General features: G+C 35.0%; 1 protein-coding gene and 1 long non-coding RNA gene across 2 annotated transcripts; both read right to left on the reverse strand.

The window, feature by feature from the left end:
• Nucleotides 1-15,264: 15,264 nt before the first annotated feature.
• LOC124372321 lies at nucleotides 15,265-15,602 on the reverse strand. The gene is made up of 2 exons (XR_006923325.1): nucleotides 15,553-15,602; nucleotides 15,265-15,465 (listed from the first exon to the last, which is right to left on the reverse strand). It is a non-coding gene; the product is annotated as an uncharacterized LOC124372321 (long non-coding RNA).
• Nucleotides 15,603-24,552: 8,950 nt separating this feature from the next.
• On the reverse strand, nucleotides 24,553-49,665 carry LOC124372320 (nuclear pore complex protein Nup85-like). The gene is given in 10 exon segments (XM_046830701.1): nucleotides 24,553-24,814; nucleotides 29,402-29,501; nucleotides 32,033-32,251; nucleotides 41,609-41,829; nucleotides 42,797-42,906; nucleotides 43,422-43,617; nucleotides 43,619-43,635; nucleotides 45,638-45,760; nucleotides 48,238-48,342; nucleotides 49,380-49,665. Coding segments are annotated over 10 exon segments (1,590 nt in total). The 5' UTR covers nucleotides 49,644-49,665; the 3' UTR covers nucleotides 24,553-24,579.
• Nucleotides 49,666-68,577: the final 18,912 nt, after the last annotated feature.

Raw genomic sequence — 68,577 nt, forward strand, 5'->3', positions numbered from 1 at the left:
GCATGTGTACAAAGTTTGATTTAAAATCCATTTGTGTTGATCCAGAGATTTCATAATAAACCAGTTCGTTTCTATATTTTGTCATATAAGAAAAACGTTATTCTTAAAAAAACCATATAAACAATGTGATTTTTTGTGCATTTACATAATGCATTCATCCATAATTGTAACTTTCACCTAAGCCAATCATCGTGAATTTAATTATATTTTATAACATGTTAATTAATTGTGTCAGTACAACCTTTGACTATATGTTTTGTATTCTGACATGTGTATCAGATGTACAATATCATCAGAAACGTACGAATAACTTACAAGGCAAGATAAACTCGTCTTCCGTAATATGTCTAAATTCGAACAACCAAATTTAAAGGCCAGCTTGTTTAAATGCAGCAGTAGAACTTTCTTAAAATGTCTGAAGTGCAGCAGTAGAATCATAAATGTCCGGAAAATCCTGTTTCCTTCAGAACTTCCTTGGTAAGCACCTACAAAGTATTAAATGTAAGCAAAACTTTATACAATTGGATTGAGTGGTCTGAGATTTCAGCAGTTGCTACTATAACTTTTAACTTGTGAGCATTTCATGACATTTATTTTATAATTTTCTTAAATTTAGTTTTGAGTGAGGCTGGTGATCGGAGTGTACAACCGTTTATGAGTGTGAACTACCAGAAAACATGAATTATTTCAAAAATTACTAAGTCCAATACCTTTCAAGAACGAGGAAGTACTAGGTTTCTTCTTGTTTTAAGACTTAGTGGTTTCTTCTGAAGTTTTTAAGACCATTGGGAATGAGGCTTAGACCGCCGAGAGAAAGAAAGGGACATTCTTATAGGGAACAACTATGAGGCAACAGGAATGTACAGGTTACATTTAATGGTATTAAGTTCAGTAGTTTCAGACATTCCGTGAGTGTTGCTGCAATCAGTGGTGCTGTCTATTACTGATGCACATCTGCCTCGTTGCATCTGGATCGCGGGGGTATGCATTGTAAATACGTTATCGGGAATTCTTATATGATGTCAAGCGGTATCAGGAAAACATGGCCAGAAACGGTATATGCGTGATAAATAAGCTTGTTAAGTTTGCTACTTTCCTCAGCTTGTGGTCTCGAATATATACATATAATTGTTTGGTACGTCCAATGGTACATATCTAAAGCCTTTGTGTAACAATCTCGTATCACCTTGATAACACTCTTCATTATTCTGCTTGGAACATTAGTAAAGCTCCATATAATAAGAATAAAGCTCGCTTCAATTTTATGTAGCACCTTAAATAAAATTGTAGGTTTACCAGTTATCAACCCAGGTATTGAAGTGAGAGTACCACTCTCTGAGTAAATACTGTACATAGTGGTGAGTCTATTTGACACCACTACACTGTTGCGAACAGTTGTAACGTAATTTGAAATTTGTGTACTTTTAGTCGACACATAAAAATGTTTAATAATTTTTTACATACTCAACAACTTACAATCAAAGTTAAAACCTGTACAACACAGCATTAAATTATTTTTATTTTCACCACTGCCGTACTAGTTTACAGACCATTCCCTCCCCCCGCCTTTTTTCTTTAGGTCATCCCTGGATTAAGACGTACAAATCCATATCTTGTAGACAAGAGAATTAATCAGTCAGTAATTTCTGCCGAAGCAAGCTATTTCAGTTCCAACCAAGGTTCTTTGTTTCACTATCATCTTGTAATTATTGAAAGTATAGTATACCGTAGTGTTATAATTGCGTTGATTAAGGTCATAGCATAGCTTAATCCTTCCTCTGGTTGGCTTCCTTTCAATTAGTAAAAGCGAAGGCGACTTCAGTCTACCATTATTGGAAATGATTATACGCATTGCTAAAGTATTTTCTATGGTATGAAGCTATATTATCTAACCATTGTACTTAAAAATTTACAAGTAGAATCATTTTTATCAATACCGTTCAAATCATACTATCAATAGCAAGGTTTTGGCCAGTCCAGGAGGCTTCACTCTGGCTCATTTATTAACCAAAAAAAGGTAAACTAACGTGTCTAGGATGTCATCCTTAACTGCAGTTTTTAGATATATGGCTGAAGGAATAACTTGGCCAATTCATTTTCAGGTACTAAGGTTAAGTTAAATTATGAAAATAAATAATTAAAACCAAATTGTCATGTGTTTTTTTCATGTGGATTGACAATCGTTGCAATTTAATTTGTATACTCCACTATTGTTGAATTTTGAATTTTTATTTTAGTTTGTTGAATTGCTTTCGTTTTTGAGGTTGTTCGAGGTTTTGAAAGCCAATTGAAATTTTTGTTTATAAAATGGTTTGTTAATTTTGTGACAATGTTTACCAAGGTAGTCTGATTGAATGTATTTGATATCTCTTTCTTCTTATTTTCTTTCTTTATGTAGTTCTTCGATAATACATCGAGGAAATCATGCTTGGTTTATATCCATTTTTTGGGCTATGTTTTTAATAATATTTAATTCTTTATAAAAATCTTCAGTTTTCATTTGAATTTTGTGTAATCTGTCAATCAATGGTTTGAATGCAGCCATTTTTTTTTGGTGATGTGGGTGATTCGATGAGGAAGGAATAACTAAATCTGTGTAGGCTATGTCGGTTTTCTGTAAATTTTGAAATTGTGCTTTCTGTTGATCTTGGTTATAGTTAAATCAAGGTAGTTTATTACATTATTTTCTTCAATTTCACTGGTAAAATTTAGATTATGATGGATTTGGTTTAAGTAGTTTTTGAACATGTATATTTGTCTTTCATTTCCTTTGAATAGACATATTATATCATCAACATATCTGTAATAATAAATAATTTTTGTTAGATGTTTTGTTTTTATCGCTTAGTATAAATTTGTCTTCTATGTTGTCAAGAAGGAATATATCAGCCAAATCATAAATAAAAATTAGTTGCAAAATTTTTTTCTAAGCGCTAATCTAGAGAATGTCTAGAAACAATTCGGCTAATTCTTTTTTCAAAAATATTTGTAGAAATCCGAGAAAGCAGGTTAATAAGAAGAGAAATATCCGAAAAGTTGCCTGGAATATTTCAGAATTCGGAAAATAGTATTATTTGTGTTTCATAATGTAAATTTAACTCCCACTTAACAGCTGTTGACATTTTCAGTTCCTCAAAGAGGCTGCAACATTCGTTTACATTTAAATTTCAGACAGTGCTTGATCAGTAGCGATGCAAATAGCAAAGACAGAGTTAACGTCTCTCTTTTACTACAGATCACGCCAGTGACAAATTACACTTCTAACGCATTGTAAATACTATTTAAACCATACAGCTTTTCAACAGTGTTATAAAACCAACCTTAATAAACAAAGGTCCTCCTACGTAGACTAATGGTTACAGTCACGGCTCTCTAACTGAGAGATCACGGGTTCAAATTCCGGGGAGGTCCAAATCAGTAGCGTAGCCAGAAATTTCGTTCGGGGGGGGGTCCGAAACCGGGGGATCCGGGGGACGTTTTGTGTGTTATTTACCAATGAGTTCACTGGTAAAAGGTAAATATCAAAAATATGGGCTTTAGTAACTACGCCTTATAGAAAGTGGAAAGATGTAATAGGCAAATTCAACTCTCACAGCAACTCTAGTACCACAAATTTTCTTGTATAGCTACAGAAACTTTACGAAGTTCGATTCTGGCCGAGTATAAGGCATCAAAGTGATGTTGGATTCAATGGATAAGAAAGAAAAAGAACAAAACAGAGCTTCGCTCAAGCGTATAATTGGACACAACTATATTCTGTGGAAAAAATGAAAATACCCCTTCGGGAACATTGGGCCACTGACGGCCGAAAACCCTTTGGAAAAGGAAGGCAATTTTCGAGCGTTGCTCGGGTACAGATCAAAACTAATGGTCGGAAAATGCACCGGAAAACTCTACTGATTAGAAGTTCGGCTACTTTGGATTTCACTGATTGAGGTATTTATGAATGAGTTATAATGACGATTTTATGTATCATTACACTGTAGACGAGTATATAATTATCGAAAAAAAATCAAAAAAATCACTTTCGGTCGGAAATAAAATACACTTGAAAAACTCTAATGATTAGAACTTCAACTACTTCGGACTTTAGTTATTGAGGTAAACGTGGTATTTTTTATTGAGTTAGGACGACGATTTTTTGTTATCATTAAACTGTACTCGACTACCTATATAATTATCGACAAAAAATCACTTTCGGTCGGTAAATACCGAAGAAAAGCTCTCTACAGATTCAAGTTTTGACGATTTTGGATTTCACTGGTTGAGTGGTTGAGGTAAAAGTGGTACTTATAATTTTGTTAGGACATTGATTTTAGGTATTAATTCAACGCCGACTAATAAATATACCTATAACTATCGAGAAAAAAAAAAACAAAAATAATCACTTCCGATCGGAATATACTAAGGAAAATGAAATAATACCTCAGTCAGTGAAATCCAAAGTAGTCGGAACTTGTTATCAGTAGAGCTTTTTAAGTATATTTTCCGACCGAAAGTGATTTTTTATATTTTTTTCAATAATTATATACACGTCTACAGTTTAATGACACTAAAATCAACGTCGTGACTTAATTCTAAGCAGCCATTTTACGTCCCCAAGACGAATTTGAACGAAGTGGTCGCTAATTTAAACTGTCCAATTTCAAGTCGGGTCGCTAGGATGGCCTCTGGGCGCTCCTCCTGGTCTGTGGGCAGTATCTGAGCAGTTGAGCTCAATGACTTGCCTGTCAACTGGAACAATTTGCTCCTGCAGCAGTTCTAGCAGCTGGTCGGTGTGCCACTGAGGTCCACTGCTTCATTGAAGAGCCGGGTGAGGGCGGTCAGCTGCGCAGCTATTTCGGCCAAAACGGCTTGTAGGCTACGCTGGGCGGGGGCGGCTGCTTCTGCTGCTGCATCAGCTGCTGGCACCTCCGTTTGTTGCGGCGGAGTGACTGGTGTAGGTGGCCACTCTAGTTTCTGCCTGGGAGTCGCCCTGGGCCTCTGTGGGACCGGAAGGTCAGCCACAGATGCCGGCGGGCGAGGAAGTCGGTTGGCTGGGTTCCGGGGTTTCCTCCGGCGCTTCTTCTTCTTCTGCGGCATGTCGTCCTCAGCTTCACTCTCCGATACGGAGTCCGCTAGTGACTCGTCCCGCGCTGGTTGCTTGGGCGGCTGGGCCGTTGATCGCCTCGCCGCTGGTTTGGTTGGCCGGGACTTGCGGCCTAACTGGACAGCTGCCGCTCTGGCCTCCTTGTAGGCTGGACACCCACGATAGTTGGCGTTGTGATCGCCGCCACAGTTGCAGCAGTGACCCTTCTCCGTCGAGACTTTGGGGCAGTTCGTCTTCAGATGGTTTTCCCCACAGCGGACGCATTTTCTCGGCCTCCCGCAGTTGCCGGAGCCGTAGCCAAAACCTTGGCACCGGTAGCACTGCGGCGGGCCGACCGGCTTCTTGTAGACAGTGACTTAGACTCTGACATGGAGCAGGCTTGCCACGTTGTAGATTTGGCTAGCCTGCTTGGTGTCAGGGTTCTCTCACTGTCCCTGGTCAGCGTGATCACCCAGCTCCTGGTAGGTCCCCTGGCTGTCCGAAGTCGTGCATCCTCGTTGACGGCGAAGCCCTCGTCAGTTAAGACATCGAAGAACTCCACATCATCGGTGTCGGGCAATCCGCTGATCACAACCTAAAGCGATCTTTCACGCCCAAGGTTGTGAGTGTAGAAGGGCAGCTTCTTGGAACATAGGTACCGCTGAACTGCCCTTAAGTCCTCCACGGTGGTCACTTTCAAACGATAGTGAGCACCGCGGAATGTTGTCGTCAGGCCGTCCCCCGCGCCAACTCCTCCAACTTCTTGGCGTGGATAGGCCAGTCCGGAACACTGACCAGGAACAGCAAGGGTATCCTGGGCGTAGAAACCGAAAGCCGTAGGTTGGTCAGATGTCACCGTAGCAGCGGTGACGTTGTGGCCTTTAAAAAGGCCCTTTGCTGGAGCAGCGACCTTCTTAGCCGCCGAGCTGGCAGGTGGAGAGCTAGGCCTCTTAGCTGGCTGCCCGGCGCTTCCAAAGGCACGCTGTCCCATCTTCTTGAAGATGTCACTCATGTTGTTCCAGGAGTTGTTGACACAACGAGCGCTGGAGGTCGAATGTTCGCCGTGTTACAATTTGGGTTACTTTGCGACGTCACGTGACCGCGCTCTATAGCAATACCGTGATTACACTACACTATCCGAAAGGCCGAGCCCAAAAGTATCGTTTGATACTTTATGATTGAAACGAAAGGACAATTATATTTTTAACACAACGGTCACTTTAATCAATTAAATCAATCAATTTAATGTTTGTAGACAAGAGTAAATGATAACTCTCCTTTTATAACTCCATGCTTTATTTTTTAATATGTCTTAAAAATTTCGGGGGGGTCCGGACCCCCCCTTCGCTACGCCACTGGGTCCAATCATGATAGGAATATAACCAACCTACCTGCATCAACCTATTTTTTTAGTCCTCCTCCGTAGACTAATGATTATAGTCTCTGCTCTCTAATTGAGAGATCACGGGTTCAAATCCCGGAGAGGACCAATAATGATAGACACGAAACAGTGTGTGTACTTTGAAAATAAACCAGTGTACATCGAAGCCTACATAGCTAAAGCTGAGGCTTAAAAGAGAAAAAAAATTATAATACAAATAAATAAACAAAGCTGTGAATGCTCTCACATAAGGTACTCAAAACTGATGGCCTTCCTTATCATTGTGATATGGTAGTGTGACAATGGCTTAGGGAAAAATATAAATGAACACTAACATGTCACAACGATCCGTTCTTTCCCGGACTATTGCATGAACTTACTAAGGATTTCTTCCTTATACCAGAAGTATGTAGGAATTCCCCCTAGCTGTATTACGCTTCTCAATTCTACGCATATATGTAGATTTTCTTCATTAGGACAAGAAGGCAAACTCAACTTGGCACTGGAAATATCGTTACCAAAAGTAGACGCTTTTTAGGGTGCGAAGTGGCGGGGTCTTCATACCCCAACACATGTGCCAAGCCAGAGCGTCCACGAAGCACACGCACAGCCACCTTCTCTCTTCTTGAGTGCTGTACTTTTCGTGCGCGTGCACCTGGGAACTGCCTGATCCAAATCTTGTCTTCTTTTATAATTCCGATCAGGCTGAGCTGATCTGGCGGGCTTTCTGTTGAACTATCCAAATTTTTAACTTTCTTTTCCCACTACTCTCACCTGTCGGGTAATCTTCCCAACAATCTATCTTAAGCTATTCTAATTCTAATTTTTCCTTCTGTTAATCCAAGCCAAGGTGGAACAGCATATGCCGAGGGCTGCGTGATCAAGGGAGAGCTTGGTCGTAAATATGCGAACTCTGGATACCTGGCGACCTCCAGTTTAAACCTAGCCTTCCCCAAGTAGAGCGGGACAATGCTTGGGGTGACCTTTAGATCTCCGCTACTCGTGGGAACACAATGAGTACAGAATTTACAGAAAAACAAACAAAACCAGAGAGCTCTTGTAGCACTCAAAAAGTGGATGAAAATTCACGAAACACAGAGGGATTGATGATGGGCTCTGACCCTAGCAATCCTGACCAAACCCAAAAAACAGGCGGACTTCCTAGTAGAAGTCCAATAGCCTCCGACTCGGTCAGAGTCGAAACAGATGAAGAAGATGCGATACTGGAGGGCGATCACCAGAAGGAAGAGGGAGCAAAAGTCGAGAGACAGCTCCCAGCACTGCCTAAGTTATGTGGAGCCGCCAGGAAACGCATGGTCTGGTTCCGAAAAAGAGGGTACTCCCAAGAAGAAGCCAGGGAATTGGCCTTAAAACCAATCCCAGAAGAAAGAAATAAGAAACTGAACAAACAAAAAGAGGGAAAGAAACCGAAAAGACCTCACTCTGATGGATCCACTCCGGAGGCCCATCAGAGGAAGAAAACAAAGAACGAAGGAAATCAAGGGGAACGCAAGGAGCAATCTGGACAACCCCAGAAACCTTCATACAAACAAGCGGTAGCTGGTATAAGGGTAGGGGTCTTGCACTCCAATTTTCCCGAGACACTACTCACAACCGAACAGATGGAGAAGATCCAGAGCTTCATCCTGGAAGCTATCGTGGAGGAACAGGAGGGTCCCTACTCTCCAAGATTCTACGGTATCAACAGGAGACAAGGGGTTCTAATCTTCACCTGCGAAAACACTGAAACAGCAGAATGGCTTAAAGGAAAGCAAGACTCCCTAAAGCCTTGGGAAGAGGCCAGTCTAAGGATAGTACCAGAGGAAGAAATCCCTCGTGCGAGAATCGCGACTGTCTATCTTCCTGACAGCATACTTGACACAACCGAAAAGATAATGAAGCTCTTAAAAGGACAAAACAAAGAGCTATCTGTCGGAGAATGGAATGTTCTGCGGAGAAGCGACGAGGGGAAGTCTGTCCTACTCACCCTGGCAGTCGACTGCGCTACAGCGAACAAACTTGAGAAGGAAGGTCCATGGATCGGCTACAAGTTTGGGAAAGTTCAGCTTAGACTGAAGAAAAAACATCAAGAAAACATAGAACAACCCACAAGGGAAGAGGGGACTACAGAGAAATCTGAGACGGTCACCACAGAAAAAATGACCGCTGAAGAGATGGAAGTGGAGGAGGCCACGAAGGTGTCAGAGCAATCTGTACATACCTTACCTAAAAGGTCTACTCCACAAGCCAGAGCAGCGGTCGAAGAAGAAAGACCCACCTGTTCTCTCTTCTTGAAGAAGGGACCTTCACTCAAAGGACCATCCGTCTCGGCTCGAGGAAGAAAAGGGGATAAAGTCTTCCAAGCAATCCAGAAGAAGAGACGGGGATGGACCACCTGGGGGAGGTGGGAAGAAGGCGTAAGTATGCGCCTAATACAGATAAACCTACACCATGCAAAGGGCGCAACTGACATCTTGGGAAGAAGGTTTATCTCAAACAGGCCTGGATATCGCCCTAATCCAGGAGCCTTGGATCTATAGAGGTTGCATCAGAGGACTGACAACTCAGGTAGGTAATCTCATTTATGATCGAACAATTGAAAACCCAAGAACTTGTATTCTAACTTCAAAACTAATAACAGTCTTTCCGATTACAGATCTAATAACAAGGGATCTGGTGGCGGCTACAGTGAAGGTGACTTCACTGCAAGGGGACAGAGAGGTTACTATAGCCTCAGCTTACTTCCCCAACCCGTCAACAAGCTGCCCACCAAAAGAACTAGAAAGACTATTGCAGAGCTGCAGAGACAGAGGCTCGGCCCTCATTCTCAGCTGCGACTGCAATGCTCACCACACGTATTGGGGAAGTACGAACACAAACAAGAGAGGTGAGGAACTTCTACAGTTTATGTTCAGCAATGATCTAGTGTTAGAGAATAGAGGGTCAAGCCCAACCTTTATAACTAGAAATAGGAAAGAAGTCCTGGACATAACACTATCTACAGGACTAAAAAACATAAATATAGTAAGGTGGCACGTCTCCAAGGAGGCCTCACTATCGGACCACTGTCCAATTAGGTTCGACATAGAGGAGACAGGGGAAAGATACGTGACCCACAGGGTTCCTAAATCGACCAACTGGAGAGGTTACAGAGAGTCCCTGGCAGAAGAGTTGGAAGAAATAGGACCCTTGCAGAGAAATGAATTTGAATTAGAAAGGTCTGCACAAATAGTAGAGCAAGCTATAATAAAGGCCTACGAGAAAAACTGTCCTCCCAGGCAAAACCGGTTGAAGAGGGATGTGCCGTGGTGGACTGGGAGGTTGGAAACATTAAGAAACAAAATGAGGAAATTATTAAAAATGGGCAAAAAGGACAGACGACTGGCTCCCTTATCTACAGGCCCAAAATGAATATAAGAAAGAACTAAGAACAAATAAAAGAAGAACCTGGAGGAATTTCTGTAAAAATATCAACAGTCTTCCCGAGGCATCCAGGCTTCAAAAAACTCTCCAAACGGAGCATACAAATCCTATGGGGACTCTAGTAAAGGACAACGGTGACCTAACAATGAACAGGAAGGAGACCTTAGAACTACTTCTGGAGACACACTTCCCGGGGGGTCAACTAACTCGTAATGAGGATACTTATTCTCTATATGGGGGGGGATCCAGTCGGGAGGTGGCAAAAGCCAGACAGGTGTCTAACAGACTATTCACACACGAAAGAATTAAATGGGCGATAAGATCGTTCAAGCCGTTTAAATCTCCTGGGGCGGATGGAGTTTTACCAGCACTGCTTCAAGAGGGGCTGGACATTCTACTAAAATACCCTTAGCATTCTATTTAGAAGCAGTTTCGCCCTAGGATATATACCAAAGAATTGGAGGATAGCACTAGTGGTGTTCTTGCGGAAAAAATGACAGGGATCCAACAAAACCCAGTTCGTATAGACCCATAAGCCTAACCTCCTTCATGGTGAAAACTATGGAAAAAATAATAAATAGACACATAAGGGACGCAATATTACTGGAACACCCACTTAGTCCCACACAACACGCATACATAGAAGGAAAATCAACCACCACTGCTCTCCACAGTTTAGTGAGAGAGGTGGAGAATACCTTCGAAAAAAAGGAAGCCCTAGTCAGCGTCTTCATGGACATTGAAGGAGCTTTCGACCGAGTAGCATATCAATCCATGAAGACTGCGATGGAACGTTTTGGAGTTTCCTCAGACGTAGTCAAATGGATAGTAGCCCTCCTAAAAAGCAGACAGGTGAAAGCCAAGTACGGGGACGAATCGGCTGCGATCACGGCCCAAAGAGGCTGCCCCCAGGGGGGAGTCTTATCTCCTCTCCTGTGGGCGATGGTAGTGGATGATCTCCTAAGAAAAGCAGAGAAGAGGGGGATAAGGCTACTATGTTATGCGGATGACCTAGTGCTTATGATTAAAGGGAAAAACACTGGCAGGCTGGAACGCCAATTACAAACAGAACTGAACTTCATAAGCAACTGGTGTCATGGGGAAGGTCTGCGGATCAACCCATCAAAAACAAACATGATTACCTTTACCAGGAAAAGGAAATTCCAGCTAGCTAAACCGGTCCTGGAGGGAATCAGCATAAACCAAACAAAAGAAGTGAAGTATCTGGGTTTAATCTTGGATGAGAAGCTCACTTGGAACTCCCATATTAGAAACAAGATATCCAAAGCAATAATGGCCCTTGGGGCCTGTAAGAGACTCTTTGGATTTAAATGGGGACTTAAACCCAAAATGATTTATTGGATTTACGAAACCATAGTGAAACCAATGGTCACATATGCTGCTTTAGTATGGTGGCCGAAGGTCGAACAAACAACAGCTGCAAAAAGGCTACAGAGTCTTCAGAGGTTAGCTTGCTTAAGCATCACGGGAGCAATGAGCTCCTGCCCAACACTAGCAATGGAAGCGGTTCTGGGTTATACTCCTCTTGGCCAGGAAGTGATGAGAACAGCTGCGATGAGCGCAATGAAGCTTCTAGGGACAAAGGTAATAAATGTTACCTCCCTAGAAGGCCATATGAAGATATTGGAAAATTTCCCTGAGGCTGAAATGCTAACCAAAGTATCTGATACTATGGTTAAGAAATACTCCTTTGAAAAACCATACACGGTCTCTATCGGAAGTAGGGAGGAATGGATTAAAAGGGAGGCCTACCCAAAAAAAAGGAGTCCTGAAGTTTTACACCGATGGTTCACTCCTAGACTCAAGGGCAGGATATGGAATACATGGACCTGGAGTTGACATGGCTGTGCCCTTGGGAAGACATGCCTCAGTTTTTCAGGCGGAGGTCATGGCAATAGATTCATGTTCTAGAAGATTCACACAGTTGGGGACTAAAGGATTATCATACCTTATACTCTCTGATAGTCAGGCTGCACTGAAGGCACTGGATACCTGTTCGATTGATTCGAAAGCGGTCTGGGAATGCAGGAAGGCCCTAGCAGAGCTAGCAACAAGTAATAGAGTAACACTCGGATGGGTGCCGGGTCATGAAGGAATTCATGGAAACGAAAAAGCGGACATCCTCGCCAAAAAGGGAGCGGAATCCATATTGGTGGGGCCAGAGCCAGGATGTGGAATATCCTTCTCCAGCATTAAAGCTCTGGTTAAAGATTGGGAAAAGAGGACAAGATATAAGAATTGGAGCAGAGCCTCGGGTTTAAGAATATCCAAAATGTTTATCTCTCCTTATGCAAAAGGATGGACAGCTCTCCTAGACCAGAATAAGGAGGATATAAGACTGATATTAGGAATGTTGACAGGACATGGCCCTCTGAGAAAGCACCTTTTGAAGGTAGGCCTTAGTCGGAGCAGCGAATGTAGACTCTGTGGAGAGGAGGAGGAGTCAGCGGAGCACATTTGGTTGGATTGTCCTGCCATCGTAGAGACTAGGAAAAGATACCTGGGAGCATACCTCCTCAGCCCCAAGGACATCAAAGAACAGGAGCCCTTAAATCTGATTGGTTTTTGCAAAAGCCTCGGTTTTTGAGGGCACAAATAAAAGTAAGGGAGGCGCAAAGGTCCTTTTAGGACTAAGTGCGGGGACAAAGTGTCCTCTTCCCTCAGAAGGAAAAAAAAAAAAAAAAAAAAAAAAAAAAAAAAAAAAAAAAAAAAAAAAAAAAAAAAAAAAAAAACCGAAGACCAACATATGTAAATAAATTGTTGATAGGAACAATAAGGCAAACTCAGCTGTATCACTGAAACTAAATATAAATGATTGGAAGTAGACAGCTTTTGACCGAAGTAGATTTTTCAATCCTGCGTATATACATACTCGTATATATTGTCTTCATCAGGACAAGAATGTCACTGGAAATTTTTATGACCGAAAGAATATTACAATGGTTGGAAGTAAACGCTTTTTGTCCGATGAGGGTTTCCGAGACATGCGTATTTATTTATTTATTTGGTCGGGGCAACACGGCAAACTCAGCTGTGTCGTCGGAATTACAATTAATTCGAACCATAAATGCTCTTATATGAACAAAACATGATACAAGAGACAGGTTAAAGCTGGTCATATTAACCATGAACTAAAAAGTGATGAAACGAATTTACACAATTTACCAGAATATAATTTGTTTTGTAACTGCAATGATAACTATGCTGCAGGTGAGCTCGTGTTGTATGTTGTGAGATAAAGCTTAAAGGTTTACTGTAAAATGATTTCAGCAGATTCTGTACTTGTAGATTATTAACTTAAGTAACTATAAATTGTTAATAGTAACCTTGTATAGACTTCAAGGGGATAGTCCCTTCATTTATACAGGGGATATTAATAGACACTAAAAAAGAATACTTAAAGAATTATTTATAACTAATGAATGGTTATAGTTTTTCGAGTGTATTAAATAAGGCCAAAAAGAATAAATAATTTTCACAATAATGTATAGATCACTTTTATGTTAGATGTAAATATTTCCATTGTTTTACTGTAGAACTATGCGATCCTGGAAATGTCTAATAATTTTTTGTTGGGTATAAAAATGTAATTTTGGGTATATAAAACCAAAGCAGGTATATATTGCAAAAACAATTTATTATCAACAAGTTGATTATATATTAGAAAGAACTGAATGGCATAGTCTATTTTCATGCCATAACGTAGACATATGTATGGACAAGTTTGTATAACCTTCTTAATAATGCCATTGAGATTAGTACTGATGATAAATACTGCTCTAATAAACCTACAACAGTCAGATCAAAAATCTCTGTATCAATGATAACATTTCATGGAAAATTAGGTTAAGAAATAAAGTATACAAAATTTAACTTTCAAGACCGTACGGAAATAACATTAAAAATTATCTTAATGCATTTGCTAAAAATCTAAATAACCTAATAGATATAACTAAACAGAATTATTATAGTAATTTAATAAAACGCTGTAACGGAAATACCCAGACACAGCAGAAAATAATAAACAGTCACACATGGGGTAAGAATAAAACAAAAATTGACTTTAATTTTAGATAACAAAAAGAAATATACTTGAAGATGCTGAAAAAATTGCAGATGAAATAAAAAAAAACCAAAAAAATTAAGATGGAGCTTGATTTGACTTTCTTAATGCAATCACTACATTGAAATTACAAGAACTGATATTTACAACTTTTTATTTTGTGAGGCCTTTTGATATCAGGGCTATCTTCTTCAAAGTCATCACATATCTTTTGTGATGAGTCTGAAGAAGATAGCCTTGCTATCAAAAAGCCTCACAAAATATAAAGTTATAAGTTCTTGTAATTTCAATGTAATGATTGAAAAAAATGCATGATCAACGTTTAAACAGCTAAACAACGGTGGTCTGCCACTATAGTGGAATAGTGAATAGTGGAGGGGGAGTGCCATGTGTACAGAAATACAACACCGGTACACAACTAGCCAACCAGCTAGCCATTCTTTCTTTATTTATGGGATTTATTGCGAAGAAATCAGTAAAATTATAAACACTAAAGAATAAGAAATTTAGTTGTTTTGGTAAAGTGACCGTTCATTTCATCAAATATTGTTCAGAAATTTTTTCATTAATACTTGTGACATAACAAATGTTAGTTTTTCCATTGAATGCTTTTCAAAATTACTAAATAAACTGTAGTTTGTTCCCATTCCAGACAAATCATATAGAACAAAACTTGATAATCTGAGACCTATTGATTTACTTTCTTTTTTCTAAAAGATTATTGAAAAAGCTATAAAATCTAGACTCCAATATTATTTAAATATTATAAATTTCATTAGCATAAAGCGAATCGAATTTGGAAAAGAAAAAGCCTTGAATGTTTTTATTGAAAATGGATATAACAATGTAAATACAGACAACAAATCCTCAGCTATTTTTATTGATTTCCTTAAAACTTTTGAATTAGTAGACCATAACATTTTGCTAGTAAAATTGGAAAAAAACTAGTATACAGGGGTTTGAACAGTTTTAACAGATAAAACACAAGTGAAGACGTCAGGGGAAAAACAAGCTCAGTCACATTTTGCAAACTTTTCAGGAAATAGATTTTAAAGTTTAAAGTCTAGTTTCTAAGTTAGTTTTAAGGTCAGGTTATTTTTTAAATGCTATTATTAATATTTAACTCTTTTAATTTCACTATTTAATTGTGTATTTCAAAAAAATAAATATTAACATCAACGTTTTTAAAATATTTGGTTAAAGTACAGTTTTTTACAGTGAAAAAACAGGCTCAGTCCCGGACTGAGCCTGTTCTTCCCCATCGTACTAAACGAGGATTGAGACTAGGATAGTTAACACAAACCCAAGTCCAAAATAATACAGATATTTATTTTACATATAAAACTTAGCACATTGAAAATATAATTTAATTTGGATTGCTTCATTTAAGACCCTAATTTTATTCATCCAAATGGGGAAGATTGGTGAAGTATTCTTGGGCAGCACTACTACAAAATATCTTTAAATCTTTCAAGTCATTGTATTTGGCCTTCTTGATAGGCAGTGGACCTGTAACAAAATAATAAATTGCAATAAGGCCTAGCAAGTTAAAATTGTTTTAACAGTTAAATTAGGTTCTTTAAAATGTTCACTTACCATCATAAGATTTTTCTGGCATTAGAAATTCATTTTCAGCACATACTGTTGAAGAATGGGTTTTTTTTCTTTGGCAGGATTGAACATTTGTCCCACGCTGCATAGTAAGAACTCCTCAGCATCAATTTTTGTTCATTACCATTGCCTTCCTTGGAAATTTTAAGCTCCTTTATAGTCCTGGTAGCAAATGGGCATTTTTTCATATATAATGTGTCCAAGAATTTTGTCCACTGTCTACAGAATTGATTGTCAATACTCACAACTTTAAAGGGAAAAGGGTTCTTTCTAGCATTTTCAAAAACTTCAATCCAATCTGAAGGAAGTTCTGCCTTAGATTTTGTGTTGACAAGCCCCATATTCTTGTCGCATTCCATGTATGAATGGCCACGCACAGGGAATGTTACTTTGATGGAGTCAAGTTTCTTTGCTTCATAAACAAGATAATGTAAAAATCTTATCATTGTGAAGTTTTTGTTCTGGCCCGAGCAAGAGTCACAGAATATGTGAAGGTGTCTAATTTTTTCATCCAGATGTTCATAGACAAAATTGTGTAGGAAAGAAGAAACATCATCACTCACCTCCCTTTCTTTCCTTCAGTCTCAGGATATAGGTAAAAAATACTTTTCGCACTAGACAACTCATGTATGTTAAAAGCATACATTGATAACTGCCGCTTGTAGTAGATGTCATTAGTGGTAATATTCGGCAATTGTAAATTCTTACCAAAGTCCATACTTATGGCATCATGTTCCACTGATTGCTTACATAATTGTTTGGCACGTGTTTTCCTTTTGTAGAACACATCTGCTTTGATTTTGTGGAGTTTTGCTTCATTTTTCAAGAGAAGTTATTTCCTTATTAATGTTAGCAACATCATCGGATTCTCTGTTATTTTTTAATTGTTTCTGTAGCCCTGTAATTTTGGCCGTTAGTTCATCGCACTTACTGCAAGTGTCAGTTCTGGGGTAGCCAAAACTGATGTTACAGTCACTGCAAAAACATTGTCTATATGTTTCATATGATACCTTTGCATTTGGATATTTTGTCTGAAACATTTGATGCATTTTCGAAACATTCAATTCTTCAGGTAGGTAGGTTTTGTTACTTTTGTGGAGGCTATAGTGCGATGATCTTCCTTTAAATGATTTTATGTGATCACGTATAAGTTCTACAGTTTCATTAGATACTCTATGTGGCCTATTTAAATGTTTACCACGTTTGTCCTTTGGTGATGTGCCAGCAGATTTAAGACTCTTAACCAAGAACTCAACTTTGGCTTTGGAAATTCCGTGAATAGAAATGAATGCCTTACGACAAATGTTTTCTTCTACTAACATGTTATCTTTCAATACTCGTACTTTATAGGCATAAGATGCTTGATTTTCTCTAGCATTTTCTACTCTAGGCCTTCTACGCTGAACAGGTATGACAGTTATTAACCCACATAAATAGCTATTTTGTTCATCATGTGACCTCATAAGATTAAAGTCGGAGGGAATCTTATTCCGAGATGTCTCATTTACTCGTCTGAAACAGCCACGCAAACACTGACAGTCACTGCCCATTTCATGGCTTTGAATTTTTAGCATTTTACTCACAGCCGACATCCTGCCATATTTTTTCCGTTTTTTTGAAAGCTGCTCGTTGGTTTGCTTTGTTGCAGCAAGGCATTGCACTTGAGGAATATCGTCCTCTCCACTATCCATGCCAATAACTTAAATATACAAGGCCTAAGCAATATATCTACAGTTATCTTGCTACTCACACAACTAATGTTTGGAGGTTATGTTGAATTTGCACTTGTTCTGACACATTCACTAAAAAATTAGCCTACATCACATTTCCCTCTTTAGCTCAACTACAAACATAAAAAACATAAGCTTACTATCTTCACTTGCAGAGGAACTTTACAATCATAACAGAGTGAACATGTTAACAGGATTAACTTTTAAAACAACACCACCAATCCAATCCAAGAAAGACAAAATAAACAGATCAGCTGATCCCACTCCCACAGTTCTCAGCTGGACTGAGCCTTTTTTTCCCCACAAAAGTAGGACTAAGCTCGTTCTTCCCCAGGACGTGGATTTTTCTTATTCTTATTACTAGGGACTGAGCTTGTTTTTGCCCAAAATTGATGTATAGATATGTTTAACAATGTTCAATTTTATTATAAATAGAAAAAAAACGTATTTTGAAAAAATGGACTGAGCCTGTTTTTCCCCTGACGTCTTCAAGTGGTTAGAATAGGGTCCAGCTATAGTGAAGCGAAAAAATTGAAATAGGGGTGCCACAGGACTCTGTCCTCTCAGCAACACTTTTTCCTTTTTTTTATAAACAACCCATAAGTCAAACAGGTTGAAGGAATGTCAAGCTTTCACCACTGATATGGCTTTTGTATTTTCAAACAAAGATACACGGCAGTTGCATAATTATATCGGAAATGCATTAAAGATATTAAGGCAATGGTGCAGTTATAACAAAATGATTGTTGTTTTTAAAACAAAATTAATGAACTTCGGTTATAATAGTTTTAACCAATTAGGAGAATTTGAATATAATTTTAATATTTAACATGTGAATATTCATTAATTTGTCTACAAAATTCAAACTGAAACTGTGAAGTTATAAATAGAGTAACTAGTTTAAGATATCTTGGGATAACAGATGATGACAAAGTTTTATGGAAAGAGCAGTTTAAAAATTTAAGGGTTGAAAAAAAGTATATATATATATATATATATATATATATGGTATTGATTGCTGGGTACAGGCTTAAAAAAACTAATCGTAATATTAAATTAAGAGTTCTACAAAACCATTAAATTAGTATTATACTTTTTTTTAAGTATGCAGTTAAATGTGTTACCAGTAAAGCACCTTTACACTTTTTGATAAAAAGTAATAATGAAATGGAGCAAAATGCTATAGATATATTAGACACAGTAAAACTGGAATCCTTATAAAAAAACCTAAAATCCTAAAGAGTGTATTACCTAGGTCTTTTGTTCGGCCACAAGTACATAACAAAGTGCCTGGGTTAACCAGAAAAAGTAAAAATATAAACAGTTTTAACAAGCTATCAGAAACATATTGCATCTAACACAGAGTCTAAAGTAAGAAAAAATGAGTTTAAAGAGTGTTATAAACTATAAAAAAAACACAATTCACTCCTTTTTTATTTTATGTATTATTTTTTATTTTTTCAAGATATATAACATTTTTAGATTGCATGGTTATTACTCTGAACTGCACTACAGACAGATGTACACTGAGCAAGGATATTGACAGGACATTGATAGCCAGGTCCATTTAAGAAAACAAGCTCCAACTTATCTAATCACTAGAGCACAAGTGAGTGCCTAGATCAGATAAGCATGGTCAAAATGGGCAATTCACATTATTTGAGCAATTTTTAATTATTGTTGATGTTGATGGTATAACATACTAACTCTCGAGCATGTCCACTAGTTGGTATTAATGTAGATGTGTTTCTCATTTCAGAATTGATAATCAGAAACGCTGTAGCTGAAGGCGATTTGTTGGTTACTTGAATGGAAAAAACTTTTTTTGGTCATTGTTATGGGTAATTAAGTGTAGACTCAGCATACTTCCAAAACCCTGTAAGATAGTATTCACCTCCTCAGATGGAACAACTCAACAAATACTGCCAAAAAAAAGAATATCATTGGATTTACTCTGGTAAGCACGGACATCCTTGTAGCGGATGAGAATCTGTTTGAATGTGCCTTTGGATAACATTTTTACATAATCAATGTGGTTAATAAACTCATATTTTTTCAGAGCAAGGAGATTTGTTTTAGATTTAAAATGAGTTGTTCTGTAAACTTTGAGAAGAGAGGGTGGAATGTCAGGGGACACCTTCCTCCTGAATCAATGGAAGACACCCACTACTTTTATTATATATTTATTGATTGGGAATTTTTTTAACTTTCTTAAAAGATAAATTACAAGGTTCAGAAATATTTTCAGATACCATAGAGGAACTTGAATCTTACACTCAGAAAAAATAGGAAGCTATCAAAAGGGGCCTTTGTGGAAGAGTGTCATAGTTAAGAAAAGTTTAAGCTTTCAGGCCTGTTTTTAGTGAAAATTGATTCAAGGTACTGATACGGATTTCTTTCCATGATTAGCATTAATTTCAGGAGTACCTGGGGATCCCTCTCTGAAACAAGATTTAAGAACTCATACTTGTCCACGTATAAGTTGAGTGTGTTTTTGTATTTATTGCTTTTTACAACCAACTAAACTTGAGGACAACTAAAAGCTATCAAAACAGTCAATAGGTTAAAGAAAACTATATCACTACAATGCACATGCATAAATATAAAGCTAAAAAACAATAAAGTAAACAAATATAAAACATGACAATGAGTACGCCAGTCTCAAATCCAGTACAAAGAAAAGAAGAAACAGACTAAATCCTCTGCACAAAACAGATCCATCATATGATGCATACAACATAGTTGGTAAAAGATGTGTATTACAGTATGGCCTAACAGCCCAGTGCAGTAACAGGGTTCAGCTTAACTTGGAACACATAAGAACATATAATGAGCATTGGAGGGTGAAAGAACCAATTCATCTGGTCTTTTTTTGTCTCTACCTACCTTTGGCTTTGCCTGAGCAAGGTTGTCACTTTCCACAGTGCACACTTGGCAGATCAATACACTTTCCAATATTATGGATGGTACCGATGTGATGTTTATTTTGAATAAGAGTGGGAGTGCTTTTTCTGATAGGAGCTGCTTTAGAGCATCTGACTAAAACAACTGTTAGTCATTTCATATAGTCCACATTGTCAACTTCTATCTTTGCGCATGCAGGAGTGAGCAAACCTACATTTTCTCTGCAGCAGTTAAGTATGGGTTGTGCTCTAGCAGAATACAGTTAGGTATCGTGTGTCCTCTCACAGTATATGAAGTGTGGCTAGAAAAAAACCGGACAGAAGCTTGAAAAACTTTTACTAACAAATACTGAGAATTTGATATTATTACCTTCAATGTACTCCCTTCCTCAGTCTCTACACCGTTCCAAGCGAATTTTCCAGTTGTAAAAATGCTGCAGATCATTTTCTGTAATCCTGTACATGACTTTCGTCGCTTTTTCTTTGACTGCTTAACAGTCTCAAATCTCATTCCTTTTAAAGCTGATTTGATTTTAAAGAATGATAAACAATCACAAGGGGCCAAGACAGGTGAGTAGGTGGATGATCTAAGACAAGGATGTTGTGTTTGGCTAAAACCGTCATGACTGACAAAGCAATGTGAGCTCGGGCATTGTCCTGGTGGAGAATCCAGTTTGAAATGACTGTTTTTCACAAATCATTCAATTTTCTCCGTACACACTAATATAGTTAGTCTGAACATTAATGTATGAACTCCAAGACACTGTTTGCCCCTTTGTATCCCATCAATGTGCACAATCCCTTTGATATATATTTTTAAAAACCATCATTGCCTTAAATTTGTCATGGAGAATCGGGTAATAATCCAATGCATTGATTGACGTTTAGTTTCAGGATCATAAATAAAAAACAAAACCACGATTCATTGCAAGTAATAAAATTTTGAAAGTATGTATGATTATTTTTCAGTATCAGATGAAATTATTCTTCGGCTTTCCTTTTATTCAGGTGTGAGGCACTTTGAAAGACTTATTGAACATACTTTGTTCATGTTGAAACATTCATGAAGAATTTACCTAACACTTTACTTGTCAATTTCTGTTAACTCAGACATTGTTCTGATTTTCAGTCTTGTTGCTGACAATGGTCTGCAGTATGTGTACCATTACTTGCATCTTCACGGCCATATTCAAATTGTTTAAACCACTCAAACACTTATGTTCATGATAAACAATCATCACAGTACAAATTGTAACACTTGAAATATTTCACTAGCAGATTTTGAATTTGATGACTCATAGAATTTTATGTTCACTTGCTGTTCTTTCTGGACACTAAACATTTTCCCAATGCAGAGGCAAAACATTAACTGATTGTAATTAGGGCTACGTGCACAATAAGTGCGGAAGCCAGACGAAACTTGAGCAGCAGGTGTAGGGGAAGTCACGTGACTAGTCAAACAATGTTCAGCTTTATTGCTTTCATTATTTGGCTACAATTCTAATTTGTTTCTTTCTAGCCACACCTCATACAGTTCAGTTTATTTCAAGCAATAAAGATTGCATCTTGCTATGTAGTGAAGCTGTAATGAAATCATTCTTTAAATTATTAAGCATATTTTTAACACCCATTCATCAATGGTTAAATCCAGGATGATTATTGTGATAATTGGGATTTAAGATAAAACTTCACTCATGAAGTTTTCACCATGTAAATTTTCAGTGACTTTCATTAAAGACAACTTGAAGTACAGTTAAATCCCACTTATCCGTAAATGGGACCAAGACTACCTCAGATAAGGAAAAACTCGGATAATCCAGAGATAATGTTAATAGGTTATAAAACAACAAACATTTAGGATTTTAAAGACAGTATTATATATGTCCAAAATCCATATTTACACTTAATTACAAACAGTTATTATATAATATACATTGATATAGAAATATCAAAAAATCTTTAAGTTGTGAAACAGTCTTTGATTGATAATTGTGATAATCTCTTTCCCCTTTTGGTCGCCGCGTGGAGCGCCACCACTGCAGTGTTAGGAGGTCAAGTGGCGTGGACTCCTCTTGCTGTTCGATGCAGGCAATGACAGCATCAATCGTCTTCAGTCCATCGGAATGAGACACTTTAGGGGTGATATGGTCTGTCAGATTCTTGCAGATTGTTCACAATGTGCAAAATTGTGTCATGACTAAGTAGTTCTATTTGATCATCTTCATTGCACCACACACGGCTATCTTCATTTTCTATCTGCTGATCACGAGGAAGCTGATTAGCTAGTTGAGCTAATTCAGATAGGCTTTCATTGTCCTAAGTTGATACATTTTCTTTATGCTTTGGAAAGTTAAAAAGTATTTTGAATTGTTAACTTTGTCCAAGCCGTTGTGATAAAAAAAAACTGCATCTTTGATTGTTATTTTTTTCAGAGATTAACGCTTATCCCATCGTCTAAACGTAAAATAAGTGTCTGAAGAAGTCTACGTCTGCAGTTTTTGTTCAGGGTCTCAAGAACTAATTGATCTAGGGACTGTAGTAGCGAAGTCACATTAGGGGGTAAAAAGATGGCCTTAATATTAGCACTACAAAGCTTGTCCTCATCATGGTGTGGAGGTGGTTTGTCTATCGATAGGATTGCTTTGGGAAAGCTTTCTGTTTTTTTTTTTTAATGCTTTGACAACAGGGATAAACTACAAAAAAATTCCTTAAAAATCTGACTGTTCAACATGCATTTTTTTGGTTTCAGCACATAGTGGGCAAACGGTTAACATTGATATGTTTAAAGGTCCACCCAGGGTTTGTGTGCCTTTCCAATCAGTAGAGGTCTCAGTTTAAATGTTCCTGATGAGTTGGAGCTTGCTAAGATTATTGAACACGCTCTTTGCTGTTCTTGAATCCTGGAGCAGATTTTTCACATTTAACTACCAAAGGTTTAGTCGCCAGCATACGCAAATTGAGCCCAGCCTCATCACAGTTAAATATTTTGCCAAATATTAGACCAGACTTCAAAACAACTTCTGCCAATTATTATTTTGAAATTCTGTAATTTCTGAAGAATCAGCCGATAATTTTTCACCGATATCAGTGTCTAACACCATGCCGTTTTTCCACCTGTCTAATCATCCATCACTGGCTGTAGAACTGTTTTTGCCATCCTTAAGCATTTTATGAAATTCTATTGTCTCTGCTTATGGTATTACGCGGTTATAGGGCTCCCCAACTCCACATTTTAGAAAACCATAAAAACAAGGCTTCTGATGTCAGCTCATATTCCCCTTTCCTCATTGTTTTCCACAATAAACCGCTACTCCCACTCACACTTTTATTAACAAATTTCTCAATGTTTGGTCGGTTCCATCTCCAATTACCAACACTAACTTGTAAATCTTCAGCCACCATTTAATTGTTTCGCCATTGTAGAAATGTTTTAATATTTTTATTTTTTTCTTCTAGAGCCTTTTTTGTTTTCCACTCATTGTGTAACACTAACACTGTACCCTGTCCACAGCTAAAAAGATGGGTAGAACATGTCCAAATAAATTGTGCAACTGATTAGCAGTAGAAATATGGCGACATTGCAGTGTGACTCAGTGAAAGTTCATTCCTATAGGCTACGCTCAGACGAGTCTTCAAACAAACGTCGGGCGACATATAAAAAATCAGCAACTGTTACGACACCAAGAGGATGCGTATTCTAAAAAATTCACTACTCGAACTAGCAACAGCCAGAGTACACGTATCACAGATCAATATAGCCACCAGTCATACGTATTATCTTATTTTTCTACTGCTTGGTGTATAAAAAAAATGTATCTTCGAATGCCTTTGTTAACCCGGGCCTCGGTTAATCAGGACTCAGATAAGTGGTAGTTTACTGTATGTAAGTTTATCTACTATTTAATTCCAAAACACCTAAGTAAAAAACATAAAGAAAAATGTTAATAGAACATTATACAAAATTACTGTCTTATTTATAAATTTGAAATCCTGTTCTGAGGATATAATTTGTGTACAATTTGGAATATAAATTAACATGGCGAAGTTATGTAACAATATTGAATAAACAACTATCAGGTTCAAAAGTTAATCTAATTAAATATTGAAATTTGGTTGAAGTCAAATGACAAATCCTCAAATAAACAGGTCATTAGTGCAAACAAGGATTATATCAATTTTAAATAATTCAAGTTAAGCATTGAAAAACGTTTTCTCTTTCAGCATGTCTCTAATAAGAGTTCTAAACTTAAACAAACTCAACACTATTATATGGCATTAAAAAACTTATCTAAGCCCAACTAAAGATGAAGGAAAAGTATTAAAATTACCATAAGGAAAAATATAAAAACATTTAATAAAAACTGTACAGAGAACATTTACTAAACACAGTGGGAAGGATCGTGAACACAGGCACGCACTAAGTTCTTTGTAAGAGCCAAGCGAATGAGGCGGTTCTTGTCATCGGAAAGAGGAGCTGAGCGAGGATGATCAGAGCCCTCCATCACCAGCTCCTCCAGACAGGCGATAAGTTCACAGGTATCCTTGTAGGAAAATACAGGACTGTCCTGGGTCTCTAGCAGCGGAAGTGCATCAGTGAGAAGTGTGAGCCAGAAACTGCAAAAAGAACACTGTGTTCAAAATTAATGATACATATAAACATAACTCTCTTTTAATGAGTCAGTTTTTATGAAGTGCCATTTAGTTTTACCACATTCGAACAATATAGTAAAGCTCAATTACGTTTAAACTCTTATTTTGTTGTCATAATTATGGTAGATGACTCATTTTTTGAGTTGAGTAATATACAGGGTGATTCAAAACTAAACGGCAATCTCTCGAGAGCTTATTCTATAGCTAAAAACAAGTAAAAAAGTTCATATAACCATATTCCCGGAAACGCTTCGTTAGCGAGTTACGCCTAGCGAAAGATTTCGCCCGGATTTCAGAACCCTTGGTGAAGTCAGGCCGTATAAAAATGGTAAAGGTAGTTACAAAGATACAAATACGATTGTTTTTTATGTTTTTATATCTGACAAATTTATTAAAATTCGTCCCAGAGCTGTAAATGCAATAATTTCAGAGATATCTTACGTAAAACACAAGAATTCGTGCAAAGAAATAACACATTTTTGTGTTTAACGTAAGATTACTTCCATAAATGTTAAATAAAGGTCATTTTTTTCTTAAACAGATTTGTAGAACATTTAATTCTGAAAAGATTCATGTGAATTACTTAGGAAAAAAATTAATAATAGGTATTGAAATTTAGCTTTATTTAAAAATAAAACAGACGCACAAAAATGCATATTCTTATCTGCATAAAATATTAACTAATGTTTAGGTTGTGAGTAACAGCTGATCATTTATTCAACACTTTTTATCGTCATATTTTCTTTGCAAAGGTTGGCAATATCAGCTGATCAACAATTAAGTTCATGAAGTAATATTTGAATAACCTTTATGGAGGTTTTTGTATTGTGGCGTGTGAAGATTGTATTTTGTGAGATCCTGTGATTATTTGGAAATATTTTATACAAGTGTATAAAATATTTTATTAAATATTTATTTTTCAAATATTTTATTAAATATTTATTTTTAAAATATTTTATTAAATATTTATTTTTAAAATATTTTATTAAATATTTATTTTTAAAATATTTTATTAAATATTTTTATAAAAGTGTATGTAATTATCTTAGTAAATAATGGCAGATAATGTAAATGGTATGTATTCGTTTGAAGAGTATACGGACATGATACTGATTTACGGCAAAGTTAACAAGAATGGTTTAGCTGCAGTTCAGGAATATCGTGATACTTTTCCACATCGAAGAACACCTGATCGCAAAACATTTGAAGCTGTGGAGAGACGACTTAGAGAAACTGGTAGCTTTAAACCGAAGCGAATAGATACTGGTCGTCAACGTAGCGCAAGGAACTATAATAATGAACAAGCAATAATAAATGCTGTAGAATTATCACCAACCACAAGCACCAGACGATTATCACGTCAGTTAAATATTTGCCAGTCAAGCGTATGGCGGACACTTCATGAAGCACAGTTGTACCCATTCCATATAACACGTGTTCAAGACTTATTACCGCAAGATCTTAATAAACGGAAGATGTTCTGCCGCTGGTTAAGAAGAAATTGTTTACGACATCAGTATTTTCTTCGGCGTAGGCTATTCTCGTTACTGATGAATCCTGTTTTACTAGAAATGGAATTGTAAATTTTCGTAATACCCATACTTGGGCGTACGACAACCCACATGAAACTGCGACGAGGCATTTTCAACATACATTTTCAGTCAATGTATGGCTTGGTGTTCTGGGTGATAATTTGATTGGTCCATTTTTCCTCCCTAATCGACTTAATGGAGTAGCGTACTTAAATTTTTTTAAGAACAAACCTGCCTACCCTCTTGGAAGATATTTCCTGTTCAAAACAGAATAAATGCATGGTTTATGCACGACGGAGCACCTCCACATTTTTCTAATGATGTGAAAAACTATTTAAATGATACATACGGTAGACAATGGATTGGTCGAAATGGACCAGTAAAATGGCCACCACGTTCTCCTGACCTCACGCCAGCAGACTTTTTCTTATGGGGTTGGATGAAGTCAATTGTTTATTCAAAACGGATTAACACCATAGAGCAGTTACGTAATCGCATTACAGAGGCGGCAGAAACTATCAAGAATGCTCCAAACGTTATGAAACGCGCTAGAAAAGAGTGGATTCATCGTGCGAAAACGTGCATTGCTAACAACGGAGGACACTTTGAGCAACTATTATAGGTGATTATTACAGTTTTATAAAGGTAAATACATTTTATGTTAATGTTCAGTCTAGAATAAATGATCAGCTGTTACTCACAACCTAAACATTAGTTAATATTTTATGCAGATAAGAATATGCATTTTTGTGCGTCTGTTTTATTTTTAAATAAAGCTAAATTTCAATACCTATTATTAATTTTTTTCCTAAGTAATTCACATGAATCTTTTCAGAATTAAATGTTCTACAAATCTGTTTAAGAAAAAAATGACCTTTATTTAACATTTATGGAAGTAATCTTACGTTAAACACAAAAATGTGTTATTTCTTTGCACGAATTCTTGTGTTTTACGTAAGATATCTCTGAAAGTATTGCATTTACAGCTCTGGGACGAATTTTAATAAATTTGTCAGATATAAAAACATAAAAAAACAATCGTATTTGTATCTTTGTAACTACCTTTACCATTTTTATACGGCCTGACTTCACCAAGGGTTCTGAAATCTGGGCGAAATCTTTCGCTAGGCGTAACTCGCTAACGAAGCGTTTCCGGGCATATGGTTATATGAACTTTTTTACTTGTTTTTAGCTATAGAATAAGCCATACCTCTATGAGGATTCACTTCTGGCTGAATCATATCTTCCAGTTGAACCTTCACTGTGTACAGAAAAACCTAAATGCCACTTTCCTCTGGGCAACCCAATGGATTTCAACAAGTGACAAATCACTAACCGAAAATGTTGAGATACTGGGGTAAAAGAGTGGACTGATAGGTTTAGTCCTCTGGGCAACCCAATGGATTTCGACAAGTGACAAATCAATAACCGAAAATGTTGAGATACTGGGGTAAAAGAGTGGATTGATAGGTTTAGTCCACTGCGAAGGAAGACTGTTGAAGTGAGTGGAGCTCTTAGTGTTAGAGGCTGTTTTTGTTAAACATAAGGGAGTAATTTTTCTGTACCTGCTTTGACTGGAGAAGGCTAGAATAGAACTAGTCTACCCTTCTCCAAGGTGACATGACAGATATAGATCCTCTATTTCTCCTCCCTCACAGGATCTCGACAGGAAGCCACCTCTACCACCAACTTTACCCATACTAAAAATCCTGTCACTCCGGAAGCAAATGCAAAAGTTGCTTTAGGAGTGTTAGTAATGAGTGTTACTCAACTTCTTGTAAAAATATATATATATATCCACATTAGTGGAGTTACAAGGCTTCAATCAGATGCCTCCACCAGATGTTGGATGTGAAAAGTTTACTGGAATTGGTGGATATTGATGAATTAAATATACCAGAGTGAATCATTCGAGTGGATCATAAAAAGTAAATGAATGGTCATTGTATGTAATGTAAATAGTTTATTTTAATTATCATATTAATAATAACAATTAAATGTAACACACAGTTTTATCTCATCTTCCAGACAACTAATTCAGGAGCTTGTCATAAAATCATAAAAAAGTTAAGTTTTCCATGTAAAAACGTTGTGCTGTTTTGAATTAAACAATATTGTTGAAACAGATACACAAAAATGTAATAAAATATTGACAGTTTGTTGCTTTTGATTTTTTTTTCTTACTAAAAATTTGTAAATATATCCTAAAAAATTTAAATAAAAAATTTTTTAGAGAAAGCAACAAACACTATTGTAGAGCAACCAAATAGACTAAAATTCCCTGAAAATTGACTGATTTATCTACATCCAAACTCATTCTATTAATATTTTAGTACACACATGCATTTTTGTCAAAACCAATCCAAACATTTACTCCTAGACAGGCTACGTTAATTGCTTCCTCAATGGGTTAAGTAATCTAACCTGAATAATCTATAACCAAGGAAAGTCTGCATAAGCAGGGATAGATTGAGACGATACAATATTTCGGACAACATTTAAGTCAATAACAATATGAGTAAACTGATTGAACAGTTAGAAAACAAATCATTGTAAAATACTACTAGATTAGCGAACCATTTCTTCATTTTCCTTATCACATATTGTTGTATGTTATTGCGATATTTCCTTTTTAATCTCTCCTAACAGATTTTTCATTAACGTTAACTTTTGTTAGTTCTGACCAGATGTTTATATAACGGTTTGCTTACGTTTCGGTAAAGCTGTCATTCTACTTTAGAAGCATGTGCAAAACATACATCCGTAGTCCGCCAAAAGCATTATTCACTTCAACAAAGAGCAACAGTGATCTCTCACTAGCATGCCTGGATAGCCACTGACTGAATGGATATTAGAAACACCTTGACATCAAAGTGGCCAAGATAGCCCCTAGTGGCTACAGAGCAAACAAGCGTGCTGTGACATGAAATGAAAGTTTTTCTCACACGCAAAACATACATCCATAGCATGCCAAAAGAAATAGTCACTTCAATAAACTAGAGAAATCATATTAACTTACTATTTGGGACAAATCTTGGATGCGAGCAGAGACACTAAGAGGCCGGCAGCTTTCTTGAGCTCTCCACTACGGTACACTTGGTGAAACTCACAATATTTGCCTGAAAAATAAACACATAACATTTTTATTGCTATCTGCAAAATAATATGGATATTCCTGATAGCTTAGTGACTAGCTCTTACTTTGTAAGCTAAGTGACTTGAATTAATGTAATGTATCACTCATTTCGGTATGTAACAATTACCTAAGCCTAGAGTAAAGTTTATGATCAACAGTTCTAGCCTAGCACTTAACAAAACAATTCTGTGGAAAAATAGAAGTGGAATCTTAAACTAAAAGTTGTAAATTTTATATATGATAAGCTCACATCAGAACTTTGTTGAAACATGGTATAATCAAGTTTCTTTATTAAATTTAAAACATGTACTTTACTTAAATTGAAAAATAATTAAGTAATTAATAAGCTTCAAAACATATTAAATAATGAATATTAGTAATTACAGTACATTTAATCATCAATAAATAAAAAAAGATGTCCAACAATATATTTTTCCTAGAGGATAAGCAATTGCAATAGGACAACTATTATTAGTATTTTTGTATACTACAAGGAGCTATCCAAAAGAAACCGGAATTATATTTTAAAAGCTATACACTTAATTTTTGTAAAAAAAAGTTTACTCTCTTAAATTCATTTGTATTCTCCATTACACTTGATATCTTTGTACACTTGAATTGGTAATCCATTTTTCACAAATTTGTATATGTTCAGTATGGCCAATAGATAATCACCTGTTTTATCCTTAACGTCATTAATGTTGTCAAATATGAGCCCCCTAATACATTTCTTATATTTGGAATATTGGAAATAAGAAAAAAATTACATTGAGGTAGGTCACGAGTAATTGAGTCAGCACGAGCAACAAAGGTACTGTGCCATTTTTGCCAGGAACTGGTTAATAGGAAAATCCAGTTCTCAATCTGCATTAAATGGGTCTTTTTCAACAAACACTTACTGTTATGTGTTCTTCTGAGAACTTTTCGGGCAAGTATTCTTCAGAATCTGTTAGGGCAGGTGATGGTCATCCAGAACAAGGTTTGTCATTAATGAACTGGTCCATTTTTGACCATTATATAATTGGGTTGAAATTAAAATTAAGAAGTAGTTCTGGTAACCCTCTCTCATTTTCCAAATCACATGATTTCGTTATTAAGTCAAAGATTTATCTGGATAATGATAGATGATTGGATTGATCTAGTAGATATCTGCCACATAAATGATTTTATTCAATTTCTTCTCGGTTCCAATACTTAACACTTCAGTCCCGGTGTCACCATGTTACACTGCTAGTACTGACCAGTAGCGGTGTCTTAAAGTAATAACAAAATAACTTTTATTTCTAGAGATTTGTCCTCAATGTCTTGAATTTATTTTTTTAAATTTATTTATAACCAGACTCAGATTTCCAACAGTTCCTCACATGTGTCGCTTGGTAGTGAACAGGAGATCTGAGTTTGTAATTATAAAGTATTTCTTACTCTATTACGTTTGGTGATTTTGTAAAGTGAAATATCCTGTTTTCTAGAAACATGGACTGTTATGTCATCATAGTGCTTTTACGTAAAGGGTAAATTTTACCTATAAAAATTATGATATTTAACAATGTTATTAGCTTACTATTAAAACACTAGAACATATTATATCGATCGTTTCAACGCCAATATTTGGTCAATAAGAGACTTGCAAACATTGTTAGTACTGTTAAGGCCACAATGGAATCATAGCAATTTTAATGTAAAAGATAATTTCTTCATAAAAGTAAATTCTGTGATAATTTTAAGTGAATACAATCAGCAAAAAACTAATCATGAGATTTCATGTGGTATATCCCTATTTTGGGCTGGAATTGAATGTGTTAAATCAGGATTTTTATTCAGGCAGCTCTTTGGCAGGTGCCTCACTAGTTAATTCATGGCTTACACCAGAAACTAGACAGACTTCTACTAATAATGAGCTGTTTTTCCTAATATCAATTAAAGTCACTCATTAAACTTATACAGTACAGAAATAATTGTTATTGTGCAGTAAAGTAAAAGTACATATTACAATGATCGATACAAATTACTTGTAATTTTCTTCTCCATCACTTCTGTTCCTTTCCTTTGTAAAGTTTAATGTAGGCTGAAATTGCTCCAACTTCTTGTGTATATCACATGAGACAAAGCTGAATGCTAAAATTTCAAACTATTGCACATCTCTAATAATACATGTTCACACTGTTGTTAAAGGTATTACTTGTTATATTGGTCACAATAGTTAATCTGTGTCCAAAGAGTAAAACTCTCTACCAGACAATTAACATTATTTCTTGTAATAAAAAAGTGACCATTGTGCATAAAAATCTTTATAATGCTGTATCAATGTCTTTCATAACACTTATTTTGGATTTACTTTACATTTTGTGAAGTTGATCTTATATCACAAACAACCTCTAATATCCAAACAGACTAATCTCGTTAAGAACAATAAATCCATTGAAAACAATTTTGAACTCTTGTAACTTAAACATAACTCTATGTATAAAATGCCAACATCTCTTCAGAGAAGTCTGCTGTTTGTGTAATGTGTACCTAGAAAGGTGAGGCGGTCACAGACTAGCATACAGGAACCCAGGTTGTCCAGCAAGTCCAGTGAGCCCAAGACCCCTTCCCTGGCGTAAAATTCCAGCACCTTATCTGCCAGGAAAGCTGCAAAGCCTGAGTCTTGTGACTGAAGTGCCCAGTTCAGGGCATGCCCCAGCCGGCGACGCTTCAGACTCTTCATGCCTTCCACCTTACACACTCCTGCCGCTGTACAAGACAGAAAAGTCAGGACTTTTATTTGAAGTGGCGAGCTCAAACGAGAAGTCATACAGTCATTGTTTTCATAAGTTTATTATTGGCACCTTGTAAAAACAACTACATGTAAAACAAGGAGTTGCAGAGAAATTTAAGGTCCTAAACCTCTGCCATTCAGTATGTACTGTAAATAGCCTCAGAAAAATTGATTATGTAATACACAACCTTTAGAAATACAGCTAGACTGCCTACCCAAAACTCATGCAATACTCTACAGAAGAATAAGCCTCTTTATAAGAGACTAAACTATAAAGAAGCCCATATGAAAATATTATAACTCGCTGAATCAAGTAAGTTTCAAGTTATTTCAAATAACGTACAACATTAAATCAATGATTTGTCGTCTTTTTATAAATACAAATGTTCGACATTTTTTTGAAATAATTTTATCAGTTTGGGGAGTTGTCAGAAATCTAGAACCAGACTTCCTCAATTGAAAGATTACAATTTTTAAATGAGAAAACCGCTCAAATTTTCTATAACATTATCTTCATAAGATGGTTTAAACACTTTCTGCAATATTTTCTAAACGGAAGGTAAATTCTAAATTAACAAGCTCTTTATTTTAATCTGAGGTGACCTAAACAAATGTACAGTAAATAAAATTGCTTTCACAAAATATTTATGATGACTGAACACAGGCGACACCACTGGATAGATGTGAGATGCTCACCATCCTAGCAAGAAAAACGTGATCTTAGTAAATTCAGCCCAAATAAGGCATTTGGGAACTTCACTCATATTATTCTATTTGTTATTTTATTATTGTTCATTTGTATTTTTTCAGTATTTTATTGTTGTCTATCCTTTGCTTTAAAACATACGGTATACACAATTATAATATATAAATTTAAATTCTTTAAACAAAATACAAGTCATATTAATTTATATAAATAACAAAATTCATTCCGATACAGAATTTTAAGTCCAATAAAAAGTGTGCTTGATTAAAAAAAAGTTATGATAGAGAGGTCATTTTCTATGCAGATTACAGTAAAAGATCAGAATTCTTATGAGATATCTGTAATGGTGGCCATGTTGATCTTAGCTTCATAAGAAAAAATAGAATAAAACCAAAAACTCTTATGCCCTTATTTGTGGTTATGGAATATGAGAAACATTTTATTTTTACATATACAGTTAATATAAATCAAAGACACCTTTGTTTAATTTTTTCAATGTATGATAGTCCAAAAAGAAACTCTTTACCTCTTTTCACTTCATTGTTTAAAAATGCAAAATTTATACAAGAAAGCAAGAAAAACTAAAAAGTTTGGTTGTGTATTGATAATCTCCTATGGAAAGTATTTGAGACCCAACATTGTTCTTATACTTCATTTTACTACAGCTATCTCTTAAAATTACTTGCATGATTAAAACTAATAAAATTGAAATGTGTTACTGCAAATAACTTTCTTTTTTTATAAATCTAGATAAATAATAATACGTGAATCATTTGTAAAGTAAGAACAGGTTGCGCATTGCGCCCGTTCATCCTGTCACGTGACATCCATTCAAGGTCAGTCGCTCATGGCCAGCCATACTTTGCTGCCATTACGTATCACATCTCTGCTGGTGTTGTTTGTATGTTTATACTACTTAGTTTGTCACTCATTAATCCCATCAATTGTGAAGTGAGCTTAGTAATCCAGTTTTTAAATGGAAAAGACTCGTTCTACTGAAATTCAGTGGCAGCTTGTGAAGTTTATAATGATGGTGTAAGATGAAAAGATGTTAAAATGAAGTAAGCTTTTTAATGAAGGAAGGACAAATTTAATGTTCATGATCTAGAATGACCGACCTGGAAGGCCTATTGCCATGATTGAAGACTTGACACAACAAGTTAATGAAGAAATTCGCTAAAACAGAGACTTTACTATTAACAAACTTCATCCGAAATTTCCACAAGTTTCAAGATCTGTAGTTTATAACATTGTTACTGATACACTTATTTACAAACAAAATATGTGTGTAATGGGTGCCAAAAACGTTAACAGAAGAACATAAAGCAAAGCGTAAGGCACATTCTTTATCCATTTTCGAATGCTATCACAATGGTGGTGATAAATTCTTAAGTCACATTGTGACTGGTGCAGATACGTGGGTTGTGTACTAAACTCCAGAGACTTAACATAAATTAAGTGAGTAGCATCATCCAAACTCCCGGACAAAGCCACGGAAATTCACGCAAGAACCTTCAACAAGGAAAATAATGCCTATAGTTTTTTGGTACATGAAAGGTATACTTTTGATATAATTTAAGCTGCAAGGAATGACAATTAATGTTAAAGATACTGTGAAATGTTATTGAAGCTTAGGCATGCTATTCAAAAACCGCCGGTGAGACCTGCTCTCTAGCGGAGTCGTTCTACTTCATGGCCTCACGTTGAACACAGACGCAGGTGGACAAGGTTTGTTGGGCATCCACCATACAGTCCTGACTTATCACCATCAGACTTTCATCTTTTTCCAAAACCCAAGGTATTTGTTGGTGGGAAGTGCTTAGAAAATGATACCATGTTGAAAGAAACTAATACTCAGGGCTGTATTTCTAAATAGGCTAAGTAGGCTGCAGCCTAGAGCGGCAAAATTAAGGGGCGGCAGATTTGAAAAAAAATTAAAATATTAAAATGAAATATTTGTGAAATACAATATTATTTTCCTTATACGAGTTTAAGTTTGTGTTATATAAATAGAGCTTTTAGGAAACACATACACTTTAATTTCCTATTTCGTTGTATGTATTACTACAAAATATGTACGAACGCCTTGTTCCTTCGCGCAACGAGTGGCGATCTGCCGATTTACATTGGCAACACCCCCTGGCAGCCGGCAGCCCTGGGTGGCTGGCGCGACAGCTCTCCGCTCCCCTGCCCCTCCCCACCTCTCCAACACTGGCGCTCAGCTGATAGTCACCTGACGCTGTCACGGACCGACAGACGCACCCTCTGACTCACGACTCACACATCCACAGATTACACTACACTACAGTCTACAGTGACTACACTGCGCTGTTAGTTGGTGGTTGATGTTAGTGTTGTGCACACGGCGGCACGGTTACGGTGTTATATAAGTCGTTGACTCGTTGTATTCAGCTAGTTCAATGTTAAAGTCAACAATCAATTGTAAGTATGATTGAATCTGAATGAGACTTAGATGTAAGAGTGGAGTGAATGGAAAATTTTAGCTAACAAGTAACCATTGCAATAACATGTGGGTCGTTGTCAAATCAACTGTCCTTTCGAGGTCCCAATATATACAATTTTTAATAACTTTAATTTTAAGGGGGCGATTCACCATTGCGGTTTTAGCAACCTTTGGCCGGTCGGCTCTCATAAGCGCAATGTTAATTTCACGCTTGCAGGCTTGTCGAATTCAAATGATCATATTCCAACAGTGCTCACAAAATGTGCTCATAAAAAGTAATATTTTTTTACGGAAATCTATTGACAACTAATCAATCTAGGGTTCATCGATTTTTTAATTTCCTCTCATAAAAAATCTGTTTAGCCCCTTCAACGGGACGGCGTGTTTTTAAAAAATCACTAAGTTTTGGAACTTTTTGCCACAAGTCCCCTTATCACTTTATTATTGAGTTATATTTTCAACATTAATAAAACGGCAAATCCTAGATCACCATTTGAGGAATACACCAATACTCTAAAATTTTAGGATAAATTAACTTCTGGTGAGGCAAGTGCATGTGTTCATTTGTAATTTCTACGCCCTGTTTTCATGGGTCAGCGGCGTGTGTTAGAGCACCCCCTTAAATAAAATATACTCAAGTTGTCGTCATGTGTTATCAATGAAACCCAATTAAAATTTTTAGGATAATTACTTTACTTGCTTATTATACCGCTGCTCTTGTACTTGACTTACTCCTTATAAACCTCATGAGTGTGTTTACTCTCTACATCATTGGAATGTTAGGTAGGTACCCTAAATCATGAGTTGTTACTTGTAGTTTTTAAGGGAAACTATTGTTTTAACAACTACAGATATTTTGGATTATTTAACATATGTGTTTTAGATTAAGTATAGGAAACAGAAGTACTCCTTAAAAACTCTATTATTATAGACAAAATATAAAATTTTTTGGCGAGTGAAACTCAAGAAATTGAAAAAAAAAAATCTCATCAAAATATTCATGTAAGTAATACAATTGTATTTGCTTGCGTTCCTCACAGAAAAAAGTCCAATATATTTTTCCAGATCCCCTTTTGGCTAGGTATATGTGTGCCCTTCCAGACCTTCTTCCGGTTCTTCCCAATATAAAAAAAAGAGCTTTCACAAATTCTCGTTTTTTCCTCCAGGACCCCTAGGATGGCAGTTACGCAGATTACGCTCCCAAATAACTGACTATTACGGTTTCTAAAGATAAGAGTTTTATATTTTAGGACTACTACTTAGCTTCATCTATCAACTACTCAAATGAGTGATTGGACGGAACGAGGCTCTTAGCGGTGCGGAGTACAAGAAATTTCGAGGGCGGAAGAAGGAAACATCGAAGAACAAGATACGGTGTATATTGAAAACAAATCCACAAAAAGGCTAGATTTTGTTCTTTTAAGACGCCAGGAGAACAAAGAGATTGCACCAAGTACTTGAAGGACCTGCACCTTGACGATTCCGTTGACGAAGACGGGCCTCGGCCAGCTGGACGACAATGTTTTCAGCTGGGCACAAGCTGCTCAAAAATCCACCAGCTAATCTAGCAAGGTTTAAAACGAAGACATCATCATATCTCAACGAGATCGCCACTGAAAGCCTTTCGTTTGGGAAGCTAGTGCTGTCAACCCTGCTGTTCCAGCGAAGGATCCAGCTTTCTGGGTTTGTTGAATGATGCAACTCGAGATTCAATCGCAAAAAACATGGTGTTCAAAACAAAATATCGACCTGGATTTCTTCAATACAGCGTCTCAGGAGAATACAAGGATCAAAAACGATATTTATCCAAATCTCTGTTTCATCGAAACATTGAAATAAATGGAGAGGTTCAGGACAGTAAAGTGGATGGTATTCTCTAAAAGCAAAGAGTTCTGTTTATCAATGTGGCCCTTGTTTTGGCATTCAATTTCAAAGAGAAATCCCAGTTTGATTGTAAAGACGGATTCACTCACGACTGGGTGAAAAAGTGGTGCATAGTCGGGCCAAGTCATCACTGGAAATCTCACCAATCTACAAGTCGGCAAATCATTACTCTAAAATCATCAGAGAAAATTGCTCTGAAACGTGTTCGGCATGTATGTTAACTGAAGGGGGGCCAGCTAGACAAAGAAACCAATCTATTGGAAAAAAGGTTTTGGCCAGGGTTAATAAGCAGGCCGTTAAGGCGATCTTGACATCAAGAGGAGGCACTTGCATTAAGAGGCTGATGATCGAAAATCTTTGGATATCAAACAGAGATATGGAAAATTTTCTTATGGCTTTAGAAGCTTATCTCCGAATTTCGACCCTTTTTTTAGCATACTCACATTGACAAAAATATCGGTAACTTGTGGAAGTGGTCATACAATACTATCTCTCATTTCCCAAACGTGTGAAGAATGAAGTCATTGAATTAATGAGCTCAAAATGTAAGACAAGAAATTTGTGAAGAGAATTGAAAACAGTCTAAAATATTTTCTCTCTAATAGTTGATTCAAAACCCCCAGACATGTCTCATGGTATAGACCAGTTGGTATCTTGCAGTTCAGGGTATGTTTTAAATGACGGCTGTCCCTGGTGGAACGATTCTCTTACCTTCATCCCTGATCAGTTGGAATACCGCAGGAGGGTATGTTTAAAAAGTGTTGATGAGGATGAACTAGGAAATCTTGGAAATAAGACATTGATGACTGCCGAGGCCAATCGTACGATAATTGCCTCAAAATATGTCGGGGGGACTTACAATGGTCTTCAGGCAAAGATAAAGAAGCAAAAGTCCTTTAGCTCTATTTCATACCTCCAGTGGTGCGGCCTCATTCTCTAAATCGGGTCGGAATCATCGGCTGCTGAATTCTTGTGAAGACAGCGTGGCAGATTCTTCCATGGTTGCTTCAAGACTTTAATGTGTTTTTTACATCTTCTCTACAAAAACTGATAGGGAGTGCACTGATAGGTGTTAATTGGAGTATTATTATTCAGAATAATAAGACTATAAAAAGGGTGTTGTCCTACACGATGGTCGGGGCTAGGGATGATTGCATGTCAGAGCTTGCGAGAGTCTTGGGACGAAGTGTACAAGGCATTGACAACCAATTTCAAAAGACCCCAACAGAAAAGTCTACACAACCAGATTGTGAGGCTGCAAGGAATCGCTCGGAATCTAGAACGGTTTTGAGACTGGCATTTTATGGTTATGCTTCTGGAGCACTGCCCTCACCATAGAATTTCCACAAAGTCAGTAAAACTATACAAAGTGGAAACCGTTGACCGTTTTTGTTAGTCAGGGCATTTGTTATGGTTCTCTAGAGGAATAATTTTGTCGTCAGAAAGAAACAAATTTTTCTTATTTCGAGGGAAAAGTTGGGTATGAAGGATAACCAAAACTGAAACATACGATTCATACGGAAAAAAGACCACAAGCAGGACAAGACCAAGCGAAAAGTCTCGGCCTGAACGAAACCTCGCGGCAGTGGAAGAACGTCAAACCCTGATCTGGCCAGAGATGACTTGAGGAATTAACACATTTCTTCCAATTCTAGACTCCTTTATTTGTGAATTTAAGAGAAGAAAAGTAGGCCGTATAGTGACTTTGTAAGATAAATTTCTACTTCACTGACTCTTTTGGTTGTGTGGACAGCTCAAAACAGAACATTCCAACATCACAGAAGATGGAACTAAGAAAAAGGCAAACGAAACTTTCATCAAATTTCATCAAAATTGACTTTAGATTCCGAATTTTATTGAAGAGTGCATTCACTCTCCCAAAAAAACACTGATGCGGTGGGACATGGACAATCCCTCAGATAAACGTTTGGGACAGGAAATTTCTACCTTTTATGAGGAAAGAACTCATTGCATGATGTTTACCCTAAACTTGGACATAGCGAGTACGAATTTAGTTTGTGGCATTACCTGACAAACTAATTGCGCGGGAGAGAACGTAGTCCTTTTCCTGCTCATTCGAACGAGTTATCAAAAACTACTTACGGACAAGCATTTCTTGAAAACAGGCTCAATTCACTTTTCCCTCCTCATGTAGATAGAAAGCAAAATTTAACAACAAGAAGCTCTCTTATGAAGAGTTAATTAAAGAGTTCTCAATTAAAAAGGGCTCGTAAGAAAGCTCTGTAAAATGTAAATAGCCCTACTGTAATATCTACAATAAATTAGTTCTGTTAATCACAACAATTGAAAACTTGGATTAGAGATGTACAAACGTTAGTTTAAATATTTCAAACTCATTGCTTATAATATACCAGTTTGTTATTCAAATAAATTTTTGACAACTTTAATTTTCCACCTTGCAAAACCATTTGAATTGATTTAAATTAAACAATCTTTCCAAGATTTTGAAAATATTTTACAACATTTAAAGTAAGTGTATAGTCTGCACAAAATACACATTTTTCTAAAATGTGTGTCGTGGTGTTATTTGGGCCTTGCAGTTCCATATTAGTTCCACCCGGCACAATCGAATACGAAACTTATCGATTGTTGCTCAAGCTAAAATCCATCGTGCCACGGCCGTTAGGGTTAGGTTAATTTCAACGTTATTTTGTGGTTTATAGGTCGGATTATTCTAATACGTGAAATAAACCTAACCTAACCACCGCGTCGACGACTATTTTCCCCGTTTTCATTTGACCTAAACCATTAAAAGAAAATTTATAATTACACTAGCGGGCCGCGGCGCGCTTTGCTGCACGCATTTCAATTAATTTTTTGCAAAAGTTGGCACGCGGCTCCTCGCTACGCCAATTTCCCGTTGAAAAACCAGTAACACTATATTCACTTATTTCTTTTTATATCACATTCTAAATCATTGCATGGAGATAATTGATAGTCGTTCCCATCTAGTGAGCTCTTGGCCGTCTTTATGAAGGTATGTACCATATTTCCTAGCCTCTATCTAGCAGGTTACCCACGGCTTCGGCACGCAAATCTTAAGATACCGATGTCCTTATATTTACTTAGTAGATTTTTTTTTTTTTTACTATTAATAAATTTTAGATTAAAATTAAGTTATATCTCCGATTGCCAACGATGTGAGCTTGCTTTGTTGTCTCGATCGAGTGAATATGTACCACACGGGAGTTTTGAGAAAACCTTACTTCTGTCAAAAAAAACAACTAAGGTTGATTTTTATAACATTCTTTATATTTTGTAGACAACGTCAGATGTAGTAATTATGATTTCTGCATTGACTCTTCGGAATCAAGCGCATGAGCATGGTTTATATTAAATAAATATTGCAGTTATAAAGGTGCAATTTTTACGTCAAATTTGGAATTTGTATTATCTGGATAGTAAAAGTCTTTGTTTAACAGTGAATTGCAAAAAAACAGTTTAAAACCAAAATTTGTTCGTTTCTCTTAAAGCTTACTCTATGGCTTTAAAAAAACTAATAAGTGGTAATAATATGTTTACAAAGAACAGCCTGATTAAAAATTTGAAAAAGACGGTTATCACATATGTTTGCTGCAATGCATTTCTTATGGGTTATTTCTTGTTAACCAGTGGGGCGCGGAATCCTGAATTGGGAAAGGGCATGGGCATTGCTTATAAACCTTCTCCGTGGAAAAATACATATACGCCAAAACATACAAATTTTCATATGATCGGGTCCAATAGTTCACTGAATTCATCCATAAAGGGACAAACATACTCAAATCATTCATTTTTATATATATAGATTAAAACTGTTACGAAATGCTTTAAATAAATCGCCATCCAAATTACTATTTTGTTCCTGAAAAAATGCATAATTTTCCCGGGTGGGGGGGCCGGACACACCGGACCCACTTTTGGCGGGGGGGGGGGGCGGGGGGGTGGGTGTGCTCACCTTTTTGGGGCGGCAAAATTATCTTAAGCCTATAGGCGGCAAACTGGTAAAATCCGGCCCTGCTAATATCTATCTGGTTTAAACGGTCAGGCGGCAGAGTTCTTTGATGATGGGATCCAAAAGCTGGTGTTTTGACTTGAAAAATGTTTAAATGTTCATGGTAACCATGTAGAGAAGAGAATAAATGTTCATTTAATTTGTAATGCAATTTAAGTTCATATATAAGTTTCCCTTGATTCATTACATAACGGTTCTTACATAAAAAATGACCTCTCGTATGTTATATAAATAAATCCTGAGTTACAATATTTTGTACTGACCCACATCTGGCATATTCCGATCTAGAGCGATCTGTATTATCTTGTGGGCCTTGGCTTCTGTGCGGGGGTTAAGGCGGGGTAGTAGCAAGTGGAGGCGGGGGGCTCCCAAGGTCGGACAATGATCTAAATAGCTAACCCCTGCCTGCCACAGAGACTTGTGTGACATTAACAAAGTGCCATACTCCAACACTAACTCTTCGTCAATCCGCTGGGGCATTCCACTACAACACAGATTAGATCAACATAGCTGACAAATAAATGCAATTTCAAAAAGTTGCAATTGAATTCCTTCTAATTGCAGTTCGGTCTGTATTCTACAAAATACAACATTTATTTTGTATTAATTTTCTAATTTTGTAGTAATGATGATCACAAAACTAACAGTATTAATAATGGAATTAAATAAACAGTAAGTATTTTAAGTCTGGTAAAATGTTCTCTAGCTGAGTCACTTTTATTTAATTTGAGCATTATTCTTATTGCTTTCTTTTGTGTACTAAACTACTGTCTAAATTGCCTTTTTTAATGGAACCAAAAAGACAGATCCCAAAGTATATATGAGAAAGAGAGTAAGCAAAATATATCTGTCTTAAGGTTTTGATGTTGCAAATAAATGCCATTTTCTTCAATGCGTAAATGCCAGAGTTAATTTTTGCTAAAACTGTGCTTACGTGCTCATCCCAACTCACACATTGTCTATTGTCAACCCAAGAAAGCCTGTGCTCCTTTTCTATGTTTTGTGAATTTAGAGTGATCATTGGGTCCTGAATACTTTTTAATTTATGTATTTTGAATGAGACGAAATTCATTTTCTCCACATTTAGTATTGAGTTATGGCTTAAAAATTTGCTTATATTTTCTAATTCAATATAAGAAAGTATTTCATTATGTTATTTTTAGATTAGAGTCCTCAGCATATAGATAGAGCTTGCTGTTATTTTAACATGATAATACATTTTTTTGTCTTTCAAATAAAATAAAGAAAGTAAAGGTCCTAATATTAACCCTTGCTAATAAGTAAAAATAAATAAATAAGTGAATAAGGATTGAATTAACTAAGTTCAATTTACATTTGGTTTTATTTTAAGATAAGTTATTCATAATTAGGTTTAATCAATTCGCACAGACCTGTTTATCATCCCATAACTAAAGTGTAGTACCTTAAATTAACAACAAGAATGTAGTCACCTCATGATTTTACTGTCAATGACATTGAGCCTGCCACAGTGGAACAATAGATTGGTGAGATGAGCTGCGGCCCAACCGCTATCACATGTGGACTGTAGTTTCTTGATCACCTACACACCACATAACACTATTACGCACATAATGTTGCAAAAGATATTTACATTAAATGAATATTATAGTGATCATACTTGCATGAAATGATTCTCACGTTTTAAATTAACTTAATATTTTTTTTTCAGTTTAAGTAACGTTTTTAAATTTTGTTGATGATGGATGTTTTGAAAGTATACAGATTTTTTAAGGACATTTGCCATCATCGAGAGTTACAAAAAAACACAAGGTTCTTGTAACTCATGTTAATTTATTCTAACCTCAATGAGCTGTTCCGAACAGCTGTGGCCCTTGGAAGTGTTATCAAGTAAATAAATATTACTATAAAAAAAAACTTGTTATCGAATTAAAAAAGTTGTTTCCAAATGTGTTTAAAACACGAACTGAAAATTACATAAAATAAATTTAAATGGAACAGATTCAGAAGTAACAACCAGCTACTAAATGTTGCTAAAGTCATTATTATTATTATAAAGTTACACTATTAAATAATTCTATACTAAAGTGCACTTACATCATGCAGATTGCATTCAAGCAAGGACAACACAATATGGTCTGTTAGACTGAGCCTAGCAGCACCACCAAACTGCATGATACACTTGTTGGCATGGAAACTGAGATCAAAGGATTTGACCGTTGGTTCTGTGTACATCAGAGATGCTACCATAAGCTCGTACCAAGTGCTGCAATACTGCTTCATCTCCAATACGGGACTCGCCACTGATCATCTATTCAACAATAAGAAAAATAAAAAAAGATAACAAAATAGGATGTGTCTATTATAAGTATAGTATACATTAATACAATTATCTTTTTATATGTCAGTACCAGAATATCAATATTTCATAACTAATCAGAATTCTTCAGGTTCCGAATATAGTAAATTAACCCATTAGCCTACAACTACGAGTTATCTCGTAGTATGGAAAAAGGACCTATATGTACAACTACAAGTTATCTCGTAGTTGTGTAATACGTTAATAAAATCCAATATATATTATTAATACAAACAAAAACATAAAAATTAACGTTTGTCTGTTAATCTACATTACTTTATCTATTAAAAAATGTTTTATAAATGAAATAAATTACGTCATTGATGAGAACAATAAAGTATAAACAATGCAACAGCCTAGGTCACTGAGAGCAGCGGACAGCTGTGTTGCCGTCTATGTCGCAATTCAGCTCTAGTTGCTGGTTCGCGCTAACAAGGTTATGTTATTGTTTACGTTCATTTTATTTTGAGTTTCAAAATGAGTCAAAAACGTATAAGAAGTGATTTTGAGATTAATAATGTTTTGTTTGGAAGTGAATTAGAAGATAGTGAATTTGAGGAATGTGAAGAATCTATTGTTATTGAAAGGCGTAAACGTGACATTGATTGTGAATCACATTCTAGTGATGAAGATATTTGTGATGGTGATATTCATCCAGAAAATAGTTTACAAATAATTGATTTGGATTTTGATAAAAAAGTGAAGGTAGGTTTTGGTTTTTTTAATTTTTTAAGAATTTTTAAAAAATCGCAACAATTATTATTTCATGTTTAAAAAATATTTTATATGGCAAAATTAACATTTGTGCTCTATTTTTGCATAAAAGTATATTTAATTTATAAAATAAATTAGTTTTTAAAGGGCATAAATAATTTTCAATGTAGAAAAAAAATATTTGCTTTAAAAATTTATGTTTCAAAATATATAAATTGTTTATTAAAAATAAAAAAAAGTTTTTTCTTAAATAATTTGTAAAGGTGTTTATATAAAAGTCAGTGTAAATCTGAACAATTTAGTAAAAGTGTTATGTAAATATGTTATATTTACTATTTGTACGGTTATTTATCTAAAACTCTACAATTTGTGTAATATTTGCTGGGCTAACAGGGCCCAGCACCGACAGATATGGGAGGTATAGCAATGGGTTAAAAACAGGTGGGCCAAGCTCATAAAATCTGTTGGTTTCAGGTATTAGAGTTGGTGAGAATGTCTGTTCAACATCAAATCAAATTTGTAAATTTGACTTGAGATTCTCTTTACTAGAAACTAAACAGGAAGTATAAACATCAAAATAAATACATAACAAAATGTTTATAATAGTAAAACGTGGTCTGAATATTTAATTTAAAACTTTCCTTAGAATCAACTTTTAGAAAATAAACTTTGTATAAAAAACAAGGAATAACTCAAATAATGTCACCATAATACTTAAAACACAATGGATTTACGTATAGTAGATTTATGTTTAGGTGTTTTACCTTTATAGTTCTTAACATAATGATTCACTTGGTAATTTATTTAGCAATATAACATTTATGGGATTACCAATTTGAACCAAATTTACTCAATGAAAAGTAATTACAAAGAACTTACGTTTATATCCAAATAATGTATGTTTTTACGTTTATTAATACTTTCAGCCCACATACACTATCATTGTAATAATATTTAAACTTCTTGTACAGTAACATAGACTGCTAGGGCTGAAAATGTTATGTAGCAATACTTGACTAGCTAAAGTAAATAGTGTTAACACTCTCAGCCCCATGTAAAATATCATTGTAATAATATTTACACTTGTTGTAGAGTAACATATACAGTTGGGGCTGGAAATGTTAATAATCGACTATCAGTCTCTTTATCATAACCTTTAAATTATCATACATGCAAACGCTACCATTACAATTCTCTTTATCATTTATTTATAAAATTCACAAAAAAAGATTCATCTTACATTCATAATATTTTGAAGATTCTTCGAAGATGAGAAAACTCCTGCATTCACCTTATTAATCAGTTCAGCCTGCCATGAGCTGAATCTGGAATTGAACTCTGAAACTGACAATCCTCCGTACACCTAAAACATGAGAAATAAAATTCTATGCATTCAAGTCAGTAAATTCTGTTCTACTTTCAAATTCTTCAATACAACAATAAAATTTATAAAAGTGTTATCTATTTACTTTTAATTAAACTTTTGACCCTTTGTTTGGCTTCGTAATAAATCCTGGAGTTGCACGCTGTTTCTTATTTTTTGCAAATGTTTAGGTTTTTTTTATCCGTGTACCTTTGCTGGTAACTTTATTTTACTTACTAAAGTTCGTCAGTTGCAGCAGGCAATCCTTGTAATGATTGTCCAAGGCAGCTGAGAAGTTATACCCAAAACTGTCCAAGAACTCCAGGCTCTGGAATGATCCTTCAAGAGAGATTTTGTTTGATAACAAAATTGTGTTATTAGCTTAGGCACTATATTCCAGGGACAGAACCAGCCTTATAGATACATGGACATCCAGTGCTGCCTTCATTTTTTTGTTTTGTCTAAGCTGTAACAAGATAACTTTCACTGTCTGAAACCAAAACCTTTCCATTTAGCCCAATGAATTAATGTATTACTAATTGCATTTTGTGTATAGTAATATATCCACTGGAGTCATAAACTGCTGTCAGTGCACTTTACTGTTTTGAAATGGGCCAATAAATATAAGAAAAAAATGGAAATTATTTGCATTCATCTGAAAGTGGGACACCATACTGAAAAATAGATTACAATAATTGTTAGGAATAAAAATTTTACTGAATTTGCAGATCTACTATTTATGATGATTTGGAAAACAAAACAAAATTAAATTAGTTGTGAATTACTAAAATGACATTCTCAGAAAACTATTGTTCGGCTGATATAACTGATGCTCTACCAGGCACCTGCACCATACTACAGTAGGTAGTGGCAAGATGTTGATGTCAATAGATGACTTTTGGATAATCCTAGAAAATTTTCTATAAGGATACAGTATTGATACAATACAGACTTTGTATTGTATTATTGAATACAATACAAATGAATATTTTTTGCATCATTAACCCTTTGTGTGCCACAGCGTCGCTAATTTTGACGGTACGAAAAGTGCATAAAGTGCCAGCATCGCCAATTTTGACGTTTCGTATTTCGATAATATTTTATATAGTAAAAGATTATTTTAGCCAAATAACCAGACAGCTGTATTAAATAGGTTCCAAACTATCAATAAATACGAGTTTTATGTTGTTTTTGTACTATTTTATCTGTGAAACTTATGTTGTTTTGGTACTTATCAAGAAGCTACTATTTTTGGACGAGTTTTCCTTAACGGGGACAAAATAAATTACAGTATTAAAAACAACTGACTTATTTAACCTATTTTGGAATTTACAAGTTATTACGACAATCAATGAAATCAAAGCTATAAGAACAACGTTTCATTATTCGAAAATGTCAGGTCATTCGTGTGTCTATTTGGAGACGATTTTGCGATAGGAAGTATGACTCATCGAGTATTTTTCAATTTATTATGGAAGAAGGAACGTATAATGAAGTTTATTTTGATCTCTGATAAGGAAAACTCGTCCAAAAGTAGTGGGCTGTGATAATACCAAGTACCTGTGCGATGATTCTGTCTTCCGGTCACGCGGCGTAGCGGACGAGTACCGCGTTGCGTAACGGCCTTTCTTGTTGTTTATGTGCCGATAACCAAGCATTTGAGTAAATACAAAATAAAATAGTAACTTATACACTATTTTACTGTATTTCTTTACAAAAGTAATATAGTGATTTAAGTTGTGTCCAAGCGAAAAACGTGAATGTTCAGTGTAAATATTATTAGGGTTATTATCTAGTAAATGTAAACTTTTATGTAAATATGTTAGCAAGTATTTGTTTCTACATTTACTAATCATATGTATTTGTGTTATATTGACGTTTTATTAGATTTATTGGGAAAACTACATCATTACTAAGTAATTTCTAAACTCTGACAAATGAAGTACAGTTTATAAAATGTCGGTACCCGGGCAGTATTTTGTTAATACATATAATGCCATTTTTTTTTTATTCTATAAAAAGATATTACACATGGGTTTTATTTAGAATTATATGGCCTTTATCATGGTATAAAGAAAAAAATCTTAAAAATACTGTATACACTCAAATTAGGTCAAAACTTAACTTTTTATGCAAAAGTAAAACACTTTTTTTATAAATACTGAAATTTTTATAAATCAAATTTTATTTGTAACTATATGTATCATATTCTGCATTTTATAAGAAAAAAAAACAACAAAATGACGGAAATCTGTTTGGTAGTTATTTTACAACAGCTTTTTTCCCAAAAGCTTACAAATATGTGAAAAACAGTGTGGCACTTTATGCATATGCCTTCCAAAAATACCCGTGGCACTCAAAGGGTTAACAATCTAGTTTTTTAATCAACAGCCTTTAGAGGCCATACTTATTAGATTAATAGAATTAGCCTATATTATATTTAATTGGTTAAATACGACTTTATGAATAACACTTACACTGTACTCTGGCATGGTCCCCAGCACCTTATCTGCCTCCAGGAATACTTCACTGTCACATTGAGAATGTAGCTTCAACATGGTACGAGCACTGTCTATGGACCCCTACACAAAGACCAATAAAGTGTAAGTCAGTAGACAAGTTCCTAAATGATTTCAAATAGATTTGTACATTATATAAATGACAAACTGGAACATTATTTTTAGGTACAGAGGGTAAAGTTGGCTTAAAGAATAAGACTAAGAATGGGAAGGGTATATTTAAAACATGTTAGGAGAATAAACTTCATTTTTGATGAAAATAGGACAGAGATACAAGGGGAGAAAAAGAAAAGTGTAAATGAGTCTAATTCAAAATAGATGACAGAAAATATAAAACTTACAGAAAAATAATAATTACAGGAATTACAGAAAAATAATAATTACAGTAATTACAGAAAAATAATAAAAGATAAATCAGTTAAGTAAATAATTATTTTTACCGATTTTACTAAAACATTTAGTAACATAGTTGTTGTTTTCCAAGGAAATATTGATTTAACTATTTATAAAGAAATAAATCAAATAAATAATAAAAACATTTGTTTATTTTCGAAAAGCATATTTTTATCTATATAAAATTAGCTGGAATTACATTTTAAATTTTTTTGCAGTGATGATAAATATTTCTTATTGTATTCTTGCATTTTTATACATTCGCAAAAGATTTCACAAAATAATTTATAGTGCAAACCAACCAAAGAACTGGCACAAAACTAATTGCATAATCTTATACCTTATTGAATTGTGGTCATTTTAAACATCTTGAATTTCCTAGGATAGATTTTTATCAGCCCCAAAAGCTAAAGTTGGAGTTTTGTATATAGATTTACAAAAATGTCATTCTTCTTATACAAATTGTTTTTAAATTTACAAATATTATAGTATGTATTATTACTATTGTATTTATATTTCATGACAAAAACAACATTATATAACACAATTTAAGTTCACACAAAGCTGTTAACACAATTAGCTCTGTTTAACACAATTTTAAGAAAATGCTTGCAAAGTCTTAAAAAAAGCATGGCTATTCTTAATTCCTAAGAAGGCACCAAATCTACAGTTAAAGACAAACTTGCAAGAGTAGATCACTATGTAACCTGCAACAGGAGAGTGATGACAGTAGGCCAATAGTCAGGGTGTCTGGCCTCAGCACCAGTTTCTGCCCTTCCTTTTACAATCTGCGAAGCTAACAAATCTCCACTGGGAAAATGGAACCTGATCCACTCCCGGAGATGTGGTAGAACGATATCACCTGCGTAACAGTTCACAGCATTGTAACAGTTGTCATGTACATCCACACATAAAAGTAACCCTTTCACAATATGCGAAGCTAACAAATATCCACTGGGAAAGTGGAACATAATCCACTTTCAGAACTGTGCCAGCACAATGTCTCCTGTATCAAAAATAACTCTTAACAGATTTGTAAAATCGTATATAAAACAGTAATAAATTTTGGGATTATCTGTTGTCTAGTTTCATTATGTGAATAAAGCCTTCTCTAAAGACTTTTTATGTTGTTACGATAGTAGTGATTTTTTTTATAGTAAATTAACTTTTGATTTTATTATATTTTATGCTATTGCATTAATAGTTTTATAGTAAGAATAAAATGTTTCCTTAATCCGAAATGTGTGCTGTGGTATACCTATTCTATCTATATTCTGTACATGTAGTAACTTTTTTTTATTTGTAGCAGGTCTATTCCATCTACAAGGTGTGTTCAAAAAGTATCGCGAATTTTGAATTTTCGCGGGTTACGTATATTCGAATTTCGATTTTTTTTTTGTGGCGTTATGTTGGTACATATGTCTCTCACTTATGTTGACAATTTCGGACATTTTGAATGTTCAGTTAATTGTTGACAGCTGCTTTGCTTTTGCTTGCACGTGTTTTGGTTCGTCTTCGATTTTTACCTATTCAAAAAAATGGAACAAAGAACCTGTATCAAATTTTGTGTGAAAAACGAAATTAAGTGCGCGGATGCATTCCGAATGTTGACTGTGGCATACGGAGAAGCTAATTTGGACAAAAGCAACGTTTATCAGTGGTACAAAATGTTTTCAGAAGGCCGAGAAGATGTGAACGACAAAGAGCGTGCCGGACGCCCGAGCACTTCAACAACAGACAAAAAATTGATGAAGTGAAGAAAATGATATTGGCCAATCGTCGAATCACCGTTAGAGAAATTGCCGAGGACCTAGGCATATCGATTGGCTCGTGCCATTCGATTTTAATCGATAATTTGGGCATGAGATGGGTCGCCGCAAAATTCATACCAAAATTGTTCAATTTCGATCAAAAAACACCATCGCATGAACATAGCTAATGAGATGTTGGAATCGGTCCGCGACAACCCGAATTTGCTCCAGAGGGTCATAACTGGTGACGAATCGTGGGTTTATGGTTTGTAACAGGTCAAATTACGACATTTGAATATTCGCGGGGAATTGGCAGACTGTGACGTCAATGAATCGGCAGACTGTGACGTCAGTGAATCACATGTTGTCGGAATTGAAATTTATTTAACTAATAACGAAGAAATTTATTGAACTTTATACGGGAAAAGATTTGATTAATTAAAATGAAGTAAACATAACCAAAATTCGTGTTTTACAAAAACACTAAATAGAATTACGCAGAAAAGCCAATTGTGGTATGAATGACTTGTATATTGATGACGTCATAAAGCACATGTTGCTAAAAATTGAAATAAAAAGCTTTGAAAAAATAATAAAAAAGAAAATAGAAAGACTTAAATTGATTAATTATAGTAAACGTGATAAATTTCGACAATTATAAGAAAAGAATCAAATTATATTTATTCGTGAAGACACTGATTTGAACGAGAGAGGGGATGAGTATTGTTTTGAGTCGGTATCCGTCGTTTTAATACGGAGATACGGTCTTCTCCTCACCAGACTTGAAGCAAGGAGGTTGGGTTGATTCTCCTGGGATAGTAGTGATCTGTTGTATAGTGTATTGAAATTTAATCAAGGATGGGATATTGTTTTAGACTTTTAAATTATCAAAGCATTGCAAGGTGAGTGAAATTATAATATGTGTTGAGAGTGTGACATTTAATAAATTAATCTCGTGGTCACTTGGTTTTGACTTTTTTTGAATATCCCTTTTATAAAAAGTGTGATGGAGTGATATTAAATTTTGTGATCATTACTTAACATATTTTTGGAACCCTGACATACACACAGACTTGTCTCTGGTGATAACACCAGAGACGTTCAAATTTAATAAGTTTTGAGTAGTACCAAGGGAATACAGCTAGCATTGGGCAAGATGGCGACCGATACCATGATGAGCAACATGGTACAACAACGTGCCACTGGTGACAAAAGGCGTACAACTACATGGTGAGTCAACAACTCTAAAGAACCGACTATCAATAAATTGACACAACCACGTCGAGGGGATCCGCAGCAAATTGATGCAGTCAAGGTAAAGGGCTTTCAGCAAATTATCGCAACCAACGTGGGGGTGACACACAGCAAATTGGCGCTATAACCTGGGACTCTCATCAAAATTGACGCTGCCAAAGTGGGGCTAGCATCAAATTGGCGCCCAACGTGGGGCACTCGTCAAATTTGGCGCACCAACTGGAGGGCTCCAACTTCCACAACTAATTTAAGTAGGTTAGTGGTAGCATATTTTAGACTAAGTGAAAATCACTGTTTTTTATATAATTGTATTTTCAGGTGTGTGTCTAGAAGAAGTATGACAAATTATTGTTAGTCTATAAGTTTGATAACTTTGAACAACCTAGTTATAATATAAATTGGTAAAATTTTCCTGGTAGGCTAGTAAAACAAAAATAAGGCCTGAATTAATAATAGAAATTTTAAAATTAAACATAGGCTACAAAATGGAAGGCGAACAAAATAATGAAGGGCCCGCACCAATATTTAGACCAGTAGAAATAGATCTTCATAGCTCAGGAGATACAGGGTTTTTAGGTTGGTCATCCCCTAATACAGTAGAACAGGAGGTATCGACAACAGATGACAGAAATTCATTAGAGAATGAGGTTAGCAGAGTCAGTAGTCCAGTAGGAGTTTGATAGGGATGAAGGTCTTATTGCATTCATGAGGACTATGATGAATAGTCGGAATGAAAAGATGGATAAAAATAATGAGGAGTTAAAGAAAAATAATGAAGAATTAAGGAAGGACTTGAATGAAAAGATGGATAAAAATAATGAGGGATTAAGGGATCTGAATTATAAAATAGATCAGAATAATGAGGAACTAAAAAAGGAAATTCAAAGAAGTAATGAGCAGTTAAAACGAGACATGGAACAGATGAGAGGTGAGTTAAACAATAAAATAGTAGAGACAACGGAGGTTATGAGAGTAGAGATAAATAAAGACTTAAATACTTTAAATAAAGACTTAAAGAACTTGGAGGAGGGGTCAGACTTGAACTAAGTGAACAAGCTGAGATAAACAAAGGTGAGAGGAGTAAATTTAAAAGTCAGGTTAGAGGAGAGGTTACAACGGAGATAAAGAAATTAAAAGATAAAAGAGAAGAAGATATGAGGGAAATTGAGAAAAGGTTTGTACACAATGAGGATGATAAAAAGAAAATAGATCAAAGATTAGAAAAGATAAATAAGAGATTTAAAACAAGATTAGATGGATTAAATGGTAGGGTAGATAGGGACAGAGCTAACTTAGAACTTGACCAGGATACAGAAAATGGTAAGGCGAGTAGGGATGTAGAAAACAAGTCAGTAACGGGCAGTAGTTTACAGGAAATAGAGGACATGGGAAATAGGGTAGAAAAATCCCTGAATAAGAGATTGGATGAAACTTTAGGTAAATTAGAAAACAAACAAACACAACTAGAGAATATGATGAGAAATCAAAGCATGGTGGGCATGAGAATAAGCCAACCAGCAAACACAAGAAATATTCTTATTGGAATTTGATCCAATAAAAAATAATGTACATCCTATGGAATTTTTGGAAGCTTGTAAAAAATATATAGAGAAAAATGGAGAAGGATGGGACTTCCAGGTATTGATAATTTTAAAATATATGAAAAATGAAGCAGGAAAGTGGGGGCGACAGCATATAAATAATTGGAAAAACTTTGAACAATTTTATAGGAGTTTTAAAGGGAAATATTGGTCCATAGGAGAACAGAAAAAATTTGAAAAAGAACTAATGGGTAACGGTACATATAGGGTTGGATTTGATAATCTAGTAACCTATGTATTGGAATTTTATAATAAAAGCCAGTATTTAGAAACTAGAATTGACATGGGAACATTCCTAGCATATATAAGCAAACATGTTCCTAGAACCATAAGTAGTGCAATTGCTGCAGCCCAAAATGTTGAAAGATCAGAAGATCTAGAAAACCTGTTGAATCAACTTAATATACTGAATAGTGACACATATAGAAGTTATGACAGATCATTTGATATGAGAAATGAGACAACCCTCAATAAAAATGTAAACCAATACAAGAATTTAGGACATAGAGATACACCATATAGAGGGACACAAGTTAGAGGGAATATTAGAGGAAATAATTTGACTAGAGTAGGCTCATACTATAATAGGAACACATATAATAGGGAGAGAGTAGAGTTTAAAGAATGATAGGAGAAGACAAAGTAATAATAGGGGTAGAGATACAAATGATTATGGAAAGGAGAAAGAAAGGTATGAAAACAACAAAACGAGGCATCAGAGAGATCAATATGAATATACAAGGGGAAGAGGAAGTATGAGAGGTAATAGATGACTAGAGGAAAACAGGATGGAAAACAAATGGGTAGGACAGGCTAGAATGAAGGAAAAGATTGAGAAAAAGGAACCTAATTTTGAGGGATACCAAATGATAGGAGATTCTCAACTTAGGAGATTTGGGGAGAAAATAATGAATTTAAGAGGTGAATATAGAGAGAAAGGAGGAAAGAGAATTAACTTATGCATAGGAGGTCAGACAATTGAACAGTTGACCAGAGAGCTAAAACATGCAAATAATTTAGAAAAACAGCTAATAGTAATGATAGGTACAAATGATTTATTAAGGGATAAAGAAGTAAAAAAATATTTGTAATGATTATGACAAACTAGTAGAGGTTTTACTGGAGAAAGCTGATAAAATAATCTTGGTAACAATTCCACCCATAACAAAGTTAGGTGAGAATGACAGATATCATTTAAATAAACTTGAAAGAATAAATGAACATATAAAAAGTAAAGAAAATAATGAAAAAGTTACAGTTTTAGAAGTGGCAGAGAAGTATTATGATAACTATGATAGTACAGACTGTAATGTGAAATTATATGAAAAGGAAATATTTTATAAAGGAAAATGGTGTGAAGATTTAATACATCTGAATAAAGAGGGTCTAACAATTCTAGCAAATGAGCTTAGAAATCTGATAAGATCAGATAAGAAAAAATCCGGACTAAGACTAGGGGTGAATACAGCTTTTATACCAGAAAATGACATCTTTGATGAATTTGACCAATGAAGATAATTATAATAAAATTCCCATAAAACCAGTAGCAGAAGCACTACCAGAGATACTTGGAAAAATAAATAAAGAGGAGTATCACATGATAATAGATTCAGGAAGCCAGGCGACAATAATGTCAGAAAAGTATTATAATGAGATAAAAGAAAGAAGTGTACTTGAAATTTTAGAGCTGCCGGTAACAAATTTAAGTATAATAGGAGTAACAGGTATTAGAAGTAAAAAGATAGATAAACAGGTCATGATAGAGGTGGAAATAGAGAATAAATTATTTCAAATAAATTTTCTAGTAGTTTAAAGCAGTGATTAGGTGCAATTACATAAATACATTAGTAAGTGAAGATGAGCTGAAAAAATTCTTGGAACAACATAGAATTTCTATGTAAAACACATACAGAAAATATGAAGGACAAAGTTAATGATGATAAGGATAAACAGGTTTTAGAAATATTAGAACATTGTGAAGTAAAGGAAAATGAAGATTTAAATAAATTAAAAAGTATACTGATGAAAAAATAAAGATATTTTTTCAGATGAACCAGGTTGTATAAAGAATTATGAGGCCAAATTAAATATAACAAATAAAAAGCCATTTGTAGGAAGATCCTATCCAATACCTTATTCAAAGAGGGAAGGTGTAAGAAAGGAAATAGAAAATATGTTGAAAGGAGACATAATAGAGGAGTCTGATAGTCCATATTCTAACCCATTGGTGTGTGTAGTTAAAAAGGATCTGTCATTGAGAATATGTCTAGATAGCAGGAATTTGAATCAACACATAATACCAGATAGGGAATCACCAATAAACATAGACGATGTATTAAAAAAGTTTATAGGAGTCAAATATATGACATCATTAGATTTATCACAGGGATTTCTACAAACACAATTAAGTAAAGAGTCCAGAAAATATGTAGCGTTTGTCTTCGAAGGGAGGAATTTACAATATAAAAGACTACCATAATGGTTTGAATGTTAGTACTGCGTCGTTCATTAAAGGGTTAAACAAAGTATTAGGTCATGACTTGACAGAATTTGTAACTACATATGTGGATGATATATTAATCACTTCAAACACATATATGAAGAACATTTAAAACATGTAGAACAGGTCTTAAGTAGATTAAAAGAAGGAGGAATAACAGTCAAATTAAAAAAATCACAATTTTTTAAAAAAGAGATAAATTATTTAGGATACATTATTTCAGCTGAAGGAATTAAAATGGATAAAAATAAAATTGAACAGATAGTGGAATTTTAAACTACCTACAAACATAAAAGAACTACAAATGTTTAATGGATTATGTTTGTATTATGCAAAGTTTCAAAGATATTATGGCTATTTAATAGGACAGTTAAATCATTTATTGAGTAATAAAATAGAATGGAAGTGGACAGAAAAAGAAGAAAAGGCATTTGGACAAATTAAAACAGAATTTTTAAATGCAGTCATTTTAAAACATCCAGATTTTAACAAACCATTTTATTTAAATACAGATGCAAGTGACCTTAACATTAGTGGAATATTATATCAGTTAGATGAAATCAATGAGGAACAGGTGATATCATTTTATAGCAAGGCTTTAACACAAGCGCACAAATTTTACACGATCACAGAAAAGGAACTGTTAGCTGTAGTATTAACTTGTAAAAAATTTAGATCATATTTAATAGGACATCCCAGAGTGATAGTGAGAACAGATCATAAAGCATTGACATTCTTAAAAAGTTGTAAATTAACAAATGGTAGATTGTTGAGATGGGCTTTAGCATTACAAGAGTTTAATCTTGAAATAGAATTTGTTAAAGGGAAAGAGAACATTCCAGCAGACATACTGTCAAGGATTACACAGAAGGATAGTCAGAATTCAGTAGAAAAATACAGTATCAAGGTTTTGTACAACAAAATTGATTTAGGTTTTAAAGATAGTGAGATAAAGGAAATATTAAAGAATCTAGATAAAAAACAAGAACAGGATGAGTATTTGAGAGATATAAAAAATATCTTAAATGACAGCGAAGGAGTTCATTATGGAAAAATAAATAAAATATTTATGGAGTATAGAGGGATAATTTTTAAGAGAAAGGATGAAAATAGTGATGTATGGAAAGTATGTATTCCAGAAGGTATTAAAAAGGATTTAATTAATTTTACACATTTAAGATATGGACATTTAGGAGGTCATAAAATATTTAATATACTTAAAGAGTATTGTATTTTTAAGAATATGGAAAGAAGTGTAAAGGAACAGTTAAAAAAGTGTATATTGTGCCAAAAGAGTAAACATGGGAATGTAAGACAAGAAGGTAGACAAATGAATATAATATCTCAGAATGTGCTAGACTTGGTGTCAATAGATTTGATAGGTCCATTACCAAAGGGAAGAGGAAATTTACAATACATATTAACAATGGTAGATGTTTTTTCAAAATTTGTGAAATTATATGCCATAAAGAAACCAAACAGTAGAAGTGTATTAAGTAAAGTAACTAAAGAGTTTATACCTCAAGTAGGAAAAATGAAAGCAATAGTCAGCGACAATGGTCCATGTTTTAATTCAAATTTGTGGAACACAACTCTTAATAACTTAGATATTAAAGTTTATCACAGTACACCTTATCACCCACAAAGTTCAATAGTGGAAAGGACAAATAAAGAAGTAAATAAAATTTGTAGGATATATTGTCATAAAAGACACACTCAATGGCCTGACATTCTGTTATTTGCTGAACATGTGTTAAACAATTCAGTACAGGACACCATTGAAGCAATACCATATGAAGTAATGTTTTGGAAGAAGATCTGATAATTTTCTAAGTAAAATAATTAAATTTCCAATTGAATGTAAATTTAATCATTTGAATAAAATTAGAATGGTAAGGGAAAATTTAATAAGTAAGGCAGAAAAAAGGAATAAAAGACATGGTGAGAAATTAAATCCAATTAAGTATAGAATAGGTGACAAAGTATTAGTAAAAAACCATATTTTATCAAATGCATTAGATAAGAAGATTAAAAAATATTTCTTACTTTATGAAGGACCATATGTAATCGCAGGCATTAAAAGAGAAAATGCATATGCATTAACCAGATTAGACAATAATGAATTCTTTGGGATCCGTAATGTAAGAGAACTAAAGAGATTCATAGAATAAGAGTAAGTCAGATTAGTATAAGGTTGTATAAATATTTAGAATAAGATGTGACAAGGATAATGCAATATAGTATATAGCGTATGTAATATGTTTCCAGTAGGAGATGACAATATAAGGATATTACAATATTGTTTATCAGTAAGAATATATTTATGATTTTTACAAGGTATTTGTGTATTATTATAACTTGTGAGTGTATAATCTAATAGAGTTAACTTGTATTGAACATTATGTTATGTGAAATGGACACATTAAACATTATATTCAAAACGTATAGAGGTTACATGTATTCAATTTTAAAATATTTAAAACTTTAGTACTGTTCTTATATATATATATATTCATTGATATTTGTATTAATTGTAATTTGTGTAGCTGATTTATATATTCATTGATATTTGTATTAATTGTAATTTGTGTAATTGATTTATATGTACACTGTAATTTGTGTAATCATTTAATATTAATTGTAATTTGTGTAGCTGATTTATATATTCATTGATATTTGTATTAATTGTAATTTGTGTAATTGATTTATATGTACACTGTAATTTGTGTAAACATTTAATACATTGTAATTTGTGTAATATGATTGTAAGCATTTGCTTTGATAATTTACTTTCTTTTAAATGAATACTTTTAAACAAAATTATCAAAAAATTTAAATAATAGCTTAATTGGACAAAAATTTAAAAGATTTAATTGGAGGAGAAATATAAATTGATAACAAATATGTGATCAATTTATATTTGGGGGTTGTGTAACAGGTCAAATTAACGACATTTGAATATTCGCGGGGAATTGGCAGACTGTGACGTCAATGAATCGGCAGACTGTGACGTCAGTGAATCACATGTTGTCGGAATTGAAATTTATTTAACTAATAACGAAGAAATTTATTGAACTTTATACGGGAAAAGATTTGATTAATTAAAATGAAGTAAACATAACCAAAATTCGTGTTTTAACAAAAACACTAAATAGAATTACGCAGAAAAGCCAATTGTGGTATGAATGACTTGTATATTGATGACGTCATAAAGCACATGTTGCTAAAAATTGAAATAAAAAGCTTTGAAAAAATAATAAAAAGAAAATAGAAAGACTTAAATTTGATTAATTATAGTAAATGTGATAAATTTAGACAATTATAAGAAAAGAATCAAATTATATTTATTCGTGAAGACGCTGATTTGAACGAGAGAGGGGATGAGTATTGTTTTGAGTCGGTATCCGTCGTTTTATACGGAGATACGGTCTTCTCTCACCAGACTTGAAGCAAGGAGGTTGTATTGATTCTCCTGGGATAGTAGTGATCTGTTGTGTAGTGTATTGAAATTTAATCAAGGATGGGATATTGTTTTAGACTTTTAAATTATCAAAACATTGCAAAGGTGAGTGAAATTATAATATGTGTTGAGAGTGTGACATTTAATAAATTAATCTCGTGGTCACTTGGTTTGACTTTTTTTGAATATCCCGTTTAAAAAAAGTGTGATGGAGTGATATTAAATTTTGTGATCATTACTTAACATATTTTGGAACCCTGACATACACACAGACTTGTCTCTGGTGATAACACCAGAGACGTTCAAATTTAATAAGTTTTGAGTAGTACCAAGGGAATACAGCTAGCATTGGGCAAGATGGCGACTGATACCATGATGAGCAACATGGTACAACAACGTGCCACTGGTGACAAAAGGCGTACAACTACATGGTGAGTCAACAACTCTAAAGAACCGACTATCAATAAATTGACACAACCACGTCGAGGGGATCCGCAGCAAATTGACGCAGTCAAGGTAAAGGGCTTTCAGCAAATTATCGCAACCAACGTGGGGGTGACACACAGCAAATTGGCGCTATAACCTGGGACTCTCATCAAAATTGACGCTGCCAAAGTGGGGCTAGCATCAGGTTATGACATGGAACCAAAACTCAATCATCTCAATGGAAGCTGCTGCACGAACCAAGAATGAAAAAAGCACGCCAAGTTCGGTTGAATGTGAAAGTTTTGCTTACAGTTTTCTTCGATTACAGGGGCGTGGTGCATCATGAGTTCTTGCCACAAGGTAGAACGGTGAATAAGGAATTTTATCTGCAAGTTATGTGCAATTTGCGCAAAGGCAATCCGCCAGAAACCCTCGAATTTGTGGTAAAACAAAAATTGGCTTTTGCACCACGATAACGCCCCTGCTCACACATCGCTGCTTGTCCGTGACTTCTTGGCCAAAAACAACACACTAATGATACCGCAGCCACCATATTCCCCAGATCTGGCCCCCCTATGACTTTTTTTCTTGTTCCCGAAACTAAAGAGGCCCATGAAAGGACAACGCTACGCCACGATTGACGAGATAGAGACGGCATCGAAGGAGGAGCTGAACAAGATACAAAAAAATGATTTTTTTGAAGTGCTTCGAAGATTGGAAAAAACGTTGGCACAAGTGTATAATATCCCAGGGGGGATTACTTTGAAAGGGACAAAATAGATATTCACGAATAAATAAATAATTTTTGAAAATACACAAAATTCACGATACTTTTTGAACAACAGCCCTCCCACCTTGTATAAGGCCTGAGGACATTTCCACTTCTCACTAATATTTACAAGTTCTTTTGCTTTTGCAAAGAAATAGAATTATCAGGTTGGGTAGAAAGAAGGATGATGCCGCCTCCTGTCAATATGTCAATGGAAACTTGGTTAGTGACTGTGTATTTGAACAGCTGGCAACCAATTCATTTTAATAATTCAACATATTATAGGAATTTGTAAATGGTAAGTTTATGTGTTCCTACAATGTAAAAATGGGGGGGGAGGGTAGAAATTGTATGTTTTCAGAAGAAAAATTAAAGAAACCCATTTTGAACAATAATGAACATGGTTCACTCCTTATGGCACAGAATCAGATTAAGAGTAGTCCGGTCTCACTCAGCAATAGATCCAAAGTGAAAGTGTTAACTACATGTATTATAACTAGACAGTTGTACAGTAGTTTAACACGTTGACTACAGCAAACACCTTAGAGCACAGAATCATATTAACAATAGTTGATTTCACTCAGAAGAGAAGACACAGTGAAGGTATTAATAACACAACTTATAAATTATGACCACCTTGATACACTGCCAGAAATCAACCAATGTTTACTGTAGTGTTGTTTGTATGTAGATACCAAATGAGAAGAATGTTTATGATGGTATTAGTTTTTTGTGGTTTAGTTTGTCCTGAATGTATATGGTACCCAAAAGTCTAAAGAGGTTGATCATGAATGCTTTCGACAAACAGTGCAGGCTCCACAAGGGATAAACAAGTTTTAAAAAGTAAATAACAGTTTTAAAACCTCCTAACCATAACTGACAATTGTAATAAATAACCAATTTGTTTGTATAGTTTAAAATAAAATTCATTAATATTTTTAAATGTGCACAATTAACTTGATCATAACTTTATGCTATATTTTTATATAATTATAACTAAATAAGTGAGGACTAATGCATTAAATACCATGTAATAATTACATTTTCATACTGTAAGCGCAAATTCCAAAAATAACACTCAAAGTAAACTTTCAACATTCAACTTTCCTTCAGGATATAATGATATATGAACTGTTTATAGTAAAAATAATCTTTTCGCTAATTCTAAAACCACTATTGCAGACTGTAAAACCCCTCTTTACACACAAATATGTTTCTAAACAAATAAAGATTGGAAAAATTATTTGAATTTTTAAAAGAAAAATAACAAAATGCCTTATAATAACCCCAGCATTAAAATATTATTTTCTAAATATTAATGATAAAAATCATTTATATGAAATTAATTAATTCTTCTTCAAAAGATATTTTTAATATGAAATGTCTTTAAAGCAGGCAAATCAATCACCATGGTCAGAGCAGAGTTTATTTAATATAAAATAGTCAATGAATAAAAGAGAGAAATAAATTTATTGGCACTTTTTTTTGAAATTTTAAGTAGGGTTTTTGATGGCATACTCAACAATAAAGCTGCTAAACATAATTATGTATTTGGAAAAGGCCTAAAACTGTTTTAACTAAATCCCACAAAGAGGCAACATTACATTGAAAATAATACAACTAAACACAAAAATTTAGTTCTCAGATGTAGATTGCTTCAGCAGGGTGTAAGAGCTTTTGTGTATTCATACCTCTAATAATAACTAATTCCAGAAAGTAATAACATTCATTATTGAATTACGTCATTCATTAACCCTTTGAGTGCCACAGGTATTTTACACGAAGGCATATTATAAAGTAACACACTGTTTTTCGCATATTTGTAAGTTATTGGGAAAGAAGCTGTTGTAAAATAACTACCAAACAGATTTCCACCCATATAATTCTAAATGAAACCCATGTGTAATATCTTATGCTATAATTTTAAAAGGATGGCATTATAGGAGTATGTATTAACAAAATGCTGCCCGGTACCCGACATTTTATAAACTGTACTTCAATTTGTCAGAGTTTATAAATTACTTAGTAATGATGTAGTTTTCCCAATAAATCTAATAAAACGTCAATATAACACAAATAAATATGATTAGTAAATGTAGAAAGAAATACTTGCTAACATATTTACATAAAAGTTTACATTTACTAAATAATAACCCTAATAATATTTACACTGAAAATTCACGTTTTTTTTCGCTTGGACACAACTCAAATCACTACATTACTTTTGTACATAAATACAGTAAAAATACTGTATAAGTTACTATATTTTATTTGTATTTACTCAAAATGCTTGGTTATCGGCACATAAACAACAAGAAAGGTCGTTATGCAACATGGTACTCGTCGCTACGGGTCGCGTGACTATGTCCAAATACCCCCTGTGGAATTTGTTCTATAGGAGTCAAACCATCTTGGTATAATACTGTAATGGGCAGTGTAAATCCTGGTATCACTCCAGATGTCTAAAACTGGCCATACAGCAGGCCTCAAGAAAATGGAAAAATCTGAGGGTTGTGACTTGTGGAGGTGTAACAGTTGTTTAAACAAAACTGACGTCAGCAATGATATCATCGACCTAGAGAAAAAAATTCATGACTTAAAAAGTAGTAGATAGCCTGGATCATGAAACGTCACTCACTCTGGCTGCTGAGGTAGGTAATGCTTTATTGAATGAAAATATGCCTTTTAAAACAAGAATTACATGAACTTAAGGCAAAAGCAGGTGAAGGCATATTGGAGATTGAAGACAGACTAAAAGCAGCTGAGGATATTATTCATGAATTAACTGAGAAAAATCATAATCTGCAACAAGACATAATTGTATTTAAACAAAAAACTTGAACAAAGAACTCTCTATCAATCAGGACTTGCTAGAACAAGCTGAAAGTGAAAAAAATCATTACTCCATTACTAATTACTGACTTAAATTCCAAAAAGTCCGAACTTGAAGACAAAATTAAGCGGTTAACCACAAAATTAGATGAGCTTAGTCAGAAAAGCTACCTGTGACGAGGTTTGAAAGAAATGGTCTAAGGACAAGGATATGTTTGACTTGGTTGCTAGAGAGGAAAGCTTAAGCTTGCAGGTCAATGAGAAAGGCAAAATGATTGGCTTGATGAAGACTGAATCTGAAGAACTTGTAATGAAGATCTCTGATCTGGAAGGTGCAGCAAGGGCTTACCTAAGATCTTTTCTTGGTAACATAAAGTCAAAAATTAAGCTAAACATTTGTCCAAAACATCGAACATGACATGCCACAGGAGCAGTACAGTCCAAAAACATTTGTAACACCTTCAATTCTTTGTCGCCCTTCAAATAACCTGCTTTCATCTCCAATTTCTTCTACCTTCGAGACACTGACTGTACCTGGATTAGACAGTCCCAAACCTCATCAAAGAAACTGACCCAAGCTGAAACAGGAGGAGAACAGACAAACCTCACCGAAAAAACTGATTACAATCCATAACAGAAAGAAGACAGACCAACATCGTCAACAAGACTGACTCAGGTCGAAACAGGAGGAGACAGACAAACCTCGCCTAAAAAACTGAACTGGGACAAAAACCTCTTCACAAGAACAAGGACCAATCTTGGACAAAAGATGCCTTTACCTCCTTACACAGCAAAGAAGTTAGCATCTGGGGAGACGTTAGAGGAGATCTTACTGAAAAATATTGAGGATGCTTTAAATCGTTCAGAAATGATTCCTCTCTTATACCTACGAAGAGATTTTCCTGGGCTATCAATTCAAACATGGAAAATGTGTCAACTACAAGAAATCCCAGCCTCAAGGCTCAAGAAAACAAAATCTCTGTTTGCCAACGGTCCCAATGACTCTGAAACTCAGGCAAGATATTCCACGATTCTGAAGAAACTTCCACCCAAACCCTAGTCACACACAACCACCCCTTATAAAACCAATCGAGTCCCACAACATTTAGCAATTTTTAGACCCCATCCAGTAGAAAAAAAACTCGAGACAAAACGTTTGTAAACTCAACTTGGCCACAACAGTCCTTTCATCACGGCAGAATACAGTAGTCTTTCATCAAAATGTTGACAGATTTGGTAATAAAATTGACAGATTGAACCATCTCTTAGACTTGGATAAACCCGACCTTTGTTGTACTCACAGAACATGGACTGAATCTGACTACTCTGGAAAACGTGTGCCTGCTAAATTACATTTTGGTTGCTGCATACTGCAGAGAAAATCACCTGAAAGGGGGTGTGGCCATATACAAAAGCAAAAAATATGGCTAATGAGGCAGAATGTTTCGACTTAAGCAGCCATTGTGAAGAGCTCCGTTGTGAAATGTGTGCGGTAAAGGTAACTTTGGATAGGAGAAGACATATTTACATACTTGGAATTTACCGTCCCCCGAATGCTTCTCTTGACATCTCATAGTTGCACTTAACTGATGCACTAGAGAAAATACCCACAAACAACAGTAGGATCTGTATTTTCGGAGACTTCAACATCAACAACTTAACAACTTCAAGAGAGAATACGGCTCTATGTGAAATGCTTGCTTCTCTGAATATCTCAAGATTACCAACTACCCCCCTACCAGAATAACTAGTACCTCTGCCACCCTCCATCGATCTTGTATGCACCAACCTAAAGCCTCATGAAGTAAGAGTTTCAAGTAACAAAATACAGGCATTTCTGATCATACTGGACAGCTGTGTTTCTTGGAAGTTCCATCTCGCCTTAAAAAGTCTTCAACCTCAATTAGAAGGCACTTAAATGAAGACAATCTTTCACATCTGAAAAGCCTGCTTGCACTGCAATCATGGGAAAGAGTCTACCAAGAAAAACAGTGCAGAACGTGCCTACTCTAACTTTATAAAAGCCACATTTTCAGCAGCTGCTCTGGACATTGCAGCTCGAAGAAAAGACGTCTCGAAGAAAACCAACCGGAACTAAGCCTCAAGTAACCTACCCATCCAGATGCTATAGAGCTCAGGAAAAGCTTCATTGAGGCTCAAGAAAGCTTTATGTCAAGCGGAAGATAAGAGGATAAAGTAATTGCCTTTCAAAGGAAGAAGGATTACGACCTGAAACTGAGGACTTTAAGACAAGAGGCAAATGAGACCTTCATCACTAGATCCGACAACAAATCAAAAGCCATCTGGAGCATCATCAACCACGAGAGATCAATCCTCTACGGAAACCCCAGTGACCACTGTGGCGGCTGGAAATTTTCAGGAGAGGTGGACAGCGATCTTGACAAAGTAAACTGAACACCAATACATTTTTTTGCCACTGCAGCTGAGAATTTGTTAAACAATACTAACACTCGAAGATCACATGTTGCTCAGTTGAATAACTCTTTTCAAGGAGAAACACTTGCCAACTGGCCGCTTGTGTCACATGAGGTCTTAAATATTATTGTTTCTTCACTGAAATCAACATCGTCTGTGGGGGTTGATGGTATTAACTCTAAGATGATAAAGTTTTGTATTAATGAGATTAGCAAGCCTCTTACCAACATCATTAATAAGTCTCTGTCTCAGGGTGAATTTTCCTACAAAATTAAAAACATCTAAAGTGTAATCCTCTCCAAAAAAATGGAAGCAAACAGGAGGTTCAAAATTACAGACCCATATCTCTTGTTTCCAACTATTTCTAAAATTATTGAAAAAATAGTATTGGTAAGGCTCTTGGATCACTTAAATATCAACAACCTTCTACCTGAAAGACAACACGGTTTCATATCCGGAAAAATCAACCACAAGTGCACTAATTGACCTAGTAGAACAAATTATAGACAACCTTGAGAAAGGAATCACTGTTACAAAGTGTTTTTCTTGACCTCAGCAAAGCGTTTGACTCCCTAGACCACAGATTTAATAATTCAAAAGATCGAATCTCTGGGCTTTGAGGGAAGCACACTGAGGTGGTTTTCAAAAGTTATCTCAGCGAGAGATGCCAGATAGTCGAGATAAAACAAGTGCAGTGTGGATTTGAGAGAACTGTAATGGTCCAAAACACAAATGAGTCAAACGAGGTGTCCCTCAAGGTTTCAGTTTTGGGCCCGGTCTTGTTTGTACTTTTTTTTACTTCAGATTTGCCAGAATAACCTCGAAAATCAATGTTATCCAATCATGTTTGCTGACGACACTGTCCTGTTGACTGGCAGTAACTCTTCTGAGCTCTTAGATATTAACACCTATATTTCAGTGAGCATGGCACAACAGTATTGTGATTAGCAATGAACTTGTTTTTTAACTCCCTCTAAGACAAAACTCCTAGCACTGGGAAGGCTGAAAGATGAGTTGACTGAGCCTCCAGACTTACAAAGGGTTGGGACAACCAAACATTTGGGTGTTATACTGGACGAATGTCTTTTCCTGGAAAGATCATGTAGATCAGTTATGCTCTAGACTCAATTCTGCAGTTTTTGCACTGAAGAGAATCAAGGCAGTAGCCACATCAACTGCAACAAAAACTGCATATCATGCCATCTTTTGAATCCCACCTTCGTTATGGGATAATCCTCTGGGGAGGCTCTACAATGGACAACCTTGAACGAGTCCCTTATTGCGCAGAAAGCGTGCTGTAACGGGTCATGGCTGGTCTTCAACCTCGGGATAGCTGTAGAGAAGCCTTCAAGTCTCTTGGAAATTCTCACAGTGGTGTCCATCTACATCATCGAGGTCATCAATCACGCAGCCTCACGTGGGAACTTGCCCAGAATGAGTGCTGTCCATGATCATCACACGCAACATGGTAATGACTTCTCCCTACCGATACACAGGACAGCACTTTTCTCCAAGAAACCTTGCTACGCTGGGGCAAAGCTGTTCAACTTACTTCCTCAAGACTTCAAAAATTGTGACTTCCAAAACCTTAAAAAGAAGACTGCTAAATTGGCTCAAAGACAGATCCATCTACACCCTTGACGAGTTCAAGACTTCAATAAACAATTTTCATTAAAACATGACATGTAATGTAAATTATTTCATATTGTAATACTTTGACACCTATTCTTTTCTTGATGAAATTTGAATAAAGTTTTCTGATTTCTGACTGGAAGGCAGAATCATCGCACAGGTACTTCGGTATTATCACAGCCCACTATTTTTTGGACGAGTTTTCCTTATCAGAGATCAAAATAAACTTCATTATATGTTCCTTCTTCCATAATGATCGAAAAAAAATACTCGATGAGTCATACTTTCCTATCTCCAAATAGACACACGAATGACCTGAAATTTTCAAATAATGAAACGTTGTTCTTATAGTTTTTTTTATTTCATTGATTGTCCATAATAACTTGTAAATTCCATAATAGATAAGTAAAATAAGTTGTTTTTAATATTGTAATTTATTTTGTCACCGATAAGGAAAACTCGTCCAAAAATAGTGGCTTCTTGATAAGTACTCAAACAACGTAAGTTTCACAGATAAAATAGTACAGAAACAACATGAAACTCGTATTTATTGATGGTTTGGAACCTATTAAATACAGCTGTCTGGTTATTTGGCCAAAATAATCTTTTACTATAATTATAAAATAATATGGAAATACGAAACGTCAAAATTGGCGACGCTGGCACTTTATGCACTTTTCGTACCGTCAAAATTAGTGACGCTGTGGCACTCAAAGGGTTAATTACTCTTTCTATTGTAACCAATGTTTAAACAACAGCAATCATCAAAGTTCAGAAAAGTCCAATTGAAATATCATGTTTTACAAAAAATTAAAACAAACTATATCCAAATACATTTTTCAATGATAATAAGTTGTAATAAGTAAAAAGCCACAAAATATTTCTTGGCAATTTTTTTGCACTTAAAAGGCACACAAGTTGGACAAAGCATATTTAGCTATTTAGTTGTAAAATTGTTGACGCTATTCTTTTATAAAAACTTGTATTTTTGTGTGAGTAAAGACTTAATTGACTGAATCTTATATTTTTTTACAAAATTAAATAAAACTCCACTATGATAAGGAAAGTAGTTGAATGTAAAAATAGTTTTTTTAGTAGTTTTTGAAAAAAAGTTCTGTGACAATTACAACACTGATAATAATAACTTGAGTTAACCAACTTGTTATAGATATCGGATTAATATTTTGCTAGACCTATCCCTAAAAAATGAAGAATGTCACTTGAAGATGGGCCTTAATATCTAA

This window comes from Homalodisca vitripennis, unplaced genomic scaffold, assembly GCF_021130785.1.
Source record: "Homalodisca vitripennis isolate AUS2020 unplaced genomic scaffold, UT_GWSS_2.1 ScUCBcl_2902;HRSCAF=8056, whole genome shotgun sequence".
Classification (NCBI taxonomy): domain Eukaryota; kingdom Metazoa; phylum Arthropoda; class Insecta; order Hemiptera; family Cicadellidae; genus Homalodisca; species Homalodisca vitripennis.